Here is a 71,260-nt window from a genome sequence, read left to right as displayed (position 1 = left end):
AAAGGTGACTTGTTGCGACCCTGACGGGGGAAGCAGGGTTTGTGTTTAGGAATACCCCTCCAGCTGGATAGGAATCGATTCGAATCGCCGTCTCTCCCGGATAGTGAGAACTTAACTGAGCAGCGGCAACGTAGATTCAATTAACTTAACAATATGGTTAAATGGATGATGATAAGGTTGCCATAATGAATACCTGATATGGTTATTAATGTTTGCACCCTAATAAAATGGTTGCTTAGTACAGGTGCTAATATAGATGATAGGTTAATGGCTAAAAAGTTACTGCTAGTTCAGGTTAAGAGTTGATCATTATTACTTATGCTTTTCTACAAAAAGAAAGTGTCAGCCAGCTCCACTACATTAAGCTATGCATAATCCTTGGTGTCATTTGTTTGGTTTTCGACAGGTAAGTCTAGCTGAGTACATTCCCGTACTCAGGGTTTATTCCCTCTTGTTGCATATGACCTCCTATATCAGGGATTCTGCAAGTATTGTCTCCACCCGGCGGGTGATGAGGACTAGATCATGGGCATGATCTCCTTTCTCTTATCTGAATGCTTTTGCGGTCCGTGATCAGCAAACCAGTATGTGTATTTGAACTCGGTGTGTGAGTTAAACTATTTGCTTCCGCATGTTTACAAGACTTGTTTTGTAATAACAATGACTCTGTGATGATGTAACCTATTTGCGAACGTATGCGAAATGTTGTAACGTATGATATGTTATGTTGAATTACTGTGATCTTGGTTGCATGCAAGTTGGTTTGAAATCCTTCGAGATTTCGGTTGACTACCGGGTTTATATGGGCTCAAGTTCAAGAATTTGATCGTTTCGGCGATTGTTTTTGTACTTGTGCTCTTATAAATTGGTCGGTTCCGCGACAGAATCTTTGACCTTGATACCAATTGGTGGGACACCTCCCCCTAAGTCATTGCATGGGTCATCCATTTGATAAACTTGAGCTCTTGTAGTGAGGGATGCATTCTTCATTTGATGATCACTTAAAGTTGAGGTTCACTTATGGAACCACCTTATTGTATGGTTGATACCATGTGTCGAGATGTGATACCACATATATGATTGATTTGGCAATAAAAACTATTTCTTGAACATTTGCTATTATCATGAGTACCACTTGTAGGATATCACTTGTAAGTTGATCTAGACACCACTTGTGAATTCTTGATGAATACTTGAGTCTAGATGCCACTTGAAACAACCAAACTAGATATCCATTTGCATTGTTATCTTGTGCTTGTACTCTTGTTACTTATCATGAGCTTCAAAGTTGATTTGAACTAAATTGATTTGCCTAAGCTTCCAAGTCTAGTTTGAACCAATGACAAGTCCCTACACTTGGGAGAAGTGATCTCTCTCCAAAGAACCATTCTTGATACTCACTTGAAATAACTTGATTGATTGATCCAAGTGACAGACTTAATTTGATGAGTAACCTTGAATCCTTCTTTAAGTCCTTTTCTTTCTACTTGTTTAAGTCCTTTTCTTTTTACCAAATGATTTCTAATTGTTACTAGAACTTAAACTTCATCTTGATCTTGAGCTTGGTTTTGATCTTCATTTGAGTGCCAAATATGTGCCAAGTACACTCCATAATTAAATGGACTTGTACTCTTTAAGTCTCATGCTTCTAGCTCATCTTAAAACCAAACTTAGGTACCTCAAATACTTATAAACATGTTTTTAACTTGAGGACCTTTCAATCAAAGTGACTCTTGATCAATCCAATAATTGTCACTTTTCTGACAGATTTTGTACCCTTCAAAGAAAAATGCATATCTCCCAATGTATAGACTCAAATACCACGAAATTTGATGGATATGTGCTTAACTAAGTCATCTATCAGCTGTAAAAATTTAAGCTTCATTTGATCTCATATTAACTGCCAAGAATCTAATTTTCTACCACTGCTATATGCTGAAAACTGCTGCACTATAGCTGACAAGATCTACTCCAAAACCAAAGCATCTCTTATCCAATTCTTATAAAAAATCTACAGCATCTCATACCATAAGTATAGAGTATATAAACCAATTTTCATGCCAATATAATAAGTTTTGATCACTCAAACAGGGCTAAGATCACAGCTCACTTCAGGTTTTGCAATTTAGGGTAGATTTCAATCACCTGAGCTATACTTCATCAAATGTGAATCAAACTTGAGACTAACTTGTTTGAATACTTTCATAAGATATATATCCATTTAATCCACTTACTAAAGGTCATCATATGAATTTATCCAACTTAAATCAATCCAAATTTGATTACTAGTCAATTAATCTATTCAATCATCTCAAAGCAAGCAACATATGCATATATATCCAATTCAATCAACTCATATGCATCCAAATAAAATGATCAACAAGAGTTATACCTTGGTGAGATCATGATTATCCAATTAGCAAGCTTTAACTCATATCTTTGCAAGCCATCAAATATATCAATGAATCATCCACAACTTGAATATGACACTTGTATGTTGTAGCACATTTGGACTTCACTATCATATCATGGCATTGGGATAGAATTGCATTAAGCTTCAATACTTGACTCAACATATGATCAACACAATGAATATCATTTGAACCAAGCCTCCAATGCTAATGGTACCTATAAACAATTATCCACTTTTTGATGGTACCCAAACTAGTTTGGGTTCTCTCAAGTTAGAAGCAGCATACTTAGGCATAGCCTTAGTATGAGTAGCGGAATGTTTTACAATTGCAACCAATGAGGTACCATTGCCATCCTTTCTAAGCATATTATTATCAATAATTGAAATAGGCTTAGAAATGTTACCTAGAGGACATGAATTAGCCATGTGTCCCCTTTCCCGGCATGAGTAGCAAACTCTCTTTGATTGAGCCTTTTCTTCCTTGCTCATATGTTGTTTCTCATTGCCTTGCTTCTCATTGTTTGCTTGAGCCTTCTTCTCAAGCTTGTTTGGGCAACCCAAAGCTAGGTGGTCCAATTCATCACAACTATGGCACTTGATGTGAGCAACTTCCTTCATCTTCACTTCTTTGTTCTTGCTCACTTTTTTGTGTCTTGATTCATCCTTGGACGCATTACTCTTTCTCTTGTTTTCCACCCCTTCTAGTTTTCTTCTTCTTCACCATCAAGTCACCACCATCTTCATGGTTGATTTTGATTTTCTCTTGAGGTGTTTCTTGCTCAACTTGTGGCTTAGATTGAGGCTCCACTTGTTGCTTCACTAATTGCTTAGTTGGGCACATAGAGGTAAGATGACCCCATGTGTGGCATTTGAAACACTTGATATGCTTTAGCCTCTCTTCTTCTTTCTTCAACTTGAGCTCCTCGTGGTTGGGGCAACCCTTTTCAAGATGTCCCATTTCATGGCATTTATAGCACATGGAATGAGAGAACTTATTTTGTAGTAGCTTCTTCATCGTTCTCTCTCTTTTTCTCTCCCCCTTGGTCTTGCTCTTGTTGAACCCAATGCCACTCATATCACCATAGCTTCTTTTGTTTCTCAACATGTGCTCAAAGGTGATTTTGGTGTTGTAGCACCTCTATAACTTGTTGCTCAATTTCTTCACTTCTCTCTTGAGCTCATTGTTCTCCTTTAAAAGTTTAGTCTCACAAGATATAGAAGTAGAACAAGCATCTATGTGTGAAGAGCATGGCATTTCTAATAAATCATCACAAGAGGTGTGTAGCATCTCTGGTTAGCCTAGAGGGGGTGAATAAGCCTGTTAAAACAAACACTCAAACTTTCATCAAATTCAACCTGCTATGCTGTCGCTCTATGCCCATGGCACTGCGAGCCAGAACAGTGGCACTGCCGCACCTACAGACAACTTTGTGGCACAATTCAAAAACTATGAATGAAAACTTGAATCGGATAAATTACTAAGCTTCCTGCAGGTATATGTAACATAAATCAACAGCTAGAAGTGATAGGAATACCACACACAAGTAGATCAGCCACAAACCCTAGAAATCACCTCAACAACAATATGAAATGCAAATGATATAAATCAAGCACAAGGTGACACAATGATTTATCCCGTGGTTTAGCTCACCACAAAGGCTTGCCTAAGTCCATATTGTTGAGGTTAGCCACTAAGGCTTAGGGATTTGCAACCCTTCCCTGTTCTCAAGTCAAGAGACTCAACTCTTAAGATGAGGGGTGAGTTTACTAGCTTCAAGAGATAGCTACAAATCTCTTAGGGCTGCCACACAAGTTGGCAAGCTCCACGGGCGACACTCTAGCTGGCTAGGAGCAAAGCTCCAAGAGTAATAAGCACAACCGCTGGCCAAAATATAAACCAAGTGCTCTTTTGAGTTGGGGAATCAAAGGATATACTCTCTAATCAAGTTTGGGACCTTTTTCTCTCAAGGATTGATAGGAAAATCAATGGAGAAGCTTGGGAGCTCAAGGTCACCAATGGAGGAGAGAGAGAAGAGCACTCTGTCATGTTCTGGTCAAACTGAATAGTCGGAAGAAGAGAGAGAGATGTTGTGGAGGAATGGAAAAAGTATAAATACTCCTAGCTACCAATTGTCACTTAAGTCGCGGCAGTGCCGCTCTGCGGTAGTGCATCTCTTCATGTGTGGCACTACTGCACCAGGCAAGACAATAAGGGTAAGAGTGAAGTGTTGGCTATCTTGGCTATGAAACTGAGAGTATATGTGTAGGATTGAGCACTTGGTAGCATATGTTGGCTTAAGCATTGTGTCCCCCTTTATAGTACGTCTTTTCTTGTACTCCAATTCAAAATATAAAAGAATTTAAACCTTCTTTGAGTTTAAAGCCTTCAACATTTGTAATTAGGGGCTCCTCTGTTTCGTGTAACATCCTCGAATATAGATTCCCTGCTTGTTATCTCCATAAATCTCATTAGTTCTTTAATTGCGTGGTCATTATCATCAAAACCTATAAATAGGGCTTGATTGCACTTTCAATCTTCCCCTTTTTGGTGATTGATGACAACCCAATTAGAGCTTACAAAAGATAAGAAATAAATACTAAGATTTTTAAGCCATAGGTGTAGAGCCTCCCCCTAAATATGTGAATGGAGAATTTAAATTCTTAAATTGGCATAAGATGCCAAGATTTATATTTTTAGTGAAAGTGATGGGGCTCCCCCTACATCTATGCTCCTATGGGGTGCAGCACACTTGTGTCAAATACATAACCATGATGCAAATGATAGTTCATGCACAGCAAGACAACTGTGATAGCTGGGTGTGGCACTACCGCTCGTTAGCCACAGCAAACTGCAAATAGGTACAAACTAAATAACTCTATATATATAAGATATTAACACATATCTCAGGTGCATTATGATCAGCAATAGGTAAACAATACAAACAATGATCATAATGTACTTGTAGCTTTTGATAAGTCATTTTGAAGCACAATATTTAAACCTTTGTAATTCATTTCTCCTATCCATGCTAGTTCATCAATCAAGGTGTGCTATAGTTCAAACCACATTACGAGAATCAAGTATATTTAGCTCACTAAGCACAAAACCTTGACTCATCGAAAGACTTAGTGAAGATATCGGCTAGTTGCTTTGCAGTGCTCACATGGCAAATTTTGATCTCCTTTGGTTTCGTGGTCACTCAAGAAATGATGTCGGATGTCTATGTGCTTAGTTCTTGAGTGGCTTATAGGATTGTTTGCGAGATTTATAGCACTTTCATTGATACACAAGAGTGGGATTTTGGTGAAGCAACATCCAAAATCTTGAAGGGTTTGTCTCATCCAAAGTAGTTGAGCACAACATGCACTGGCTACAACATACTCGATCTTAGCGGTGGAAAGGGCTCCACAATTTTGCTTCTTAGAACTCAAAGACACTAGGGACCATCTAAGGAATTGATATGTCCCTAAGGTTCATTTTTTATCTGCTTTGCAACCAGTGTAATTGGAATCCGAATACCCAAGTAGATCGAACTTAGAGCCCTTAGGATACCACAAGCCAAAGTTAGGAGTGTGTACTAAATATCTCAAGATTCTCTTAACGGCCACTAAGTGACACTCTTTTGGGTTAGCTTAAAATCTAGCACACATGCGCACACTAAGCATAATATCAGGCCTAGATGCGCACAAATAAAGTAGAGAGCTAATCATGGAGCGATATACCTTAGTATCCATGGCTTTCCCTTCATCATTGAGATCTAGATGTCCATTTGTTGGTATGGGAGTTTTGATAGGCTTGGCATTCATCATGTCAATTTTTTTGAGCATATCATGGGTGTACTTTGTTTGGCTAATAAAAGTTCCTTCCTTCATTTGCTTGATTTGAAATCTAAGGAAGAACTTTAATTCACCTATCACGGACATCTCAAATCTCTTGGTCATGATCTAACTAAATTCCTAACAGAAAGAATGATTAGTACTACCAAATATTATGTTGAGCTCTTCTTGTATGGCCATCACCCAATCCGGGTCTCCAAGTGCTTGTTCTACCTTAAGAGGTTCCAAAGAGAAAACAAACGAGTAATATTGACAAAAGTTTGCTAAATGTGAATGAGTTGTTACCCCCTTTCAAAGGCTCCCAAGGATGTTGTCAACAGGATGATTCCGTTATATTGTTTAGCTTAGCCTTGGATGCTCAATGGCCTCTTGTTCATCTTCTGGACCTTCATTATCTTCTTGCTCAAATATGGGTTGTAGGTCTTGTCCACAAGCTAGAGTCGAATCAGTTGCTACTGACTATGTAGGTGTGGCACTACCGCTCTCAGGTGCGGCACTACCGTGTGCAGGTGTTGCAATAGGGGTCTGCTGCTATTTAGTATCAGGTATGACAGCAGAAATGGGTGCAGCAGTAACTTGCGGAACCTCCACTTTAGTGACTCTTGTGGTCTAATATCATCAATAGCCAATTGCTTGATTGCTTCACAAGGTAAATCCTCCTTTCCTACAACACTTGAATCAACTTGCTCCACTTGAGAGCCATTAGATTCATCAAATGTTATATCTACCGCAATCTCAACTCTCTCAAAGGTTTTGTTGAAGACACGGTGGGCATGCTCATTTGATCCATAACCAAGAAGAAAACCTTCATCAACTTTAGGTGCAAACTTAGAGTTTTGGGTTTCTTGTTAAGTATGAAATATTTACACCCAAACACTCTAAAGTAAGACACCTTAGGCTTGTTACCAGTTAGAAGCTCATATGAAGTTTTCTTCAACTTCTTGTGTAGGTAGAGGCGGTTGATGTTATGGCAAGCGGTGTTGACAGCATCGTACCAAAAGAGGTTTGGCATCTTGTACTCATCTAGCATGGCCCTTACCATGTCAATGAGTGTATGATTCTTTCTCTCTACTATACTATTTTGTTGAGGGGTGTGTGGAGTTGAAAACTCATTCTTGATGCCCTCTTCATTAAGAACTTCCTCAACTAGAGTATTCTTGAATTCGGTCCCATTGTCGTTTCTTATTTTATTGATGGGAAGACCAAACTCCTTTTGAGCTCTTCTAACAAATATCTTCACCTTCTCTTGAACTTGGCACTTGTCATACAAAAAAATACCCAAGTGAAATGAAAATAGTCATCAACAATAACAAGACCATATTTGTTACCCTTGAAACTTAGGTAGGTGACTGGTCCAAAGAGATCCATATGTATTAGCTCCAATGGTTGCTTGGTGGTCATGATGCTCTTCGATGGGTGAGGTATGCCAACTTGTTTTCTAGCTTGACAAGCGCTACAAATCCTATCTTTCTCAAAGTGAACATTTATTAGTCCAAGGATGTGTTCATCTTTTAGAAGTTTGGCCAAGTTCCTCATCCCAACATAGGCTAGTCGGCGATGCCAAAGCCAACCCTTGTTCTTTAATCGACCCGTAGAGACAATAGAGGAATCCTCCCTTCTAAAGACTTCCACACCCTTATCCGTAAAGAGATAATTATAGCCCACCTTGCACATTGAGAAACGGACTACAAATTGTAACTTAATGAATCAACATGTAATACATTTGTGATTGAATGCTCAAGGGTTATAGAACCTGTACTGAGACCAATCACATACCCCTTTGAATTGTCTCCAAATACAATATTTTCATTTGAGTGCATCATTGGGGAATATGATGAGAACATACTCCTTTCTCCGGCCATATGATTTGTACATCCACTATCAAGCACCCAACTTGATCCACCGGAGGAGTACGCCTACAAAACAAGTTTAGTTGCTAGATTTAGGTCCCCAACTTGACTTGGGGCCTTGCATGTTAGTCACAAGAAACTTAGGAACCCAAATAGAAGTATTCCTATATATGTTGGTTTCCTTTCCAATATATTTAGCAACCACTTTTCCATTGTTGTTGTTCTTCAAAACAAAGCATGATGTCAAGCTTTATCAAGGTGCATGGGTCTTTGGTTGATAGGCATACTTGTTCTTGATGCCCCACATTGATTTCTTAGGCTTCTGGAAAACCTGTTTCTACTGAAACACCTTCTTCTTGGGCTTAGTTTGATCAGGAACATAATTGGTAGCCTTCCAATTTTTGTGGGGCGCGGCACTACCGCTCAGGGACACTGCACTACCGTGGGCTATGTAGGCTGATCTATACCAATTCTGCCATTCCTCTCAAACTGCACACACTCATAGCCATTCACTATCCTTCTTCCATTTGTTTTGTCTCCTTTTGTGTGTCCAAGCCCATGCTTGATTGAGGGATGCCTTCCTTGCTTGTATTGTGGCCCCTTTTGTTCCTCCTTTTTGCCATTGATTTAAGTCTTGTCAATCATGCACCCTTTACCAATGATCTCATTGAGCCTTGCAATCTCCTTTCTTATAACCTCCATATTGGTAAGGTTAGTGGAATAGGCATTCAAATCAAGATTATGACATTTTCCACAACCTTGACAAGTGGAGGGAGTAGAGGTTTCCTTTGCCTTAGGGGGATATGAGTTGCTATCCCAAAGAATGTCATATTGTAGCTCAAGTTCTTTGCGCTTTTTATCCAAGTCACAATACTTTTTCTTAAGAGCTTTATTTACTTTCTTTGTAATAGCATGGTCCTCTTGCTCTTTGGTCAAAGCCTTGCGCAAGGATTCCACCTCACTTCTTTCTAATGCAAGAGCTTCTTTGCTAGCAATATAGAGATCTTCTTGTTAGATAAGAGTCTCTTCTTTAGATTCTAGCTCAGCTTGGACACTCCCTAAATCCTCCATTAGCTTAGTGATGAATAATTTGGTCTTTCATCCAAATTTTTAGTTATTTGATCAATTTCTTCATCACTAGATTCATCATCACTAGAGCTATCACTAATATCACTACTAGAGATATCACTAGGAGGTGGAGGAGATTTGGCCTTCGATTTGGATTTTACCTTCTCACCCTTTGCCATGAGACAAATGTGAGGGGAGTAGTAGTCATCGTCGAACATGTTGTTGAAGAGCCTTGGTGTAGGGGATGACTTGTGAATGGCAATGATTGCAACCATCTCATTCTCTTCACTTATGCTCTCTTTAGTTGAGTCCCATTCATGCCTAATGTGAGCCTCTCCCAAGTACTTCTTGCTCTTTCTATGGTCAGCCTTGTCCTCTTTCTTGTTCTTCTTGTATTTGTTGTCCTTAATCTCATATGGACATTTGGCAATGAAGTGATTGGTGCTACCACAATTGTAGCATGTCCTCTTTTTCTTGTTTGGAAACTTTCTCTTCACTACCTTGTAGCCTTACTTATTTAGCCCCTTGTGAAACCTCTTCATAAAGAGAGCAACATCAGCAACCTTCTCATATTGATCATCATTATTTTCACTTTCACTTGAGGATGATGTGGTTTCTACTCTTTCTTGGACTTACTTGATTGCTTTGGGCTTGCTAGTTGAAGCTTGTTTGTTGATCATGGACTTGCTTGTAGTTGAAGCTTGCTTGTTTTTTGATCTTGGACTTTCACTTAACCCGGTTGGACCACTTGTCGCCCTTTGTGTCTCGTTCTACTAGAGTTGCTCTTTATGGCTCCCACAGGGTGAGCACAATACCCCTCACAATCTCTTCTTCGTAGCAACACACAGGCTTCTTGCGTGCTTCGACGGAGACCACCACCAAGTCATCTAGGAGGTGGCAACCTCCAAGAGTAACAAGCACCACCGGCTTGCAAGACGACCACCGAGTGCCACATGATGCAACCTCATGATGCAATTGCACTAGAATCGCTCACTCACTCAATCAGATGAACTCTATCAAGCAAGAGTGAGTTAGAGGGCTCTCAAGCACCACCACACAAGCCACTAAGGCTCTAGTGTGCTCAGCACCCGTCCAAAGGCCAACCAAGGGGCTATTTATAAGCCCCCATATGAAAAGAGCTGTTGTACCCCTTTACTAGGCACAACTCTGGGTGATCGGATGCGCCGGTCAAGATGACCGGATGCACCCGGCTAGTGTCCAGTCGTTGCGATCACACCACGTGGCCTCCACGTTCAACCTTGGTCATGCAATCTCAATGGTCACTGACACCACCTCAATGGTCAAGTGACAACTGAACTCACAAGAGCATGACAGGACGTAGTCGCGCCGCGTTAGGTCCTCGCAAGCTCGCTCACACCAAGAAATCGATCGGACACGCCAATCCCTCCTTCTAACGCTGTGCCACGCAGAGTCTGGTCAACTCCAAAGAGGGTCCAGAGAGGCAAAACCGCAACCTGACGCGTTTGGTCCAACGTGACCTGACGCGATCAGTGTCCGGTCCTCTCTAGTCAGCCCACCAACACCACGTAACCATATGTCACCACTAATCGGACGCAGGCCCTGCGCGTCTGATCACTTTTACTGTACAGTGTCCGATCAACTCAACCATTCTGCCCGCCACCGAATTTAGCCAGCAGATAGTCCGCCACCCAGGCACGGATAGTCCACCATTCACTTGTCATACCATGAATAGTGCGAGCATCGCATCCAATCCTTCCCAAATGTCAGCGTCCGAGGACCGTGGACAGTCTGCCACCAAAGGACAGACAGTCTGCCAATGTCCAAAAAGCAACCCAAGCTCTCTACGACCTCCTCCTCACTTCCAACTTCTTCTCCTTTGCAAATATGCTAACACCACCAAGAGATACACCACCTTGTGCACGTGTGTTAGCTTTTCACAAACATTTTTCGACAGGATAAGCACTCTTTTCACCATGCCACTCGATTCTAGAAATGATGCGAAGTTAGATCACTCGAGTGACACTAAATGACTGATATGCAAATAAGTTTACCTCTCTTGATAGTATAACCATCTATCCTAGACTCGGTCATCAACTTCTCTACACACCTATGACCGGTGAAATGAAATGCCCTAGGTTATACCTTTGCCTTGCACATTCCATTCCATCTCCTCCAATGTCGATGCAACACATGCACCAACATGATCAACAATGATATGATCCACTCTATATCATCATATGACCATATTGGTTCATCAATCTTGACTTTACTTGCTCTTCACCGTTGCTTTGGTCCATCAGCGCCAAGTCATCACTCAACTTGACCTTCACACTTGAAACTGGTTCGTCGAGCCAAGTCATGTCTTCATCTTCTCCACCTTGATCACATCACTCAATGCCATGTCTCATGTGCAATGAGCTCCTTCATCATCACATGTACGAGCTTTGCAACATCTCCAAGCCATCTTCACCGTCATGGCATATGTTGCTCACACACATGTACTTGTGGACTAATCACCTGTGTATCTCACATTAAACACAATTAGTCCACCTAGGTTGTCACTCAATTACCAAAACCAAACAATGACCTTTTACAGTGGCGGCACTGTAGGCACGGTGGTGGTTCGCCAGCCTTTCTGTGCAACGTGGTCTCCATCGTGGTCCTTGTCGTTGTCTCCTGGTTTCCCAGGGCACGGACAAGAGTTGGTAGCCGCCCTTAGGTCGTCGGTTGCTTGGTTGCCGCTAAGGAGCTCAGGGCCACGAGCCCGATCATCGGGGTCATGGCTCTCGTCGGTCCGGGTGGCCTTTAAGTCAAGGCCCCCGTCGTGGATCCCATCCCGTAGTGGGTGAGATCGTACATGCGTCTTGTCAGGCCGTGTTTGGACGGTGGTCATCGTGCCTGTCGTTACCACCTCAGGATGGTGTTGTCTTATCTGATCTTTGTGGCGCGAGGCTGGCATCTAGCCAGACCGAGGTGACTTTGTGGGGTTAGTGAGGCGTGCCTGCCCTTGCTACAGTAGGTGTACTTGGCGGGGCTTGACGGGGGTGAGGTGTAACACCCTCGGTGTTACACTATAAATCTTTTGCTAAAACACTGCATGGGCATCATGTTTATGTGATAGTGTATGAATTATAGTGTGTAAATCAATTTCTGAGACTCGAAACGTTCATCGAAAATGCGAAACGAATATTATATTTCATGTCGCGTTATATCACTTAGGGTTCTAAACGAATTTTTATTGAAAGAAAATGCTATAGAACGCATATACGAAACTTTATGTTATATTGATGCTGATGACCTTTATGTGGAGTTGATTTAATGCACTGGCGTTAATAACACTTGAGAGTGGCATGCTGCAGAAGATTGATTATGAATATATCATTGAAGATTTCATTAAAAAAATGCTAAAATAATATTGTATTTCATGTGATGGTTACACAACATGTATAATTCTGGGTCTATGCTGCTATACTTTGTAATATAAGTAATATATATTGATATTTGCCATTATTTTTTTTTTTTGTTTTGACACTAGATATTAGGCCTTCACTTATTGTTTGGAACTGGGTATCATATTTTTTCGGGACGCGCCTGTCCTCTTCATCATTTTTAAAGCTTTCCTAACCAAGCCTAAGTTGTTAATAGTGATGTCTCCTGTTTAAGTTTCTCTCTTTCTCTCAACCATGTCCTTGGCCAAGTCAAGTTGTCCCTTGTGAATACTGGCTTTGTGAGTTCTCATCTCTCGATCACCTATCATCAAGACCAACTTTACCCTGCAGTCAATCCTCATTCCAGGCTTATCTCGTCGAGTTGCCCACTCTGGCCATGTCGGTCTGATTGGCACTCCTCATCTTTATATCTTTTCTTGGGATAACATTCCTCTTGAGGCCAAGCCTTGGCAAGTTGGCATCCAGCCCTTTGTGTTTCCGATCTCCACAATGCAGAATCCCTAACTTGCATACAAGCCCCTCTGTAGGGCAATATTGCGTGACTCATCATCAGGGTTTTTAATTTTGGTATTGCAAAATTTTCGTCTACCACTGAAATTACCGAATTTCGCAAAATTCAGCCAAAATTTCGCCGATTTTTTTTTTTTGCAGACCAACACATGAAGTATTATTTTTCTTAAAAAATAGATCTAAACAAATATTAGTATGATTTATGACTACACATCTATTGAATAGAAGAATATGCAATATAAACAATAGAAAATAGGAGTCTAGAGTTATATAACACATGTAAGTGTATTACGAATTTTCGGATTTTTTTTTCCTTTCGGCCACCTCCGAAATTACTGAAATTCACGAAATTTTGGCGAAATTTTAAACCCTGCTCATCACTTAGTAACTGAAACAGATGAGCAGGTTAAATTAAGAGAACCAAAAGAGAACAATAGAGGGACTACTTTTATGGCTAGTAACATTTTACAATTAACTCATTAGGGCATATTTTCCTCCTTGTCATCTAAGCACAATGAAGTCAAATGTTTTATTCATTTTGTCTTCTGCCATTTGAAATGCTCTTGAGTTATGGTGGCCATATCTGTATTTACTGCAACGTAGATCCTACATTTTGTGATAGTGGAGTATAAGTGGTGCGTACCTAGGGATTACCAGTTTGATTAGCTTAAACTGAGTTGGTTAAGTGGCTAACACTCAGTTTAGCTTATTTAACTTGAGCAGGTCCAAACAGTTGCTCAAGATTACATCACTTCGTCTGAGTAATTAATAGAGCTCTCATTTTCTAAAAAAAAGATAATAAAGTACTCCCTTCAATCATCAAGAAAACAATACGGTTAAAACATGCTAACATTTTTTTTTATGTAGCAATTTTTTTTGTTTGAACACCTTACTCAATTTTTTTTTGACCGAGGTACTGCCTCCATTTATGAAGAAGTACAAAGTCAAAAACTTTCTATATCATAAATTTCTAAGAATTCCTATAGTTTAGCATCATAAGTTTTGTTATGGTTTTAGAGTCACCATGAGAAATACTCTCACATATAATATATAATTCACATGTTATTAAATTATTCAAATTTATAAAAATTAATGGTCAGAATAAAGATGTCTTATAACCCTTGTGAAACGGAGGCAATAGTTGATAAAATATGCCTTAGAAAAGAACAAAAGTATCATCTTGTCTAGGCCTTTGAGGCGGCAAAAAGTGAAAACATATACAGAGCTAAAACCGATAAGTTTTAAAATTATGAGTGCATCTTCTAGCTTCAGAAGGACGATTGTGCGGTCCGAATCTTCCAGCTCGTAGCTGGGCCCTTGGGCCAGTACTGGAACCGGAAGAACAAAGCCGGGCTTCTGCCCCCCGGCCCCCGGTCCACTCCACCACCTTTTCCTTCACCTTTTGATCGACGCAGACCCCACCGGAGAACCAAGATACACAGTCACACAGCACGTTAGCGTTAAAGACGTGACAATCCTAGAATTGCACATATGCTTTTCTGCCACAGTGCCTCACTGCCTCTCCCAGCCGCCGCCGGCCACGGTGCAAAAGCCGTTGTCCGACCCCGCGCACACTCTCGTGCTCCCCGGCCGCCCGATCCCAGCGTCACGGGAAGCTGCGCGGCCTGGCAAGTGGCAAGGCCGCGACGATTTCGCGGACCACATCGCATGACGAATTGACGATGCTAGATGCCATCCATCGCCCTTGAATCTCACAGATCGACCAACAGTGGAGTGGAGTGGCCGGCCGCGCTAATACTAATACTGACAAATCCCAAAGATTCGGTTCCCAAACCGCGGCCGGTGCTGCTCGCCAAACAGCCACCAGAACCTCACCTAAAGCGCTCGTTTTATTCTAACAACAAAGCGTCATCCCCAGCTCTTACTCTTTTCTTACCCGTAAACCAAACTCGTTTCATTTGGTCAAACAAAGCAAGGAAGCCACACACCGGGCACCACCGCCCGGGTCGTCTCCACTCTCCATCCTCCGCCTCCGGCCCCGGCATCTCGCCATGTGCGGTGGGTGCCGCCGCCGCCAACGCGGCCCCGACGGGACGCCAGTCGTCGGCGGCCGGCGCCGGGGCTGCGGGACCGTGCTCACCGTGCTGGCCCTGGCGGTGTCCGCGGCGGTCGCTTTCCTGGAGAGCACGGCCGGCGGGGTCTCCTACGCGGGGGACGGGTGGCTGCACGAGTGCGCCAAGTGGGACGCCGAGGGCGGCCGGTTCCTGGCGTCCACCTTCTTCGGCGGCGGCGTGGCGGAGGTGCGCGCCGGCGAGGCCGAGGAGCGGGTGGTCGTGGCGGACCCCGACGCGGCCGGCCGCGTCTCGCTGGGGCTCGCGATCGACGCGCCCAGGCGGCGCCTGCTCCTCGTCTACGCCCACCGACCGCCGCGCTTCGGCTACGCCGCGCTGGGCGCCTACGACCTCGGATCGTGGCGCCGCCTCTTCCTCACACGCCTCGACGTGCCAGGTGGGTCTCTCGGCCGCACGATTTCCCTCCCTGTTTGCTGATTACTGTAGGATCGCGTGCCCTGTTTGTTTGGCTAGAGGGAGCAGCCACCACCCACTGACGGGTGGGCCTCCGATCACAGATTTTATCCGGAATGTTTCATGGAAGGGATTAAATTTTGTCTAGACTTCCATGAATGTCACTTGTTCAATGCTGGACAGGACGTAAAAGAGAAAAACAAACAGCAACAGTAGAAATTCCGAGTGAAGTGAAACTCACGTATCGGTATAAATTTGGAAAGTTTTAAGAAATCATGTTAAAATTTTCGCAGAATGAGCGTTATTGTTCAGGACACTTGAATTTTGTTTTTCAGTCGTTTTCACGTACAGAAATGCTATGCCAACACACGTGTTTTAGGGAAAAAAACACATGAATTTTTTTCTCTTTGCTTTGGCTGTATGTCTGATGCTTTGGCTGGCTGCGCGTGCGTGGAAACAGTCCCTGTGGGCTGACGCCTGACGCAGAAAAAAATATAAGACCCTCTGACGGAGCCAGGAGCTTTCACAAGACAGCACCAGCAGGGTATCTTATTTGTGATTTATCTTTTCATAGAAAAAAAATTATTTCTTATGATCTGTGATCTTGTGATTTGTGATTGTCTGGTGGTAGAAGAAGACCGGATGTAGAAGGAGGATAGAGGCTGTTGGATCTTAATTCTATGGTGCAAAAATTTATGTGTTGAAACTACATAAAACATATGATTGTTGGGTAGATAGACTCTTTCACGTATCAGTGTACTGATATTCTAGATTTTCTTCGGTGGACAAAAAGTCCAGGCACCCATTCTAGATTTTCTTCGGTGGACAAAAAGTCCAAGCACCCATTCAGAAAGTTATACCGCTCGAACGTCTCTCGTTTCCTGTAGATAAATCGTTTCGATTCCTCTGATATTTCGACAACGGACAACCTATCTTGTCATTTTGGTACTACTAGAGTGAAATTCGTAATTCCAAACGTGCAGACTAATTTGGTACTTTTTACGCATCGACTTCATCGAATTCCCTAGCATGTTCCTAGACTTCATGATAAGCGTATATAGTGCTAGTTTAAACCGTGCAGAAATGGTGTGATTACGCCATCATTCATCGAGGGAACGGACATCATCGTTTATGTGGTTGTCACAACGCTGCATATGCCTGCATGCTTTCTGTTCCCCTTTTCCTCCTGATCTTACACTCCCCTAATGAAAATTTGGTGGTTTCAGCCAGCACAGACTTAAATTTTGTCCATAACTTGCGTACCTTCATGACCGATCCTGTTTGATTTGCAGGTGAATCTACATTCCCCGACGATGTCGCCGTCGACGATGACGGCAACGCCTACGTGACCGACGCCAAGGGAAGCAAGATCTGGAAGGTCAGTCCGGACGGCGTGCTGCTCGGCGTCATCAAGAACGCCACGTTCGTGCAGCGACCGGGGCTGCGGCACAACTTGGTCGGCCTCAACGGCATCATACACCACCCTAACGGCTACCTTCTCGTCGTCCACACCTCCGGCGGCGACCTCTTCAAGGTCGACCCGAAGACAGAGACCGTGCGCGTCGTCAAGGTGCGGGGGTCGCTGAGGCAAGGGGACGGGCTTGAGCTGCTCTCCCCGACGAGGCTGGTTGTCGCCGGCATGCCGAATCGGCTGGTGGAGAGCTCCGACGACTGGGAGACCGCGAGCGTCAGCGGGCAGTACGTCGGGCCGATCCACCGGGTCGGGTCGTCGGCGACGGTAAAGGACGGTGACGTGTACATCAACCACATTTTCGGGTTCGGGCTCGGCAAGAAGAAGACGCACGTCCTTGCGAGGGCGGTGTTCTCGCCGTTGGCCGCAGCGAGTTGACGGCCGGCGCCTCCGCGCGCGCTCCGTCGTGGGATAAGCAGTCGCTTTTTGCTTAAGCGGCAGTTCATAGTTCCATACAGTTGCAGACTATACGTACTTCAGTGTGATATAGAGATGCTCATACTTTTGTTTTGACACGTTGCTCGAAGCTGCACGATTGTTCTGTTTGATGCATGCAAAACATGTACATGAATCCTTTCTTGGGTCAATTCAATTCTGAATTAGCTGCCGTGATATGTAATCGACGTCTTGGGTCAACCTTGAAGATTGTTCAGCCCGCCGGACACACAAAAGGGTGAATTGGGATGTGTAACTTGGGTCAGTGGCAACTGGTAAACATCCGCTGCAGGCATGCAGCAGTTCGAGTCAGTTCCCGAATTGCTTTATTTAGGTCATGTTTAAATCCCTCCGATTTTTAAAATTTTGGTTTTTTAAAACTGGGTGGGATCCAAATCAGCTAATTTTTGTCTAGTTTCTTGGGTCAGTTTTTGACAGATTCTTAAAAACCAAGAAGCTACTGATACCCAACTTTTATTAGTTTCTTGTGGCTGTGTGAGCAATAAATGAAGTCGGATTCTTACAAACTTGAGGATCCAAACACTCCCACCAATTTTTGCCCAAAATCTAGATTTTAGAAACCAGAGAAAAAAAAACTAGTTTTTAAGAATCTAAAACTCATCCAAACAGGCCCTTATGCTCAGTGTGCAAAATAGTAGCTACGGCGTTCGGCTGGTCAGGTTTTTGTTGGTTTCGGATGATTTTGGATGGTTGAATAGTATTATATGAGAGAATAAGCTGAAATAAGCTGAAATAAGCGGAAATAAACCGAGACCCTACCAGCCGAACGCAGCCTAAAGCGGAACTATATAACATGTAGTAAAATTTCGTATTCCACAACCGCCGTTTTATCCACTACATCAACCACGGCAGCTTTTGCAGCTAAACAAAGTATCAGGGCGAATGAACTAAGCTTCACGGCAACTCATGCTACGGTGTTTGGGAGGAGGTGAAGAGCTTCGCAAATCGCAACTGTTGTGGCTGCAGCCTTAAGTGCAGCGTTAAATTGCATTCTTACTGTTGTGAATTGCGACTAGCTGCTGGGGAAAATATTGCTCAATTATTTAACGAACACAGAGGCCATGTTCGCTTCTCTTGTAAATCGTACTTTTCAGCTTATTTTTTTAGCCGGAACAATGTTTTCTCTCACAACAAATTAGCTGGAACAATATTTCGGTTTGTTTTTTTTTCAGCAAAAAAAATGGGGCCAGAATCGGCGAGTTAGGCTTTGTTTAGTTCCTCCTAAAAATTTACACCCTATCCCATCAAGTATTTGAACACATGTATAGATTATTAAATATAGACTAAAAAATAACTAATTACACAGATTTTAACTACTTTGTGAGATAATTTTTTAAACATAATTAGTTCATGATTTAACAATAAAGTGTTACAGTAACACATATGCTAATAATAAATTAATTAGGCTTACTAAATCCGTCTCGTAGTTTACCGACGGATTCTGTAATACGACATCTCACGTGACACCACATGACACCTCAAAACTTTTGATCCTGAAATCCTTCCTGTCTTATGAACTGATCATGCTAACTCGCCAGTCGCCAGCGCAACACCACGAGTCCACAAGCTCCCGTTCATCTGCCGTCACCGCAAGATCCACAGGCTCACGGCTCACTTCGGTCCCTCGCCAAGGCCCAAGAGTCGCCATTGCCGTGCAAGTGCAAGCAACTGCTTCCCCGTCCTACTGTCCCCCAACCTTCCCAGCCGCCCGCAGTCCCGACCAATGGAGAGGCAGAGGAGCCCCTCCACCTGCTCCAGGTCGTACCACTGCCACCACCTGCTGAGCCCAAAGAGGCTCCTCCTCGTCTCCTTGGCCTCCTTATCCCTCCTCTTCTCCTTTCTCTCGGCCTTCCACCACGGCCGCCCGCTCCACCTTCCCAACGCGTTCGCCACAGCCCCAGCGTCGGTTCTCGTTGGTGGTGGGGGTTACTGGGGCAACCCAGCGGCGGTGGAGGTTGAAGAAGCGGTTCTCGGGCTCGGGAGAGAGGATTCGGTCGCGGGGGGAGCCCGCCCTGCTGTTCCCGGAGACTTGTCGGTGCAGGAAGCTGTTACTCCAAGACCAAGAGGGAATGGCACAGCACCCTCGAACAGTGAGGTTTTCAAATGGAAAAAGATCGTGGATGCTGGAAACCACTCTTTGGGTTTTGGAGGCTTGGATTCGGCTGTGGAGGTGAAAGAAGCTGCTCCTGAAGGTGGTGGTGGCGAGAGGATGCCAAAAGATTCGATTTCAGAGGGACCAATCTTAGCAGAAGGCAAGAATCTTAGCAAAGAAACTCTTGGTTTGGCAACTGCATCAGTAGAGAAATTGGAGGGAACGGGGTCTGCGGGAGCTGTCAATTTCTCCATACAAGCTTCAGTTCCCGCAAAGGGGCCGAGAGACGAATTATTGCAGGATGGACATGTTGACGGTAGTCCTAATTCCTCTGTGCATGGAGCTTATGCTTCTGAACAAGGGGAACGATGGGAAAACTCAGATCATTCAACAGTGAGGTACAAAGCAGCTCCAGCTCCAGTCAATCCAACTAAACAAGACCCTAATTTGAATCCAGAAATGCCCGCGAGCAAAATTGATTTTGGGCAAAGCAATGCTCCATTTGAAGTGTTCTACCTATCTCATGATCACTTGATAAACTAGGTTAGCACTTAGAGTTTCATCAATTCATCAAAACCAAACTAGAGCTTTCACATAGCGCACTCCTAGGATGGACGGTGGCTAGGCACCATGTCCCCGATGCTGGAGCCATCACTCTCAACATCGTCATCCATGAGGTCGAGGAAACAGGTGAGAGCATAGCTCGCCATCCCCACGAATTCAGACATGAGAGGGGGAGACGCTGGCATCCTTCGGAGCCCCCGGGCGTACGCGTCTACAGGAGACGCGAGGCCATAGGAGAACCGGTCGTATGGCAGTCACGGCGGGGACAACGGGGTCCCTCCGGGTAATCAGCGGAAGATAGAGACTAGTAAGTAAATAACAACATGTACATTACTCACAGCGGGGTTTGAGAAGAGAGTTTGCTCGAAATGAAGCGCGGATGCCGCATCGTCGAAGTCATGCGTCCCGGAGTCGATGGAGGGCGCCCCTCCGATGGGTGCCAGAACGAGTGCCTCCTTGCGGAGGTGTAGTACGCCTAGTCGGTCAGTGACGAAGTCTAGACTTCTAAGGAGGAAGGCCTAGGATGGCTCCAAGATGGGTGGAACCCACATCTCAATAGGTGGAAGCACAGGAAACTCTAGTGAGCCGAAGCGAATCATATCGCCAGAGCCCACCATGGCGAAGGTGGTGGAAAAGTGGGCCATCTGATGACCAAAAAGTGTTGAACATACAACGTTTTCCCCACGGACGGCGCCAACTGTCGGTGCAGAAAGTGATCAACAAGTAAATATTTATAGTTTTGTCGTACGTTGTGATCGGAGGTGGCCTAGCACTCAATGACACAGGGTTTATACTGGTTCAGGCAACATGCCCTACGTCCAGTTTGAGTCAGTCGGTGACTTTATTCCTAAGCCCAAGTGCTCAAAGTTTGTAGTGGGGTTACAAACAAGAATGAGAAAGATGGGGGTACAAGAGGTCCGGTCGGACTCCGGTCAGAAGGGCTAAGAGCGACAGGAGCTCCGCTATGAGCTAAGTGTTCAAGCGTGTGCTTGAGGTCCAAACCTGACGGTTCTGTAGTTGTGAGCTAGTGAACTTGGTTGATCTAACGAATCTAGATTCACCTAAATGTTGGAAGAGAGCACATCCCCTTTTATAGATGAAGGGGGTGGCCTTACAAGTGAGAGGGAGAGAATATATATGCTTCTAAGTCTTGTTGCCTACGCCAGCGGGTATAGGATGATGGTAGGTGCCCACAACACTATTGGATATCGATTGCATGTGGGAGGTTCTGTCATTTTGTTCAGGTATGGCAGATGTCGGCGCTCACAACACTGTCGATGCCCAGAGGCATGTGGGAGAGCCTTACCGTATAGGAGTTTAATGGCGCTTACAATACTGTAGAGAAAATGTTGGCGCCTACAACACCGTGTGTCAGGGAGGTTGTAGAATACTGTTTCTGCAGGCGTACAGGGTACGGTCCTGATATCATGGTTTGACTTGTGCGCCCTATAACACCCTGGTGTTACGAGCTCATTTAGCACCGCGATTTTGGCCTAACTCAAATTTTTGAAATGAGTTTCTCAGAATTTTTAATCTAAACGTACTTGAGGCGATAAGCGAATCATGTGTGACTTAGTTTCATGGATGAAATAAACTCTCAAGTTAATTTACGTAGTGCATAGAAATATTTTAGGAGTGACCGATAATGATTCTAGCAAGTAAATGGTGAAACACACGCACGCCATGCTACGTACTGCGCTGGCCACGTTTTGCATTGCTCCGTCCGTCGTCTTGCGGCTGCTGCGATTAACGTGTTGTCCGCCGTACAAAAGCGCAGTGGCTCACGTGAAGTTTTCAGTGCGTGCATGCAGCGCTTACCACTCATTAGGCTTAGCTGTATGGACATCCAACCTTTAGCTACTGCAATGCCCAGTCTCTGTCCAGGCACATGATCGAGTCGAACCACGTTATGAGGCTGGTGGTGAACCGCACGGCTCCTCACGCTTGCCTTGTACTGTCTCTATCCACTCTAGTCCTTCTAGTCATGGTCGCAAGTGCTGTTGCCCCTTGCCTCTGCTGTCTCCATGGCCGGCGAGCAAAGCTCCAACCCACGAATTCCCACGTCTCTGCCTCGGCCTATCTTGCTTGTCCCTATCCTCTTGGTGTGCTCTCTACTCTCTGCTATGTGCCATGGCTAACGAGCAAAACTTCAAGTCTCGATGCGCCAAGGCAAGCCAAGTCGAGTCACCTCTGTGTTGACAGCGTTGCTTCCCTTTCTCTCTCTCCCTTTTGTTTTCTATAGCTGAGAGGAGGTGTCTCTGCTCTAGTCCTGCCTCTCCATCCCTCTCTTTTTCCTCTAACCGCTAAGGTTGACGCTGCTGCTCAAGCATCCTGCAGCTTCCTCAGTGCTGCCCACCTCTTCCTCTTCATGAGTACGCACGAAGCTCCTTGGTCCTATGCTAGAAGTAGCAATCCCAGTTCCTGCTCGTCCTCCCCGCTGACCTGTCGCCTTCCCCCCTTTTTTCACCACGTGTGTGCGCGTGCCCTTGGCTCCATGTGGGCCTATGGCTCCTCAGTGCGCCTAGGCCACAGCGCTCCTCCATCGTCTGCGCCCAACTCCCCTTGCTGCCACTACTGTTATTCCATGCTGCCACGCACACCCTGCACTCCGACGTGGCCGCACCCTCATTGCCTCTGCGCGCGTAGCACGCCCGAGCACACCATGGCTCCTCTTGTTCCCCACGCGCCGTCGCCCCTCCTCTGGCCTATGCCATCCTCCCATGCCACGGCCAGGCCGGGTCCCTTTGTGGCCCGTGCGTCCCCACGGCCACTCTGGACAACTGTCATTGCCCTGCAGCACCGCCTAGGGCCGAGACCACCGTCTGCCGCCGGTCCATCATGGGCACGCATGTGGACTCCCTTGGTCTCACGCTGGAGTCACCGCACTCCGCAACGTCCGCCTGGTGCCGGCCCTCCCTCGTGCTAGCGCACGAGTGCTGCCCCTCTGGTAGCACCCATCGTTCCCATCACCATGGCCATCGTCGGGCCATGGAAGCCACCGTTGCTGTGCCTCTCGCCACCGTCGTGTGCGTGCACAAGCGCGCACGTGCCCACGGCCACGTCGAACCTCCGACTCCACGGCGTTGCCCTTCCATGCACCACCTCCATCGTCCATGGCCATGCTACCCCGTGACAGCACCGCAGCCGGCGAGCCCTCCTGTGGCAGGTGGATTTCTGCCCTGGTCGTACTCTGCTTCTGAGAAAGGTGAGAGGGGTGAGAATCCAAGAAGAAATGTTATACGGGGTTCGTCTTATAAAATATGAGACTTACGTAAATAGTATGTCTGTACCATTCGTTAATTTGAGGAAAGTACAGGGGCTGTTTCGCTAATATGCTACGCCACATGCCCGCTTGGGCCACCGGCCTTGCCCCCGCTTGGGCCGGTCTAGTGCCACCCACGCCTGGGTTGTTCGTGCTGCGGTGGGCCGCATCCGTTACCGTGCCACGTTTGGGCCACATCGTGCGCGCCGGTAGGCCGCCTACCTGGCTGGCTGTGCCGTGTGTGCCTGGGCCTCTTGGCCGCCCACGTGGGTCGCACTGGCCAAAGCCGGGCCAGGTGCCCCTTTTCTTTTTCTAGTTTTGTTTAAAATGACTGCAACTTGTGAAAGTAATATAAATCTGTGTAGTTGTCCAAAAATTATGAAACTAATTTTGTTAGTCTCTAAAAATCATGATCTACCTAGTAGTGTATTTTGTTCGCATAGACTCGGTATGTTTTTAGGGTTGCTCTAATTATTTTAAAATGCTTAGTATTGTTAAAAGGGGAACTTGTAGGAATTTCTGTGGTAAATTGGTAATAATGTTGGATCTAAAATTTGTACAGTAGGCTCCTAACAATATTAGGTACTCACTATAATTTTTGTAGCTCTAGAATAATTGGTTTGCTAGATAGATAATGATGTCCTATTTCGAATAATAATTAAATGGATAAAATGGAATAAAGAAAACACCTTGGGTTTTGTATAACTAAAACATTAGTTGGGAAGTAACGCCTTATTTGACAACATGGATACGTAGACCAACATAGAGCTATCTCTTAGCTTATGAGGCGTGATCGGATTTCTAAGCGTTCGGCTGTCATTGGTTATTTGCATCTATGCATTTGCATCAATGCATATCATATAGGTACGATGACGGAGCAACGGATCAATTGAAGGATGATTGGGAATTCGAAGATAGTGTAATGGTATTCTCTCTAGGAGATGATGCAATAGGCTTTCCATTTAGTTGATGGTGGATGATCTGAAGATGCAAAAACTAACTTTTGGTTATATTTTACCCAAGCAAGCCTCGGTGCATAACCCCTACTTTTTTGTAGTTTAAATTATATTTGTGCATTAAGTTTTAAGGAGTTGAATGAAACCCACTTGTATATATATCTTTATCCTATGAGTCTTACTAGTATGATAGGATCATGTAGATTGCTATGCTACAGGATTCTGGTTGAAGTCGAGTGATTGTCTGTTACTCGCGAGAGATAGGAAATATATTATGGAATTATTATCACTTAGAAAAATATAAATGGTGGAAAGGAAAATTGTGACCAGGCAGGGATATGGTTGGGTATTAGTCGTTGTAAGAGGTTGTGTCACCGTGGACGCGGGGCATGGCCTGGTTACACTGTTTTTCCTGTCTGTATCGGTTAAGGACCGGTCGTTGCATAAGCCATCAAGGCAAGTCACAGATCTATTGTCCCGAGCACATACTTGGGTATGGGCGCTTGGAAGACTTGTTGCTCTCTTGTCGTGGGTTCTAGCTCTTTCCGGACTGACTGACAGGGTTATTTTTTGGTGGAGAAGGTCCTTGCACCGCACTAAGTTCGGGACTCAGGGGCGGGGGCTTGGAGTCCTAATTTGGATGGGGACCTAGGACCTTAGGATAGGAGGATGATGGGTTGGTCCTGCTTGTGCCTTGGGTAAAAGTGGGGCGTGTGTTTTCGGGGCACCCAGCTGGGCACATTGGTTCGCGAATCACCGCCGAGTTGGTACGGCTTGTCTTATGCCTATCACCGTAGTAAGAACTGAAAGATGAAAGATGGAAAAAGGAAATCTGATTGCTTACCACCTGCTTGAAAGTAGCACAGGTGCTTACATAGAATGGTTAGTTAATGAACCAATACGTCTATTAATAAAAATCGAATATAAGGACGCACGCTTAGTAATGCTTCCTACAAATGCAGTAAACCCACAAGCCAGATAGCCTTGCATATCCTTAGAGTCTTTTCTTTCCTCATATCGGGTAAGTCTTGCTGAGTATAATTGAGTACTAAGGGTTTTATTCCCCCCTGTTGCAGGTGACAGGTGGATGCTAGAGCTGACCCTTATGTGTGGATACCTCCTGGTGGGCTCAGCGAGGATTTCCTTACACTGCGATCATAGTTTTTATTTATAACTCTCACCAACTATTTTATAAAACAGAAGTTCTATAATCTGTTGTCACAGTTTATTTACCAATGCTTCATCATGCCATGAATAGCTATTTATTTTCTGCTATAATTCTAGTCACTTGTTTATATTCCATTGTTCAATTAAATTATTCATAACTCTGATAATATAATTTCATTCCGCTGTTATAACAATAAATGTTATACTCTGATGTACATGTAAAGTGATGTAAGAAATGGTTAATAATGATGTAAGATTTATTCTCTCATTTGTGATCCTGATGGCAAAAATATGGATTTTTTGGTTCTCCCCTGGGGTGTGCCCGACGGAACCGAGTAATTTAGTGTTCTTCCCTGAGTGCTAGTGTCTAATGGAAGATGAGCACTCCTGGGAGGCATTAGGTTAGGTGGTTCTGCCACACGCCCTGCCTTGCTTTCTCCGTTCGTTCCCTAGTCCTTTCCAAGCGGGCGTCCCCGGTCGGTTGGTCCTAGTCGGCTCTGATTGCACCAGTCGAAGAAGAACAGTGAGCGGGGTTTTTGCGTACCCCGGTCGGAGACATGGGGTCAGAGTCAGAAGTCATGCTTTGGCCAGGCCTTTCGGTCGGAGAGGTTGTCCGGAGGTGGCTAGAGACCGAAGTGAGTGCTCCGGTCGGAGAGGTGGGCCGGAGTCGGAAAACAGGCGCTGCTCCTCCTCGGCCAGACCTTCCGGTCGGTGATTGGATCGTCTTTCTGGACTGCTATTTAGATACTTGGGCCAGCCCATGAGTTGCGCGCTGTATATTTGGACCTAGCCTTTGCGGGGAAGTCGGTCCGTGAGGGACCTCGGGTTTATGAACCCAACAAATGGTGTTCGGTTTTTCACTGGGCATTGCACACTTAGTTGTTCTGGCTACGTATGCAGCACTTTGTATGATCAAAATCAAATGATGTACACTACTACTGGAAACTATGAGTTTCCCTATGGTTTTTGTTGTTCCCTAAGGTTTTCTATCAGTCCTAGGAAATTATCTATCTCCCTAGGGGTCCTTTTCAAAACCGTAGGGAATCTAGGAAATGGTATTTCCCTAGGAACATGATTTCATCGAGAGCAGGAAGAGCAGTGGTCCTTCAGCAAGCCACATCATTGCCAGTGTGGAACCTTTCCCTTGTAGGTGGATAGAAAATCCTAGAGAATCAAATCAGAACCCTAATAATGTCTAGGGCGCCACTTTCTCCTGACGTGGCCCAATGTTTAGGGTGCCATTTCTCCTACGTCAATTTCTCCCTGCCTCCATCTACTCGCCTGAACGCTCGTCTTCTCTTCTCCCATTGAAGCACGGAAGCCGCCCAGCCACCCCAGTGCCCAGCCGGCCAGCCGCCACCCGCGGATGCATGGAAGCCGCCACCCTTCCTTCCCCAAGCCATCGCCGCCCTTCCTACCCAACCTCACCCCTACTCAGCACCCAAGCCGCCCCCCTCACATCTCCACCTTAGGCCCTCCCCATCCCAAGCCTCCATTCTAATAACCTATTCTCGATCTGTTGCCTCCTATTCCCTCCCTCTATGTCCTGTTCTTTAGATCTAGGGAAGCAAAGGATGGATTGACAAAGGAGGTAAGGTATATTCTTGAGATTTCTAGTACATTCTTGTGTGGATAGCAGTAAGAAGATTGACAAACAATTGATAGGGATGTATTATTTTTAGGTCCTCCCATTCCATAGTTGAGGCACCCTTCTACTGCTTGGTCACCTATAGCCAAGGAGGAGCCAAGGAGGAGGGGCGGCGTTGCCCGGAGCTCTGCTGTGAAGAAGGAGGCACCACATGTTCACATCTGCATAGGAGGGCAAGGGAGCCTAACTTTTAGTTGTGCACAAAAAGAGGGCAAGGGAGCACCACATCTGTAGAAAGAAGGCTTCACGGTTTGCTTGTCACTCCTGAACAAAGGATTTTAGGTGAGAAGGAAATTTCCCTTTTCTTGGTCTTTTTGTATTGTTAATTAAGTCAATCAGAATTGACATGTCTAAATTAATTTATACGCTCTGTTCATTTCTGAAAATTAGAAATTAAGAAGCTTAGCACTATGATAATTTTGGTGCTGCAACCTATTAGGTGAATATTCTTTTTTAAGTGACTTGGCTACTGGGTTTAGAGAATAGTGTAGCTCATCTGATGCAGTCTAGAAATTTGCTGAGTGTTTCCTGCAGTTTAGCATCTCCCTAATTTTGTTACTAGTAATCAGTATATGTTCTATATAAACTCGTTTGCCTATTAGTCTTAGAAGACATGCACTAAATCATGTGAACAATTACTTGCAAATTTTCCGTTTCAGTTCATTGTCACAACAATAGCCATGTCAATAGAAGACCTAGTTGGATGTATGAAGGCTGGAATGACAATGGTTGTCATTCCTTGGATTGGGTGCGAAATACAAATGCTTTCCTAGACCAGACTTTCAGTTATGTTTCTAATTCTGAAAAACTTGGAGTAGTTTGTCCGTGTTCAGATTGTCGCAATAGAGTTAGATGGAGAAGAGACGTCATGAGCATGCATTTGTGTAAAAGAGGATTTATGCGTGGCTATACTATATGGACTGAACATGGTCAGCAACCTATTAGTCAGCCTACAATGGAGTATGTGTACAATATTGCCGATGGTTTAGATCAAATGTTAGCTGATTTGGAAGGATGCCTTGTTGAGGAGATCACTCACTTAACATCATTATACTTACCTGATCTCATATCTAGCTCCCAAAATTGGCCACAACGTCATGCTCATAATGTTGATCCATCTGATTCTACCCTTAGTTTGTTCCAAAGTGCGTGGATGGAAGAGTGGTAGAGGAACAACAAGGTTTCTAACTATTGAAGAGTACAAGGCAGCAATGATTTATATCTTCACAAACTTGACTAAAATGGATGAATATGTCCAGCGAGTACACCAATTTAATAAACCTACTAATAACATTTATCATTACAATAATTCATGCTTTTGTGTCCCATAGAAAATTTGAACGAGAACAATGGAAGCGTGCAAGACCACCAAGCCAGAGACAATTAGACAATTTAAGGATTAATGGGGCTAGCCATGGCAAACCAAATTTGCTTGAATGATTTAGAAACATGGTACTTGCTAATTGACCAATTTCTGTGTAGTTTTATACAGTCATGTAAAATCTAGATGCACTTTAATTTTTAATTGTAACATTGTAGTGTGACATGGATGCAAGCATACCTAGTGAATTGCGTCGTTTATCACGTGGATGTGGCCTCAAAGTGAAGTCGTATGATATTATGAAGTTAATGGGTACAGATTTAGATTTGAAAAGTATGAAAAATCTAGAGGGAACCTAACTACCACCAACACCAGGGTGCTTGCTGTTGGTGCTGATGATGGAAGCAATAATGAGCTTGAGTATTATGGTACATTATTGAGTTAAAGTTTGACGCTGGTAGTGATTTCAGCCTTGTTTTATTTGAGTGTCATTGGTTCCACCCAACTAATGGAGTGAGGCACTTGGATAGACTTGGACTAGTAGAAGTTTCCCATGAATCATGTAATCCAGCAAATGAACCTTTTGTTCTTGCTAGCCAAGTAAAGCAGGTTTATTATCTTCCATATCTATGTAAATCTGATCTGAACCTCAATGGGTGGTGGGTTGCATACAAGGTCAGCCCGGTTGTGAACTTGTCCATTCCTTCAATGGATGAGTACAATGATGAAGACCCACCATGTATAGATACCTTCTAGGAAGATGGTCTAGAGGGAGAATTTGTCATAGACATTGGAATAGGTTTAGATAATATCATAATAAGTGATGGCTTTGATGAGATTAATGATCCAAATGAAATTTCTATGCTGGTCAAACAACGAAATGGTGTGACTGGAGAGAATGAACCTCCAATTGTGAGGCTATGCAGATCTTCCCCCAACCATCCCCAATGAGCAAGATCACCCATTGATTGAGCCACAAGGAAAATCGTGAGTTTCTCAAATTTACACTATGACTTTCATGCAAATGTGCACTCAAACGACGTGTTAATTGAATTATTGGTTAATATATAAAGGCCCTGGACTGGAGGGGAGGGAAGGACTCTGGCAAGTGTGTTGATATGTCTACTAAAGACCTATCATCCTGGTTTGGTTGAGTATAGAGGCAAGACTGTGGTTGCATCAACATGGAAGCATTATGAAGCATCAAAAGACTCATCTGGAAAATCTGTTGTTGATTCTGTTTGTGAAGGTTTTTGGGTAAATTATGCAACTTAACTCTAGTTCTGTACAAATATCATTGTTGTTCCTTACTAATAGTATGTACATTTTGTGCTTATAATTACTAATTTTGTAGCAAAGATTTAGATTCAATCCAGCCAAAGAAGTAGAATCAAGAGAACATGTTGGACCTTGTTGCTCAGTCCTCCTAGGGAGCATCATATTATTATGCAAGAATCACTACAATATTGGAACATTTTCATGAAGTGGAGAGAAGAACTATTTATGACAAGATTGCTGGACATTTCTATTTGACGCGGGAGGAGTATGTTGCACGATGCCCAACTTGGTGTAAACAAGTTTGTTGGGATGTTCTGGCCGCAGAGCGGAGCAGTTTAGAATTCAAGCAAAGATCAGAGACAAATCGTGCAAATCGCTACCGCCATAAGTTTAAACCGCACAAAGGAGGGTCCAACTCTATTACAACAATAAGGGAGAAATTGGTTAGTGTCCAATTACTAAAATTCTGCCGTGTACTTTTTTTTGCAATAACACAATTAAATTCAAATTCTTGTTATTATTATAGTCAAAGAAATTAGGAAGACAGGTATGCGAGATAGAGGCATGGGTCCATACTCATAGAGGTTCAAATTATGAAGATATTACTTCGCTCAACACAGAAGAGGCAACTGCATGCTTGGTAAGTAGGATATGAATGTCTAAAGTGCCAACTACTTAATCTGTACATGACCTGAAATTAAAGTACAGAGTTGATGAATGGTTTCTGTACAGCTATACATATTACTTTGAATGCACGTTTTTGATACATGGTTTCTGTACAGCAAGAAATTTTAAATAATTTTAGCTAGATTTTAACAGTATGTTTTTAGTACATATGAATTGCTGAATGTTGTAAATTGTAAACTTGTTATATGTTTTGGTACATGGCTTCTGTACAGCAAGAAATTTTAAACAATTTTAGCTGGATTTTAACAGTATGTTTTCAGTATATATGAATTGTTGAATGCTGTAAATTGTAAACTTCTTATATGCTTTGAACAAAAACAGGATTATCTTTGTTAGAAAAAAGTCAAAGAATTCAACTCTTTTGCTGATCTTTGTTTCTCTGTCAAATTCACACATTATTTTATTTATCTAGCAGGAGAAATACAAAGCTAAGGCCCTTGAATTAAATGGACCAGATTTTGATTGGTTACACTCTCCGGTTGATGCTAGAGCTCTTTATGAATGCTCTTGTGGCCGCCCATATGGAAAATGGGCTACATTTAATGGGATGGTCAATGACAAAGAAGTCCTCCCTGACTTAAGGAGAAGCCGTGAATCTACAATGGCTGCTAGACGCCAACGCCAAGAGGAAGATGAGCAATTAAGGAGGGAAGCTCATGATTGTCGTTTGGCCAAGGAATATGCCCAAAATATGACAGAGTGGAGTAGAATGGTGCATGCTTACACTGAGAACATGCAAAAGTTTATGGAGGTGATGTCTGACATGCATCCTCCTCTATTCATCTTATTGCCACTTGAGTTCCTTTTTAATCAGTATACATATACATTTGATTATTGAACCGTAGAGAGTTGCTGAGATAAATGGTATGCCTACCACATCTGTTTCTGCTCCCATGCCTCCACCACCTGTGCCTCCTGTGTACGCCGATGTACCTTCTTTAAATCCATCTCCTGGTAATGTAAGTTTAATTATTACTATTTTATTTTTGTTGTCTTTGTATGATTGTTGTTCATACCATGTTGAAAAATAGATATTGCTCTACATCTTTCTCTGCCATAGCATCTATATCTCCTGGACACATGAATGCATCCTGATTTTCATTTCCATTACATGGTCTGTTGTACACATCTCAGCTAGTACACATCATAGTGTTGTCTCTGGTTAATGTTAATTGTTGTACACATCTCAGCTAGTGTAGTGAAACCTATTTTCAAATGCTATGTCCATGAACCTATTTTTTGGCATAGCATTTCCTGTGAAATTTCCACTTATTTAATTGAAATTCCATTTGTTCAATTGAATAGGCTTGTACTGGTGGCTCTTTTGTTGGAATGGAAACTCCTGATGAAACATTGAGTAGGATTGCTCATGGAAGATTCCATGGCCACGAAAATGCAGCAACTACAAGTGGTGGTGGCAACTACTCTCCTCCGATGAATGACTTTCTATTTTTCTAACATGTTATGTTGCCAAAACAAACATTGATTGGACAACTCATTTTGAGTTAGTGTTTAACTTAGCTGGACTTCGCAGTTATTATTAGTGAACACCCTAATTGTAATGTGATAATGCACTCTATCACCTTGTTCGTTTGATCGTATCAGTCATGATACAGTGTTTTTCTCTCACAATAAAACAGCATCAGCCGACTTATAAGCCACAGAAACGATCAAGCGAACATGGTGTATGAGTTTGAATGCACTAAATTATTGTTGATGGTATGGTGTCAACATGTTTGGATTTAAAATTTGTATTTGAATTCATTTACAATTATTTGACGTCAAATCTGATGTAATGCCAAAAAAAATTCCCTAGAGATCAATTTCCTAGGGAATGGAACTTTCCATGTAGGATTAGTTTCCTAGGAATCTCAAAGTTATAGGGAAAATAACTTTACACGCTGGATTGGCTGCAGCATGATCAGCAGGTTCCCTAGGGATCCGTTTTCCTAAAAAATTAGAATCCCCTACGGTTTCTAAGGAAAACCATAGGGCACTCTTCTATTTCCCGTCAAACTGTCCCCTAGGAATTGTTCCCTACGAAATACCCTGGGGGCTCAGGTTCCCTACGGTTTTCAGACTTTTCCCTAGGATTTCCAACTCTAGGGAAACTCGCAGTTTCAAGTAGTGGTAAGACTCTGTAAACATTTTGCGGGCCACTTAAGGCCCAAATATAGTACAGGTGGGGAACACCCCCCCCCGGTGACATTCAAAAAGAAAGATATACTGTAGTGTATATTCAGAGATATATTGTGCAGTCTTGCTGGGGCTGGTCTCTTTGTAGTTTGTACTCACCTTCAAATTCTCTTGAGGGTCCAATAACAACCTCTGTACTGTTGCTCGTAGCGTACCAAAGGAAATGACCAAAAAGCATGATTTAGAAAACAATCTTGACACAGTGTATGGAGTCATCTTACATGTTTTCACTTCTCTAGAACTATGAATGATACACAGGGGATTAAAAAAATCAAATTGACAGGTATGATCTTTCGATAGGTGATTTAACAGAATCAGTAGCTAGACGACCAAGCGAAACAGATCATCATCACACAAGCAAGAACATCTTACCATGATAGGGATGCCTTTATCAATTAAACATTTGAGAATGACAGTATACGTGACAACAAGAACATATTTCTAGCAACAGGTCCATTAATATCATCTAGAACAACCAATCCAAATCCTTAACCAGGCTAAATTGACAAGATTTCAACTCAATTTTTTTTTGACAAAATTCCATCCTGGAACCTACACCTGGTGGCACAATTTCAACATCCAAAGAGAACCAAATCAGATTAGAGACCCCTCCTCCTTTTTAGAAAAGGGAATATATTAATATCCTAGCTTTTGCATCGACCAATGCATATGGTTGTTCCTTATTACAAACAAGAGTAAAACGGTTCAGGAAATCTCAAAAACAAAGTTTTGAGCCATAGTGACCCCTCCTCCTTACCTTGCGGTCGATGAACTTAGGCCTAATTTGTGGCACAACTTCAACACTCCCTGAAGCCTTGCTCAAACCGAGCTAGTTTTTTTTTTATGATAATAAACCGAGCTAGATTTTGATATAGCACATAATCAGACTCACTGCTATTCCCAGCCATCTCCAGCAACCTAAATCACTTGCCGCATATTCCATGGCAAATTGAGAGGATTATGACGAGGATAAGCGCGACGACGATGCCGACGATGAGCTTCATCTTCATGTCCTGGTACCACATCTTGCGCCGCACCTGCACGCCGAGCCGCCTGAAATCAGCAGCCTGAAACAAACAGAGGAGCCAATGTTCTGTTTCAGTTCTTCTCTTCTGTCTGACACCGGCAAGTTACTGAAGAGATACATGTATATGACGATATAAACAGAAACTTGCAACAACCACAGACATCATCGTGGAGCTGCTCTGTCCTTGTGACAAGCCCATCGATCTATTGTCCGCAATCAAAGGCCTAAAATATTTCCATCAAATTAATTCCTCATTCAGAAGTAGTATTTCAAAGTAAGCTAGTCAAGTCCAAAGATAACTCAAGAATGTAAGCGGAATTATTGAAGGTTTCGGTCAAGGTAAGCAGATGCAGGAATCCATCATCAGGTCATGCATATGCCTGGGAAAGCATATACTGATATACATTGGTTATTACCTTGTCAATGATGCTTTTCACTTGATCGACCTGAGCCTTCACTTTGGACAGCTTACTCACCTCCTCTGGGTGATCCGTACAGTACTGCATCTGGTCTCTAAGCCTCAGCCTATATTGCCAGTCACCAAGCATGCCCACAGTGAGGAATAAAAAAAAGGTAGTGTACAGTATTGGAAAATACGCCTAGAAGTCTGAAAAAAAAAATCTTGTTCTTGCAGACAAAGAAAGAGAATTGTTACCCGAAATCTCGGGTGAGACTGTTGGCTGTAGTTGTTGCTGCTTTGCCCCCCTGCATATGCCTTGTTGAAGTCCTCCTTGATCATCTCCAGGAAGACCATAGGAATCTGTCGCCTAGCTGACTCGGTTGCGACGATGCAGTATGCTGCAATTTGATTTCAGTTATTAACTCAGGTGGAGTTGAGCAAACATAAATAATGTTTCTGTGCATCTTATATTATCACAAAAGAGACATTCCAGTTTCCTGTGCTTTAAATGGTGGTAAGCAATTTTGCACTGAAAATTTGCAGTCATACAACTCTGCCTTGTTTCAGGTTTCGACGAAATATAGTTCTTTTCTGTTATATATGTTCAGTTTCAGTTCCAGTTCCAGTCATACAAGCACAAGCAGTGATTTATGATGTTGGTTATAAGGATATCCTGTACCTATGTTCTAAAGATGTAAGGGATGTTTTCCTTTACCTAATTGAAAAGGGGTATCCCATTTGCTCTCATTTAAGAATTTTGTATCTCAAACTATAATATTATTAAAAAAAACACTCTACTTGCCCTCATTTGCATTTTCTATTGCCTGTAATATCTTGTTTATTCCTAACGTGGCTAACAAAAAAATGTGAGAAGCGATGCCAACTGCCTCTCTTGAATGTCCAAGAAAGGTGGGGGGCAGACCGCAGACGGACAGTTACGCTTACTCCACCACACCCGAAGCTCCCGTTCCGTTTCCGTTACACTGACCATCCTCCGGTCCTCGACCCTCTCCCTCAGTTTCCGTCTTCTCGTTTCTTTTTCGAGGCTTTTATATGTATCCCATTAAACAAATTTATAATTACACACAAGTTATTAAAAAAATTGATCGCACACAGATGCCACTGCTCTAAACTTCTTTGTCTTACAAGCCATTCCGTCCATGTTCTGTTTGTTTTTCGCCGTTTGGTGTGGGACCGGCCAGTGAAATTGTCCATATTACCCTTGGCGGTCCCACACCAAACAGCGAAGAACCCTGGGGGAGAGAGAGCGCGAGTACGGCTCCGGCTCACGGCGACAGCGGCGCGCAGCGGACTAGGAGTGCCGGTGTCGGATCTGGCAGCGAGGCCGCCGGGGCACCTCCTTGCTCTCCACGGGCGCGCGGCCTCCTCCCTCCCGGCGGCGCACACGGCGGCCCTTGGAGGCGACGTGGATGGCCTCCTGGAGCCACCCGCCGGCCTCGCGCGCGCGCCCTGGATCGCGGCCCCCCGTCACTGGAGCGTCGAGGCCACCCTCCTAGAGCACGCGCCGTCGGATCTGCCGACGAGGAACGGCGGCGCCCCGGCTCCCCTCTCCACGGCGACGAGCAGCGAGGCCACCAGGGCACCTCCTTGCTCTTCCCCGACGGCGTCCACTTCCCGTTCCTATCCCCACCGGTGGTGCATCCAGCATCTTGGGCGCCGCGCACCTGTAGCGAGTGCGCGACGAGGCTGGGGGACTGAGACGGCGACGGCGCCCTGGAGCTAGCGGTCGCGCGCGGGTATGGCTACGGCGGACGGCAACGGCAACGCACGACTGACGAGTAGCGCAGCGGCAGATCTGGTGAAGGAGACGGAGACGGCGACGGCGGGCGTGCGGTGGGGCAGCTACGAGCTCGGCCGCGTTGACGGTGACGGGGCGCAACAAGGACGACTAGGAGCTTGGCCGCGCGAACAGTGACGGGATCCAGGCGGGTGAGGAGTAGCCGGGCACCGCCGGATCTGGCGACGTGGCGCGGCGGCGCCCCGGCTCCCCTCTCCACACAACGACCAGCAAGGTCACCGGGTCCGCCACGACGGACAACGGCGTCATGACCGCCTGGGAGGTCGTCGGGCCAAGTCGCGGTCGGGTTGCCGGGGAGCAGGCGCTGGCGTGCGGCTGGGCGTGGGGCCTGGAGCGTGTGTCGTCGTCGGGGGCGCGGGGCCGGGCCGCCGCCGCCGAGGATGCAGGGCGGTGCTGGGGCCAGGAGCGTGGGGCTAGGCCGTCGGGGTCGCAAGGCGGGGCTGGTGCTGGGAGGCGCCGGGGGCGAAGGGCGGGCCGAGGCCTGGAGGTGCCGGGGGCGCAGGGCCAGGCTACCGGGCACGGTGCTGACGATGCGCAAGGGGAAGAAGACAAGGAGGAACACAGAGAGAAAGAAAACTGAGGTGGTGAATCGTAGTCGGTTTCCACCGCCAAGGGTAATATAGACAATTTCACTAGCCGGTCCCACACTAAACAGTGAAAAATAAACAAAACACAGACGGAATGACTTATAAGACAAAGAAGTTTAGAGCAGTGGCACCTATGTACGGTCAATTTTTTTAATAACTTATATGTAATTACAAACTTTTTTAATGGCATACGTGTAAAAGTCACTTTTTTTTTTCTCTCCAGCCCCGTGCTTGAGGCTCCCTCTCCCTCCGGAAGCCGCACGGCTAGCCATTGCCGTACCATCCGCCCTTGTTTCCTCCCCGCAGCACGGAGCAATGGAGAGGCAGAGGAGCTCCTCCTCCTCCTCCTCTTCCTCGTACCGGCTCTTAAGTCCCAAGTGCCTCCTCCTCCTGTCCTTCGGCTCCTCCGCCCTCCTATTCTCCTTCCTCTTCGCGCTCTTCGTCGTCCGCCACGGCCGCCCCCTCCACCTCCCATTCGCCATGCCCAACGCCTCCACCGCGGCCCTTGCACGGTCACCGCCTCTTGGGAGCGGTGGGGGTTCCATGGGCGGCGCGGTGGCGCTCGCGCCGGAGGCCGGTTATGCGGTCCGTGGGCGCGGGAGTGGAGAATCAGTGGCGGATGGAGCCCGCCGCGCGGTTGCCGGAGGCCTGTCGGCTCGGGGCGTGGGCTCGCCAATGGGGGTGGAAGAAGCGGTTGCCGGAGGAGGAAATGGTGGAGCACCCGCGAATGGTAAGGTTTTGGTGGTGCAAGAGATTGAAGAAGCTGGGAAGAACTCTATTGGAGCCTCGGATTTGGCTACGGATGCTAAAGAAGTAACCGGTGTGGGAGGAGATTACGAGAAGTTGGGGAAATTTTCCGTTCGGAAGGAAAACTTGCCTGACGGCAAGGATCTTAGCAGACAACACGTTGGTTCGGAAACAAAGGCGCAGTTAAATGCTGGCACTGGCAATGCTTCTGCTTCACAGGAAGTAGCTGCAATGGTGAAATCGGAGGGAGCAGAGTCTCTGAGAACTGTCAATTTGTCCGTGGAAGCTTCAGGTGCTGCAATGGAGGTGAGAGGTGAATCCTTGCAAGACGATCTTGTGGTTTTGGGGGATAAGCACAACTCCTCAGTACAAGCAACTTATGCTTCTCAACAAGGGGAGCAACTGAAAAGCTCAGATCATTCAGCAGGGAATAATAATTCCGGGGCAGCTCCAGTCAATCAAAATAAGCAAGATCCTAATCTGATTGAGGAAGCGGTCAGGAGCAAAATGGATTCTACAGGAAGCAATACCATACATTGTGATGTTTATGATGGGAGTTGGGTGTTCGATGAGACCTATCCACTCTACACGTCGTGCCCTTTTATAGATGAAGGATTCAGCTGTGGAGCAAATGGTAGAATGGATCAAAGACACATGAAGTGGAGGTGGCAGCCTAAGCATTGCAATATACCAAGGTATTTGTTGCGCTCCTGCAATTCCTTAGTTCTTTGGTTGCTTAGTAGTTTTGCAATTTGCTAACTTCTTGAAATAAAACTTAGGTTTAATGCTAGGAAAATGCTTGAGATGCTGCGAGGAAAGCGACTAGTGTTTATTGGGGACTCCATTAACAGAAACCAGTGGGAATCCATGATGTGCTTGCTGAGAACGGCTGTCTCAGATCCTGGACGGATTCATGAATCCCATGGCCGCAGGATTACTAAAGAGAATGGTGATTACAACTTCAAGTTCTTGGTTAGTATTTCCTGTATCTGACTAGAGTAGTCCATTCATCAATGTCTAGGCTTGTAGATGGTAATCATCTTGGTATGGTTGTTGCAGGACTACAACTGTAGTGTGGAATATCATGTGACACATTTCTTGGTGCATGAAAGCAAGGCGAGAATTGGCCAGAAGCGCATGAAGACACTACGGATCGATACCATTCATCGAAGCTCATCAAGATGGAAAGGTGCTGATGTGCTTGTGTTCAACACTGCCCATTGGTGGTCGCATCACAAAACACAATCTGGGTGAGTATTGACTACTGTGAATGACAATCACATCAGATGAACAGAATTTTTATTTGGAATCAACTGTCAAACAACTCCAACCATTGACACTATTTTTTCTTCTTTAAAAAAACCTAGAGCTTATAGAATAAAATAACCAAATCATGTTATTAAAAATCTGATTATCACATATACTTTGCAGAGTGAACTATTATCAGGAGGGAGATCATGTTCATCCCCATCTCAATGTCTCTACCGCTTTCCAAAGAGCACTAACCACCTGGGCATCCTGGGTGGACAGGTACATCAATCCACAGCTAACTCAAGTGTTCTTCCGAAGCTCATCCCCGTCGCATTTCAGGTTTGATCTTTGACTAGTCAATCTAACATGAGTGTCATAAGAGCTGCTGTTGTCTCCTCTGTGCAAGCAGGTCGATGTAACTAGTTGTCAATTTCAGCGGTGGGGAGTGGAATTCAGGGGGACACTGCAGAGAGAGCATGCTGCCTCTTAATGACACCCATGCTAGGCCGGTACCTGAGAGAAACGTGATCTTGGAACAAATCACGAAGCAAATGAAGACTCCTGTGACAATTCTGAACATCACCAATCTATCTGGGATCAGGATAGATGGTCACCCATCTGTATATGGCCGGAAGACGATAGATTTAACCGCATCGAGCGTACAGGATTGCAGCCACTGGTGCCTTCCTGGAGTCCCAGATACATGGAATGAACTGTTATTCTACCATCTACTGTCGCCACAAGAAAAAGATGTAACAAGTTAGTGGCTGAATTATTTGCCCGCTCATTTTTTTTATGGCGCAGCCTCTGTAAATGTTAATTTGATTTGAAAAGAGGGCGCAAGTGCAAAATCAGTCAATCATGCTTGTCTCTGCAGTCTGCACCCTCTCTGCAACCAATAATGTGACATGCAAATAGCCTACTATCAGGTTCTAGAAACACTCCTAATGAATCATCAAATACTTTCAGGAATAAAGTGTACACTAGAAAAGATGGGCACGGCGTTGCCGCGCCAGCTTGGATTAGCCCACGGCCCATCTATGAGTAGTTATTGGCAGTATTGGTGTATGTTCTTTGTACTCCATGATGGTAATTCAATGGTATTTCGTCTGTAAAAGATCAAAAAACATGTCTGCAAAAAGATTGACCTGTGGACAGCAGTCTGCAAATAGTGAGGTTCCACAGTTGCTACTAGCAACGAGCTTAAAGATAACATAAGCTGAAATAACGAGGTTCTAACATCCTTAATCAAGATAACATGGTCTGTTTTTTACATGGAGCTACTCCTATATATAAGGCATGTAATGACATCAAATACAAATATTGAAACTATTAAAAACAGCAATGCAGTATTAAGCAGGTGGAAGTAGCAAGGATTTGATTTGATGGTACCATCCACTGATTTGTACTAAACTGTGGGCATGGATCGTTGTTAAAATAACCAAGTTAATATGGGGTAAGAAAATATCCTTTCAGGTCCAGATATTGTACGCTTCACAGTATGGAAAAATGAGACCTTGTCCTTGGTACCTTGAGGAAATCCTGTTCAAAACAAGCATATAAAGAGTGGCATGCCTTACATTATGTCTAAAAATGCAAATAAAGATTGAAATAAGAATTTTCTACACTAAAATGATGAAAGCAATGAATGTGGCAGTAAAGGCATTCCATTCATTGTTACTAAGATCACATCACATATAATGGAGTAGCTGTTGGAAGTATGGCCCCATGTTGTTTGTGTTCAACATAGTATGCTTCTGTTAAAGATAAGAACGGTTTGCTGAGGTTGCCAACATAGCCATAGCTTTGATTTAGTTGAGTTAAGAATCTTTTTTGCTGCTGTTGTTCTTGGTGGCTCCATTCAGAAGCAGAAAAATGATTGATACTAATGATCCTTTTATTAGATTTTTATCTTGCCATCTGTAACTTAGCTCTACGAGACACTCTAAAAATAAATACACAAAGCAAGGATATTCCAATGATGCATGTGTTTGTTACTGCAGTCTTTCTTCAACTATCTCTGAAATGAGACCTGTCGAAAATAAGACTGTTACTCATCTGAGGAATAGTTCATATATTTCCTTATGGATGATATCTTGGTAAAGAACTGAAGATTTTCCAGAGATGTGTTCAGACATCAAACCTTGAAGTTCGTTAAAGAGCTTTCCAAGGGTATGGTGTTGTTACTGTTGCTACTCATTAGGATTCAGTAGCTTTATAAACAAAGGTATATTTGCCAGGTTCAGAAAATATTGGTAAACTGAGAACTGAGCTCTAAACATTTACACTACGTAGTTCTAATATTTCTCTAAATGTTCAAGTTAAAAAATCATGCATAGATACTAGTGATGCAAGCAGTTGTCTAGCGAAGCACATTATATGAGCACAAAAGAACATTTAATTACCAAGGTAAGTGAGATAACTTTTTTCCCGTTCTGTCTAATGTTGATCATCTGGTGTTCCGGCATTGCAACAAGCTCATGCTCCTCAAACATAGAAGGCAAAGGGAAGGTCGGGAAGGGGTCAGGTACCTTGCTGCCACCGACGCTGCCAGTGCATCAAGGCAATCTTCTTTGTATCCTTGCTTTGGTTGAGAGCTTGAGAAGATGCTTCTGTGTTGATGCCGGCTGCGACACCAGCGTTCAAATAATATTGGAAAAAATCCAATAGAAGATTCCGAATTGAGGATGCGAGCAAGACATGGCCAAGGATAAAGTTGCCACCTTGTTCTAGGCCTGTATGATCGAGGACAGCCTTGGAGGCATTTCATCAAACAGTTGCAGGGCGTCGTCCATGTCGGCGGCTGCTCCGTCTACTGGAGCGCTGGCCCGTGCTGCTCCACCTGCTGTTATCGTGCGTCTTGCTTTTTGCAGCTGGAGCTCACGACGGCGGTGTCGAACATGCGGTTCCTCGGGACGCATGAAAGGTCCTTACGTGGTTTTGGTAATTGAGTGACAATTCTAGGTGTATTTATGTGAGATACACAGGTGATTAGTCCACAAGCGTGGGGGATATAACATTGGAGGGGGCTGGGATGGATGACGACCCTGACCTTGACCCGCTCCCTCCCGAACACCAGAACCTTGCCTCCCCCATCCGCGAAATCCCCAGATCCGCTACATCCTCGCCCAAATCGCCCAAGCCAAGATCGCATCCGTCATTCTCTGCGCCGGATCTACCTGCTGGTGGTTCGCTTGCTGCCTCCAGTGCAGCGGTTGTTGAGATCCAGCTCCCTGCGGAGCTATGCTCGGATGGCCGATGCAGCGCTGCCGCTTCGACGGTTGTGGAGGCGACGACCTGCATGGTGGCTGAGCCTGTCGCTGCGCTCGATGCTGCTCTGCCTTCACCCACCTGCATGTCCGACGGCTGCGGCGGCGCGGGCTCCGACATGACGGTGTCTGAAGAGGCGGACCACGGGGCTGTCATGGAACCTTGGGGTGGCGCATCCTCTCCGGCGTGTAGCTGGTGGCCGCCCCTGGCCGAGCCGCCGTCGCCGGGTGCGGGCGGTGCCGCGGCTGCCGAAGCTGCGGGTGGCAACGCTGGCACGTCCGCCCAGTCGCCCGGGATGGTGGAGCTCGGATCCCGTACGGGTGGGCCCAGCGACGGCGGATCCGCGGCAACCACCGACGCTGTGTTCGTCCCCGAGCTGGCGTCGCCTGCTTGCTCGAAGGGTCGCTCCAACTGCCGACGGCGCTCGATGGGTTGCTCCACTCTCTCCCCCGACGCCGCCTCGTTCTTCCTCGGCCACCTCTCCGCCGGTAGGTCCAAACGCTTGCGTTGGGAGGATGGCTCTCTCTCCGGCGACTCCGACCTCGAGCGCTCTCCTTCCCCGTCGTTGAAGGCCGCGAGTTTTACTCGCTCGGGCGCTGCTCCCTCCTTGGCGAGCCACCCACCGATGGCGGCTACGGCTGCCACCCCGGTGCCGCGACGCCGCAGGCGGCGTCGACGCCGTCAACGACGCAGCGGGCGGAGGGCTGCCACGGCCCCGACGGGTGACTGCGACCCACCACGCTGGGGCGGTGCGGCCACGCCCTCCGTGGCTCCGCGGATCCTAGTTCAACTGCGGCTCGGCCCGCGGAGCAGGGTATCTGCCCTTGATGCAGATGGGTGGTGGTGCATCCTACCTCGTTCTCCAATTCTTCCCGTGGCCAACCAGCGGCTGCGTCGGGGAGGCGGTGAGGCCAGGCTTCAGCTGGGCGTCCCACCGGGGGTCAGACCCCGGATCTTCCCCTGTCGATTTTCGGGGTAGGTGCTTCAACTGCCTATCCCGGACTCACCGGGTGGCCACCTGCCGGCTCCCCCGCCGCTGCCTGCATTGCCGCGGGTTTGGGCACAGGGCGCGTGACTGCAAGCGGCCGAGGTCCAATGATGTCGCCACCGCCTCCACTTGCCATTCCTCGCCATTGTTGGGTGTATGTGCGCTGGGTGGCAGGGCATGGGCGTGGACTGGCTCGCTTTGCTTCGGCAGCGTTACCGTCAAGGCCACCTCTGGGTTGCCTGCTGATTCGTCGACGCCCCACGCCCCATCCGTGATTCCTGCTGCGGGTGAGGTTGCTGTGGACTCCTCCCTACCTCGGGTTTCCTTCGACGACTTCTTCGACCCCATCGCTTCCGAGATGCAGTCCGTGCCGGCCAATGAGCGATGGGATCCCATGCGCTCCGAGGGGTTGGTCGTCATGGGGAAGCCTTCGGGTGTGGGGGTCCTGGCAGGAAGGTCGCCCCTTCCGGCACAGCTTTGTGGATCGCCTGACTTGGCCGCGCCTTCACATCTGGAGGATGCTCCCTCCGGGTGGGGGGCCGACTGCGTCAATGTGGAGATCGCTGGCCCATCTTGCTGGGCCCCTTCTTCGGACGAGGAGCACTCGGGCCATGCGGGGTCGCCGTCTAGAGTTCCTTCCCAGCCTGTGGCCTTGTCGCCCGTGGGCGCGGCGGCGGCTGTGGCGCCTGCTCCGGTGTCACCAAGTGCACTCTCGCAGTATCTGCAGTCGCAGCTTTGCTCTGCCATCACGGAGCCGATCTTGGTCGAACCTCCACGTCTCCGTGTTCCTAGGAGGAGTCGTGCGGTTGAAAGCACATCCTCACAGCCACGTCGTAGCGGGAGGCTAGCGGCCAAGAGTAGATGCAGAGCCTTCAATCCGATCGTGCAAGCCCAGAACGTGTTGATGGCAAAATTGGGAGTCCACCAGCAGGATCAGGCGTCGCAGGCCGATGCGGAGGGCGATTTCGATGAGTACATGGCCCTATTCGACGGGCCTCTCTTGGAGTCCAAGCGTGAGGCAATCAGGATGCTCTTCCCGATCGGCTCCGTGATTGAGGGCATCCAGCTGGTGGAGGGGGTGGAACTTGAGGTTTAGCCTACCTCTGGTTGCCCGCACTAGGTCGTTCGATCGTTGCCCATGGCTTAGTTTACTAGCTCGCTGTCGCTCAGCCCGTTGTTGCTTTTAGTCCTCTCGTGGTAGTAGCCGGGCTTCGTCATAGTCTTCTTTAGTTTTTTTCGCTTGTGTCTTCTCCTCGCCTAGGAAACCTTTGGTTACCTAGTGTTGAGCCGTTTGTTATTTGGTTTGGTGTTGTCTACTTCCTCTTAATGAAATACGTGCTACACGGCATGTTTGAGAAAAAAATAGTCCACAAGTACATGTGTGTGAGCAACATATGCCATGAAGGTGAAAATGGTTTGGAGATGTTGCAAAGCTCACACATGTGATGATGAAAGAGTTCATTGCACATGAGACATGACATTGAGTCATGTGATCAAGGTGAAGAAGATCAAGACAAAACTTGGCTTGATGGACCGGCTGCAAGCGTGAAGGGCAAGTCGGAGGCTTTGGAGCGATGGACCGCGTGGCAGTGAAGCTTGAGCAAAACTTGGCGCCGATGGACGAAGGTAACGGTGAAAAGCAAGTGAAGTCAAGATTGATGAACCAATATGATCACGTGATGATATGAAGTGGATCATATCATTGTTGATCATGTTGGTGCATGTTTTGCATCGATATTGGAGGAGATGGAATGGAATGTGCAAGACAAAGGTATAACCTAGAGCATTTCATTTCACCGGTCATAGGTGTGTAGAGAAGTTGATGACCGGGTTTAGGATAGATGGCCGTACTATCAAGGAAGGGCAAACTTGTTTGCATATCGGTCATCTAAGTGCCACTCGAGTGATCTAACTTTGCATCGTTGCTAGGATTGAGTGGTGTGGCAAGTTGAGTGGCTAATCCTTTAGAAAATGTTTGTGAAAATGCTAACACACATACACATGGTGGTGTACACTTGGTGGTGTTGGCACATTTACAAAGAAGATGAAGTTGGAGTTGATGTGGATCAACTCGGCCAAGGAACGGAGGCCAGGGTTCGAACTCCACTAGCGGAGTGTCCGCCCGTAGAGTGCGGACAGTCCGACGGTGCCACCGGCGCCCTATACAGAAAAGACAGGGTCTCACAGAGTGGACCAGACGCTGGGGTCCTACGTCCGGTCAGTGATGGCAGAGAGCATGCAGGCGTCGGTCTTCGACCGGACGCTGGCACTGGAAGTGACCGGACATTGACAGGGTGCGTCCGGTCATGCTTACGTACGGTGACGTAGGTAACATAGAAAAGTTGGAGAAGGACCGGACGCTGACGCTGCGTCCGATCGTGACCGACCGGACGCGTCCGGTCGCGTCTGGTACCTTATTGGAAACGATCGGACGCTGGGGTTGCTGCATCCGGTTAGTTTGAGCAGCTGCGTCCGATCATCACTTGACCGTTGAGATCAAGCGACTAAGGTTGAACGGAGAAGACATGTGGCGAGCATCCATTGACCGGACGCTGAGGTCCAGCGTCCGGTCGATATGACCGGCGCGTCCGGTCAACCCGAAAAACGCCCAGTGAAGGGGTAATGGCTAGTTTAGCTTGTGGGGCTATAAATAGAAGGGGGTCTCAGCCATGGATGGTGCTGAGCACCTCGGGAGACTTTGTGTCCATGCTTGAGAGTGCTTGGGAGCCCTCCATCTCACATATGCTTGATAGTGATCATCCGATTGTGTGTGAGAACGATTCTAGTGCAATTGCATTGTGAGGTTGTATCGAGTGGCACTAGGTGACTGAGTTGCAAGCCGGTGGTACTTGTTACTCTGGGAGGTTGCCACCTCCTAGATGGCTTGGTGGTGGTCTCTGTCGAAACCCGCAAGAAGCTTGTGCAGTGCTCCGGAGAAGAGCTTTGTGAGGGGCATTGTGCTCGTCCCGCGGGAGCCACAAAGAACAGCTCTAGTAAAGTGTGTCATTGAGCTACCATCACTTTTGGGGTAGGTTCTTGCGGTGCCCGACGTGCGGGCTTAGCGGGTGATGCCAATTAGCCGCCGCACCACCAAGTGAGCAGTCGACACAACAGGGACTAGCGTGTTGGCAAGCACGTGAACCTCGGGAGAAAAATCACCGTGTCAACCTTGTTCTCCCCGTTGGTTTGCAATCCCCTTTCACAAGCTTGTATTTATATTTCATATAACATTGTACTTGTGTAGTTGCTCTTGTAATTAGTTAGCTTGTGTAAGCTTACTAGTTACCTTCTTGCTTGTGTAGCATAGAAGTAGCTTCCTTGCGTGGCTAATTTGGTTTGTGTAACCTTGTTAGTCACATTACTTAGTTTGTGTAGCTAAGTAATTGCGCTCTCTAATTTGGCATTGGTTGCCTTGTTATTAAGCATCGCTAGTGAGCTTAGGTGGCTTTGTGCTTTTGCTTACTAGCTTGTGTAGGAGCTACCTTGTTGCTTGAAGTATTAGTGGCATAGGTTTGTGTGACCTTGCTTGTAAAATTGGTTATGTGAGCTCTAGCTAGCCCGGCACCTTTGTTGCTTAATTAGTATCTTTGGAATATGCTAGAGAACATAAATAGAGGGGTGTAGTCTTGGCTAGACCGATAGTTTTAATTCCGCACTTGTTTCGGTTAGCCGACACAATTAATTTTAGAAAGGACTATTCACCCCCTCTAGTCCGCCATCTCGACCCTACACCGCAGTCGTAGCTAGGTAAAAGGCACTGACAGGCAGGACTGGCGGGCGAGGTCGTCGTGTTCGGCGCCGCTCTTTCGCCGGCGCCGCTGCCCCACGCCCGAAACAGCGCTGGTGATCCACCCCACCCCGCGCCCCACTCGATTCGCCGACGATGAGCGGGTGAATTGCAGTAGCAACACCAACACGTCCCCCCGCACGTTTGTTCTAAGGGACCAGGATCTCTCCTGAAGGATTCGGGTCGGGTGGATGAGGTCGGCGAGCGGTGCGGTAGGCGAAGGAAGGCGCGGACGGCTTGGTAAGGAGGCTGGCGTCCCGAGGGGAGGAAGGAGGAGTGGTGTCGGCCGAGGGCGCAGCAAGGGAAGGGTGGAGGCGACGACGAGTCGGAGACCGGCGCCGTCTGGATGCTCGCGACTCGCGCGGCGGAGATAGGTCGTAGCTCGACTGCTCCGGGTTCGCGAATCATCACGAGCGCCCGATTTTTCTCCTTAATGGGCAACAGACCCACTATGCACTGTTCGCCTAAACGGTCGTTTAGCTCGATTACACACCGTATAAACGCTACATAGTGGTACACCATTCCGTTTAATTAGACATTTAGCCCGTTTAATCGTCCGTTTTGCCCGTTTAATTGGCCGTTTAGAATAAATAATGGCTAAACGGTGAATGACCGACTATTTACCGTTTAGCGTTTAGGATAACATTGCCGCTATGATCCGCATCGGACGGTTCACGTCGCGAGCTAGCTCGATCCGACGGCTAACAGGTTAGCAGGCGACGTGCGGGTGCCCACGCTTGGCTGAGGATTCAAAAGGAAGAGATTTGGCAAGTAAATTTCATCTTACCAAAAAAAAAATATACAAACAAGCCTATTGTTGTAGCCATCTCAGCTATTTGATACTCTAGCAATAGCCACTCCAGTTTGAAAACCTGTTAGCACTCTTATCTTTTCTCAACCTAACAAGGTTGTCACCTTCCGACCTAAGGTCCACAAATGTTTATATGCATTTATTCTCCAACTTGATGTCTGAGTTTATTTACTAATATATATATACAGCCTGTTCGCTTGTTGGTTTCAGTCAGGGCTTATCAGCCAGTCAACAGTGATTTCCTCTTACGACAAACCAGCACCAGCCAGCCCAGAAACCAACCAGCGAACAGGCCGATTGTATGTTTATCAACTAACAAAGTCCTCGTATAATGACTAGGACTAAATCATGTATTAAATATATAATCTACTGCATATTTGTATCATCCGGAGCGACTCTGCGCTATCGAGCAACTTTGTGTGCTCTATGGTGAGAGACGGATGCTTCGTCCTTCTTTGATCCCTTGGGTCTCCTAGCCCAAGCTGGAGCCTGGTCAGGCCCATAACGATAATCATAAAAGAGTTCCTCGCTAGCCTCAATATGCTCCTTCGCATAGATACCAACCCGATGGTCGCCAGCCACCAACATGACCTGGAAAGTAGAATGAGCAACATAATAAAGAACTAAATGCTATTCAGTAATTGCAATTCTTACCTTTGCATAGCAGTTGGGGTTAGATGAGTGATTTGCGAACTTCAATTTGTCCCCCTTGCGATAAGCATCCAATACATACTGTGTAAAAGTATTGAATTCAGCTTACTGCTTTGAATTAAACAAATATTCCAATCCAATAAAGAAAGAGAGGAGGGACAAGAAGCACCTGGTCATTTAAATCAAACAGAAATGATGAGTTTGCCCGGTCATAAATTTTGCCGCGTTTGTCTGCTTCCTTGTGAGAGATCAATTCACCAGTATATTCTCCAAGATAATCATTTTTATGTACAGGATTCTACATATTGCAAGGAAAGTAAAAAGGAAATTAGCCAGAACAAGAAAGAAAGTATCACACTCAGGTTTTTGTTCGGTTATCTGACCTTAATGAATGCACCCCAACCTGCAACATCAGATCTTCCTAACAAAATCTGGTCCATGGTAAACAATTAATGCAGTTAGCATTAGTAGAGTGTAGTGATACAAAGGGACAAATAGCACCACGAATATACTCAGTCTCACCCTTTGCTGTTGTTTCAAAAGGAGCTTCATATTTCCACACTGATAGCCATCACCTCTCGCAGGTGGCTCACCTAGTGAACCATCTCCACAGCTGAAGACAATATACATCATGTTATGAGTGATAAACTATAATAGTACAAATCAGAAATATGAATATGACAATAGAACAAGAAAGGCAGTTAACAAAAATTACAGTTTCTTGAGTCTTGACCCTGTTGTATGATTATTTTAACTAGTTCATGAATGCATAAAGGTCAATTGTTAATTAGACCAGTGCTGATTACCTCACCCAGCAATTCCTACAAACATCTGGATCACATTCACGATTGGCTGCAAAACAGGGGCACTGTCTGCTTCTGCATTGACTTTTTGCACAATGACAGCCTCTAAACTTGTTTTTGCAGCTCTTCGAACACCTATATTGATTAATCATGACACATGAGTATTCAGAAATGAAATCAGTATAATTTTTTTACTCTGCATTTTCATTAGTAAAAATATACGAAATAATTGTCAGTTCATACTTAATCACTAGGAGAACGGGGGTAAAGGAACAACAGAAATCTATCTGCTCAATAAAAAGGGAAAGTTAGCATCACTTGGGACGCACCCACAGTACTTTTCGCAGCAAGTTCCATTTTCCACACAGGGGCAATCTTTACCACACATTTGCTGGCACACACATGGGTTATATTGTGTGTACCATTGCTTCCCATCACCAATTCTTTTTCTAACAGTTGGATGCCCTGCAGACTTCCAAGTATATTTCAGCTTTCGATTGCGGCCCCTCCGACAATAGATTCTTGTTCTGGAAACCATGTCTTGCTCCTAGAAGACAAGGACAAATAATCATATTATTACTAGCATAACAATGCCAACAGAAAAACAAAGGTTTTTTTGAGCTGTAATAATAGTAGGCGAAAGAAATATATTGAAATACAAAAAGGACTGTACAGATGCTTATGAAAACAACAAAAGAAAAGGAAACCATATGAAACAGAGAGGAAAAATTAACAAGCGTGGCAAGCCAATCTAAGAAAAGACTCCTAGCTGGTTATCTATTTATTTTTGACTTGTCAGTTTGACTGTGGAGTGGTAGTGAGGCCATATATTAGTCACTTCATTTGTTGAGCCAGGGTCTTAAAAGCTGACCTCTGGCATGGTCGTACCCATAGTCATGAGCCCAGACAACCAGGTGGTTTAATCAGGGGAAAAGAAAGTGGATAAGTAACTTCATCCAACAGCTGCTGGAGAAAACTGGATTTGGGTTCTGAGAAGAATGATCCAGCCCAAGCAGATGGTGCTGATTATTGCTTCACAAAAGCATCCGGAGATGGGGTTCAAAACAAGCACATCCACAGTTGATGAAACCAGCCAACTAAGCACGTGAGCTTATGCTGTTATGTGTTCACTACAGAAGAGCAGCCAAGGCCTTAGAACCTGCATGCATCGCTATCGCAACCTCGTTTTTTTTCTCTTCTATTTATTTATTATATATAAAACAAAACTCACATTCCAACCATTCATCTAATGACCCCAGTTTGGATCTGGTAACATGGGTGGCAACAGGTCTGATCCCAAAAGGAAAGCTGTTTTACATACCCCCGTAGTAGCATATTTTACCTGTTTTCTGGCACTGTGTAAACTAGCAATTCCTTGATTTTTCTCCTGTTGCCTCAACAATATTACAAATGTTATTCCAAAAGGATAAAAAAAATTATCCTCGTAAAAAACCCTAATCTGTAACCCTCATAAAATACCGTGCAATGAATAAAAGTCATTGTATGTGATGCCTTGTCCCCTACTCTGCGGCCAATCATAACAAACAATATTCACAACAGCATAGTAATAGGCTGAATTCAGACCAACGTGGCTACCAACAGTTTACATACTTCTAACCTTTATGATCTGAGTGAATACCAATGAGGTAAAGCACACAAGCTAACAGGACAAGAAAGTGCATACCATGTAGTCTTGTTCAGTTTCTGCAAAGTCGCCTGAGATGGATTTATTCAAGAGAGGTCTCTTCGCCATCGCTGCACCATTGTTATACATGTAGTTGGCCACTTCCATGCAGGTCTTCAGACCAGATAGTAAGTTTCTGGCAATGAGACAGCTGTGACCGATGCACACAAAGGTCATACAACTAGGGAATCAAATTATCAAATTAAACTAATAATGGAACTCCTTTTTCAGCAAGCCTAGGTAAACTAAAAAATATAAAGGGCGTACCCAGTGCAGAGAGCTCCCACTCTGTGCGGGGTCTGGGGAAGGGTGTTAATGGCAAGCCTTACCCTCGCCTGTGCAATGCGAGGAGACCACGACTCGAACCCGGGACCTTCCGGTCACAGGCGGTAAGACTCTACCGCTTGCACCAGGCCGTAAACTAAAAAATATAATAAAATAAAATGTTTCATTACATACAACCTATAATTACCTGTTCTTTCCAAATATCTCTATGCCCTTTAAGTATAGATCTCGCTCTAAGGCACTCCAACAAGAAAGAGTGTGCTCCAATAAATTCTTTGTTGAAGATACTTTATTACTCTCTCTTCCCACATTATCAGTAGTAGTAGTTGGGCTTTCTCCATAGATATCTTTGCTTGAAGTCTTCTTAGTGGACTCGTCAACAATTCGTAGTTTATCACCCCCAGATTCTCTAGACTCTTGTCTTGTGTCACGAATCTCCGGGATGGAAAGTTTATTCAGTATATTGCTTGCAAAAGAAATGTCAGAAGTGAAAACCTTCTGCCTTTTGCCAGGAGAACGCTCCCTGTACCTAGGTCCATGTTTTGAAATCTTGTGTTTCCTTAAACTACTGGGAGGCAAATCAGAGGATACATTCTCTGTTTCAGAGGTATCTGCTGAAGGCGGAGTAGTGCTTTCTTCAGCACTAACAGAAGAAATTATTTTTGATCCACTGGTTCCAACTAGTGTCATGGATCTAATGTTGCCTTTCTCTCGGTTTGAATCTTCTGATTCAGACATAATATTAACATCAACTTTGTGTGAGGCAGTTCCTGATTCCATAGTATATGTTGCACAGCCACCAAGACCATCATCATGCATCTCTTGAAATCCTTCTCTCCACTGGGGAAACTAAAATTTAAGTTAGCCCTGGCACACAATAAAGTAATTGCCACGAATCTTTATGGAAATATACAAGCTCAATGGGATAAATGCACCAAATAGTTGAGAATGTATTAGGAACTTGGGCCGATTTAAAGCATTTCTATTCCTTAGGAAAAAAAAAACATATAGGTGGAGCTGTGTGCCTGCCTTCTGGCTACATCAACCATGGGTTCTGGGTCCAATTGTCCTGGTAAACCATGTGCCATGAGAGTAGCATTATGCCATAATAAGTTTTAATTATATACTCGCAATACCACTAACGGACACCACACCCCGTTCACTCGCTCCCCAACTTGTGGCGCTCTGCTTGCCTCTGTGAAACCCTAGGCGGCCACTGCACCTGCCCGCTCACCACCACCACTTCTTGGCACATAGCGGGCATCTATGCTGCATTCAACAGCATAGCTGCTCCGTCCAATATGCCACCCACCCCTCCATTCCAATGGCCCTCGATTTCACATGTACTGTCACTCGTCGTTGTCGTCATCCACTCCATAAAGTAGGATAGTAGAGCAGAGCTCATCACTTGCAGTAATGAAATACTAGATCACTAATCTCATTTCCTAATTCCAAACCCCAAATCCCCAATAAAATTGCTTCTCCCTCTCAATCCCGCTCCATCGCTTCATCTCTTGACATCTCGTTGTGATGTCCAATTATTCCAGTCCACTGGTTGGGGAAGGCGGTTGCAGCCAATCACGTGTGCAGCAGTAGGAGCAAGCTGCACAGTGCAACCATGAAAGAAGGGCCAAGGCGCAGGGGATAGTACAGGCAGGGCAGGCCTACTATGGAGGATGGAGCAGGAAAGATTTTTACGAAGGTCTACTATGGAGTCATCTGTGTATTCGATTCGGGAAGCTCAGATAAATCAAAATGGGTTTCTCTTTTTTTCATGGCAGTCTGGTATGGTGTCTGCTCCACAACAACAAAAATGGGTTTATACCTCTCTGAGTTATTCCAGTCTAGAATTTTAATATTTATCAATGGATATGCTTCAGAGTTCTAATGGAATTATTTTCATGCTCCCGGCCTAGCACATAACATAGAGTTCATGATGTTTAACTAAGCTGATGCACGTATATTATTATTTGTTAGGGAAATCCTTCTGTTACTTTGATGTGTCTGCCTTTTCAGGGAGAAATAAGGCAGCCAAGTATTTGTGCTTTGACAGAATTTGTCTTTTTAGTGCCAGCTACATGAATATCACAGTCAGTCACTAGCACCAGAATTAGGAGGCAATCAATTGGGAAGGGAAATTCTACTCGGCTGAATCAGCATTGGAGTTAAGTTGTGAGTCCCAGCAACATCATTGCTATCTAACCATGATCAACGTGTTCTCATTTATTTGGTAATTATATCTATGCTGACACAGGTAATGATGTTTTTATTCGAATATTATTTTTCTATCTCCAATCACGGGCAGTGCTGGAGCTGACGCAGCGTTCCACGTAGGATGAGGGGTGAAGTTGAGCTGAAAAGAAAAGTATGAGGTGACTGAAACACACTTTGATAGTTCATGGATGATTTTTTTTTTTGGAACCAGGAAAACAGCAAGGGAAGCCCCCCACTGTTAGCTTTTATTAAAACAAAAAAAAACACTGTACAAAACAGAAGGAAACACTCCAGCTAAGCCTGAGCGTGGCAAGAACAAGAAGAAAAATTAAGAAACACTATACATAGGAATCAACCCAGGAGAGAAAAACAGATCGCTTGTTTCCAGAAATGCAAAGTTTTAGGACTGAAATGGTCACTTTGATAGTTTTCGGATGAAACTGAGCCCAAAAGAAAACTGGGGATTAACAGTCATTTTGAAAGTTTGGGAGGAGATAGTTGAGGGACTAAAATGACTATTCCACCTTTTGATTCTGTGAGAAACTTTGGGGCAGAGGAAGTTACAGAGCAAGACTTATTGATGGAAAAAAATACAGGAAGTTGTAATGAACGGCGAGGAAGAATAAAGTCTTATGGAAGATGGAGAAATCTGGGATTTACTCTACAAAATCCATGTATAGGTGGAAGACCTTCTGAGGCGGTTCTATGCAAAAGAAGGAAGAAATTGTGGAGGAATAGGATGCCCCTAAAGCTGACAGTTCTGGAACAATGAAAATGGAAAGGGGGATGCTAATTGCACCATCTGTAATTGCCCAGAAATTGCAGATCATGTTTTCCTTTTGTGTTTTAGCTAAATTATGTTGGGCGGTCATCAAAGACGCACTACGATAGGATAGGACACCTACAAATATGCAATATTTCCTAGATGAATGGTTAATGCTAGGGGGAAAACATTATAACCTGAAGCTGTTCTCTTTTCGGTGGTTACTTGAGCATTGTGGACAACTCGAAAAATATAATGATGATTGAGAAAATTTTCCCAAAATCGCCAACTGAAGTGTTATTCAAAATGTCCAACTACTTGCAGAGATGGAAGATTCTACTGAGGCTGGCGGAGAAATCAAAGGTGGAACAGATGGGCAGTGACAGAGTACTTCCTGAAGAACAAAAAGCCTCGAGATATGGAGGAGCTGCTGTACGGGTTGCGTGAGAGGGGACAGCGCCTTTTCTTTTCCAATCTTGTCCGGTGGCCTGTGTGTCGCGTTTGCTTTTGGGAGTCTAGAATCTTTCTTAGCAGTTTGCTGCTGTTAGTGGTTTTCTCCTGCTTCTCCCCAGCAAGTTGCAGACATTGTAAACACATTTGCTTTCTTATAAGCACGGTTATACTTTGTCAAAAAAAAAAAAAAAGTGCCAGTGAAAAAATAGGTCGAAATCATCTAGAAGTTGTAGAAAAGAGGTATTTTAAGGATTGTGAAAGAGGCTAAAAACAACAAGTACTTAGAACTGGAGGAGCAGCCAATATGGTAGTAAATTTCATTCATGAGGAGACATACTCGAAGGTAGCACTGATGACCACATGGCTTCTTGTTTTCATCAGGCTCAAGGCTGTAGGGTTGCTTCTCACACTGACAAACAAAATAATTTCATTTACTTAGCAGGGAAAAAAAATAGAAATTTCAAATGCAAATGATCTGTTTACTTACTGGGAATACCAAATTCTGTGAGCAACCATGGAGGCGGCAATCAAAAACCTGAGTGAACAAATGTCCCAGGTAAATCTCAGCCTTGAAAGTTTAGTTGAACCAATCGGCAAAACACAGCCTTGAAAACAGGAAATAAAAGCAACAGAATGCCAGAAGTGGAATTATACCAAGCATCTGCGGCAGAAGAGATTATCAAAAGAATCCAGAACGGCATCCATAGTTTTGTCCAGAGAAAGTTGGCTCTCTATCTTATCTGAAGATGCAGAGTGCTTCTCATTTTTCTCAAATAGAACTTCAGATCTTTCCTGTCATTTTAAGGAAAAAGCAGAGTCGCTATCAAATTTTGGGCATCTTATAAGTTGAACAAATGTAGGGACAGTTAATATTTATGGTATACAAGTCACTTCACTAACTTAAAAATATTATTAAAAAGGTAGACAACCTCAATTTCTGATGGGGTTGCATCAATAAACTGGCAGAGGACATTAACAACCTCTCGGTTTAACCCATGCTCTTGAGTAGCTCTCCTGTAGAAGTTGCATAAAATCAGATAAACATGAATTCATATAGAAAAATAAAGGTCAATTTCTTATTCCAGTGTGCAAAATTAGCTAAATTCCATGTTAGACACCATGGGAACTGTACAGTAAAGCTTGTGTTGGAACCGCTTCAGTAGACTATGCTGCATAGGGCATAACCCTATAGGGTATGTATAATGCTCAAGGCAACAAGCAGGTGGAAATTTGGCATATCAAGTAGGCCTTGCAACTAACTTTGCAACCAATTTCCTCAGACACCGTACATCTGGTTTCTTTCAGTGAATGTAGTGGCCTGGTTCTGATACATGGATCTTACCTTAATATTACAACTTTTTTTTTTTTTGGGGGGGGGGGGGGGGGGGGGGGGGGGGGGGGGGCTTAGAACCTGTTTAAATTTTGAAATATTTTGTAATTTAGTTTACCATATCTTTTTTAATGAGGATATTACCATATCAATTGATCTTCTCCCTCTGTGAAAAAGTGTTTCTCTTCCTCTGGTTCTGGGATTTCTTCATCACTGTCACTGCAGATCAGAGCCTCGTTTCCGACTGGATCATAATAAATTCTTCTCCTACCAACAACTGACTGATCGTCGGCCATTCTTTGGTTTCTGCGCTGTGTTATTTAGAAGATAGTAAAATATCAAAAAGAAAAAGGACGCAATACTTATTCTAAATCGTTATATCTACAAGCTTGCATGCACATAACTACAGTCCAATCTCCTTAGAGTGACCATCAATATCACAAAATAGTGCTCTTGGTCATCCCATTTGGAAAACATATGAACACAAGAATACCAATATCTAAAGTGTCGGATGTGTGATGGTAATAAACATATAAAATGAATATCACAGATGCTGATAGAGTTCCCACAGCTAAAGGGTATGGAAATTTGCTGTTTTTTTTTTTCAAAAGTTTTATATTTTATTATCATATGACTAAAGTACTCCTACATTGGTTTGGAGCATCGTATAAGCACATGCATTATCGATTATCCAGTCCATAATCTCACTCTAAGATCAATTTGGCACATGAGGTCATGAGCTCCAAGAAAAATTGTGAAGCAGCATAATAAGACGTAATCAGAGGGGGGAGGGGTGTAGGCAACAGCACCATACTTGTCCAGGAAGATCCAAGTGGTGTACGGAGGGATCCGCTCAACCAACGGCAGCTTCACGAACCGCACGACTGTCCGCTGCGCGGCAGCGCCCGAGCTGGAGAGCACGAGCGTCCCGTCAGCCAGGTTCTCCTCCTGCATGTACACCACGTCCCTCTCCTCTATCCCGTTTGCCAGGTCTGACCCAGCGAGCCTGGACTGTCCCTCCGCCGCGCGCTGCGACAGCGCGTTGCCGCCATCGGTGCCCCTCGACGCCACCTCCGCCGCCGCTGCCACGTCGAACAGCGCGCAGGAGTGCCTCTGCAGCGTCTTCCTGTTCGCCTCCAATTTCTCCTGCAAAGAGAGCCAAACACCCAATTCACCGCCACATCCGATTGAGAAAACTAAACCCGACGCTCCTCCCCCGAAATTTCAGTGACATGATGATCGGGCCGGGCGCGGTCGCTCACCTTGATGTACGCGAGGCGCCCCGATTTGATTTGGCGTATCAGCTGCGTCAGGTTCCCGTGGATCGGGACAGCAGAGGCGGCAGCGGCGTCCCTGCCCATCATCCCCTGATCCGACCGCTGCAGGGCACAGAAAACAGGGAGAGAATCGAAACCAATCAGATTGGGGAGAGCGGGCCGGTGAACCCGAGGCACATGGAATCGAGAGGCCGCGCGCACCTTGGATCGTTGGGAGGAGGAGTCGGAGGCCTTCGGCAACGAGGCCATGGCGGACGGTGGCGCGAGTTCTGCGACGGCCCCCTTGGCCTCCGTCTCCACTCCTTTCGAGACCCCTCTGTTCTGTTCCGCTCTGTCGCAGTAATGGTAGGGCCGACGATGGCTCTGCGTACGTGTCGGTGACAAGTAGGGAGGATCCGAAGGACGGGCCTAGCTGTCAGAAACAGAAGGTGGCCTTCGGACGCGTGCGGCCGTTTCTAGCGCGGGGCGTTTCGGTTCGCTCACGTGGCTCCGCGGTGAACCACCGTTACCCAAGATACAGTAGTCAAGCAAAGCAAAGAGTACCATTAAAAGATTCAAAGTTTAGAAATTCCTGTTAAAACTGAGAATAACAAGTGAAAAAACTGAATTGACCGGTGTCTGCGTGTGCGTGAGTTGGCTGTGTGCACTTCAGCCGCCGTGCTAAACTGCTAACACCTGCCTCTTCATCCATCGATGTTGAATTGTTGATCTTTTCTTGCTCGATCCCACTTCCCGGCTCCGATCTGTCTCTGGCAATCCGGCCTCACACTCAGTACGAGCAGTTCACGACTCGATCAGGCCACTGGACGATTTTTCGGCGCCGCCGTTGCGCAGCATGTATAACGCGATTTCGTGCCCGTGCTCTACTTCAACCAGTCGGGGCCGCTCATGCCCGTGCTCTGCAACCCGTTCAACCCGGACATGAGCCCCCCACCGGTGCGCACCTGGCGAGGTCGACTTCGGCAGCGCGGCGCGGGAGTGGAAGCGCTTTGAGTACCAGACCACGGGGCCACCGGGGGTCGGAAGGGGTGCGGCGTACGGCCAGTCGGCCATGACGGCGGCGACGAGCGTCAGCAAGAGGCTGTACGAGTTCAGCCCGTTCATGGTGCAGCTGCAGGACTGCTCCTTCGTGCGGGAGACATCCACGTCAATCAGCACCAACAACTGCCCTAGGCTCCAGCAATACAGCCGGGACGTCTACGTCGGCCTCGTCGTCATCTGTGCCGGCGGCATGCTGTCCGTCGTCGCATCAGCAGGGGATGATGGCAGTGGACGTGGAAGTCACACGCACCTCTGACCTCTCCCAGAGGAACGCCATGGAGAGGATAACGGGAACTTAACAGACATGGTAGGATTCTATAACAGAGTGATCTTTCCATGCTATATTTTTAAAACAAAATCTTTCAATGCTATTTTTCTAAACTTGAGATCTTTTAATGGTATAGATCTAATTTTTCCTATCTTTTTTGAAGATATAAAAGAGAACCCTTTATATAAATAGGTCTTTAGAAGAGAGAATATTTAGATTTGGGTTATACCTCTTCTGACACTTAAAATATGTTTTTCATATAGATACTCTGTTGGAGGCTATAGATATTCTGTTGAAGACCCATTTTAGGTTTGGCTCTCCTGATGCAGACAGCCTAAGCTACTAGTTTCGACGGCGTTCGGCCTTCAGCGCCTCACGCGTGACGTAGGCACGTCTATGATTGCAAATGGGGGAGAGGTCGTTTTTTTCGTTTGGCGATTTTAATAATTAAATACTACCTCCATCCAAAATCCAAAAAGAATCATTTCTAGTTGTGTCCTAAACCAAACTATCTTAAATTGGTAGCTTATATTAAAACACTAATAAGATTAGATTTACCATGAAATATGTCTACATAATCTATCTATTTGTTATCATAAATATTTATACTATTCTCTACAACTTGAATCAAACTTAACTTATGTTGACTTATGATCATGGTTTTTAAGACAAAAACCAAAAATGTACAAAAAAAATAGAACAGACATATTATAATTTACATTAATGAAGATTTTTGTAATATATTTTTCAAGGCAGGACTTAGATATACACGCATCATATACCTAGGAACAACTAATAAATTAAGATTGATTTTACTTTTTACATGCAGTATTAGGTTTATCCTAAGTTAAACATTTTTATGCTTGACCATCAATTAAAAAATATATTGTTTCACAACATGTGAATTATATATTATGAAATTATTTTTTATAGTGAATCTAAATACTATGTTATTAGCTAATATGCAACTTTTTTAAAATTGATGGTCAGAAATAGAAATGTTTGACTTTGTTTGGTTAAACCTAATATGACATAAAAAGAACGGAGAAGTATTTGCCTCGCTATTGTTAGGCACAATATATACATTAAAAATGTTATTATGCGTAAATGTGAACAATTATGTAATTTAGAGACCCCTAGCTCCGTCTGCATCTATTCTTTAGCTTGCAAGTATATGCCAAACTTATCCCAACATCTATCTGTCTATAATAATATATTATATATATATTATTATTAATTAATATTTATTTTAGAGTAAGGCCTCTAAACGTGGTGAAACTCCACTATTCACCTACCGTTTCGTCCTCACAGTTTCCTATTCATCCACAATTTTCTCTTCCTAGCCATCCGATCCTTTTTCGGCCGTTGGATGCCCTCCACGTTGCCCCCACAGTTGCAGGCCCTCCAACGCACCCGTCGGTGCAAAAAATGACCAACACGTAAATATTTATAGTTTTGTCGTACGTTATGATCAGATGTGGCCTAGCACTAAATGATACAGGGTTTATACTGGTTCAGGCAACGTGTCCTACGTCCAGTTTGAGTCGGTCGATGACTTTATTCCTGAGCTCAGGTGCTCAAAGTTTGCTGTGGGGTTACAAACGAGAGGGAGAAAGATAGGGGTGCAAGAGGTCCGGTCGGACTCCAGACCGAAGGGCCGAGAGTGATAGGACCTCCTACGTACGTTAAGTATTCGAGCGTGCGCTCTGTGTAGCTTTAGAGTGTCTAAAGCTAGCAGAGGGTGAATCGATCGTTGGTTGTTCGAATTGTTCGAGAGTCCTTGGAGTTCTATGTGTTTGTGAGATTGATCGTCCTTATTGGGAGAGAGCGCATCCCCTTTTATAGATGAAGGGGACGACCTTTATAAGTGAGAGAGAGAGTACGTACGCTACGAAGTCTTGTTGTCTACGTCGTCGGGTACAAGATGATTATAGGCGCCCATAACACTGTTTGTGCCAGACGCATGTCGGAGGTTTTACCGCATTCTTCATGTATGGCAAATGACGGCGCCCATAACACTGTCGATGCCCAGAGGCATGTGGAGGGTTTTACCATGTTCGCCTGGTATGGGAATTGATGGCGTCCACAATACTGTAGGGCAAACATCGGTGCCCACAACATTGCTTGGGTTCTGGCATGCCTGGAAGGTTACAGGGCACCCTTCTGACATATCCTGTCGGTACTGTCCTGCAGGTGTACAAGGTACGGTCCTTGGTTTTACGGTTGACTTGAGCGTCCTACCTTACTTGCTCCGTCCGTTTTCTAGGTCCTCACCGAGGGGGCGTCCTAGGTCGGTTGGTCCCAGTCGGCTCCAACAACGCCAATCGGAGAAGAGCTATAAGCAAAGGTTCAGTGCATCCCCGGTATAAGAAGCGGGTCGAAGTCAGAACCGAGCGACGTTCCTCCTTGCCAGGCCTTTCGGTCGGAGAGGTAGGCCGGAGTCAGAAACGAGTGCTATTCCTCCTCGGCCAAGCCTTCCAATCGAAGAGGCGGGCTGGAGTCGGAAGCGAGGCCTTCCAGTCGGAGAGGCGAGCCAGAGTCGAAAGGGAGCGTTGTTTCTCCTTAGCCAGGCCTTCCGATCAAAGAGACAGGCCAGAGTCGGAAGCGAGACCTTCCGATCGAAGAGGCATGCCAAAGTCAAAAGCGGGCATCGTTCTTCCTTGGCCAGGCCTTCTGGTCAGAGATTGAATCGCCCTTCTAGCCTGTCGTTAGATATTTGGGCCAGCCCAGGATTTGCGCGTCATTCGCAACATCGTCTGCTGGGGCGAGCTTTTGCTGGGAACCAGGTCCATGAGGGACCCCGGGTTTATAAATCCAACAGGAGCCCTAAGCCCCCGGACGATTCAGGTAGAATCATCTGGGGGGGTTTGTCATGATAGTGGGTGCGTGCGAGCCCACCCGTGGGTGTAGCCCTGAGCCCCCGAGCGATTCGGTAGAATCGTTTGGGGGGGTTTTCGTGTTGCCAACGGGAGAATTTTTTGTTTCGACAGCGGGTGCGCGCGAGCGCACCCACGGGTGTAGCCCTCGAGCCCTCAGGTGATTCAAGGGTGCACCTTGGTGGGCGTAGCCTCCTCTTTCTAGTTTCTGACCCATCATTTTTCAAGAGCGTGGTCCCAGGCATTTGGTCACGACCGAGGGATAGGGCGAGATGGAGTCGTGGACCTAGGCATTGGGCGCAGCCGAGGGATCAGGCGAGATGGACTCGTGGACCCAGGCATTGGGTGTAGCCGAGGGATAGCCAAGGGATCAGGCGAGATGGACTCACAGACCCAGGCATCGAGCATAGCCGAGGGACAACCAAGGGATAGGGCAAGATGGACTCATAGACCTAGGCGTTGGGCGCAGCCGAGGGACAGCCAAGGGATCAGGTGAGATAGACTCACGAACCCAGGCATCGGGCGCAGCCGAGGGATCGAGCGAGACTGAGTTGCGAACCTAGGCGTCGAGCGCAGCCACAGGACAACCAAGGGATTGGGCGAGACGGACTCGCAGACCCAGGAGTCGGACGTAGTCGAGGGATAGTTGAGGGATCGGGCGAGATGGACTCATGGACCTAGGCATCGGGCGTAGCTGAGGGACAACCGAGGGATCGGGCGAGATGGACTCATGGACCTAGGCATCAGGCGCAGCCGAGGGATAGCCGAGGGATCGAGTAAGATTGACTCATGGACCCAGGCATCGAGCGCAGCCAAGGGATAGCCAATGGATCGGGTGAGTCAGAGTCACATCGGAGTTGTGGATCTAGGCGTCGAGTGTGCCGAGGGATCGAGCGAGTCAGAGTCACAGATCCAGGCGTTGGGCGTGCCGAGAGATCGAGCGAGTCGGAGTCACGGATCCAGATGTCGGGCATGCCGAGGGATTAGGCAAGTTAGAGTCGTGGATCTAGGCACTGGGCACGCCGAGGGATCGAGCAAGTTGGAGTCATGGATCTAGGCGTAGCCGAGGTCATGTCGAGGTGTTGGGCATCCCAAGCCCCTAATCCCTGTTGGGCTCAAAAGGGGTTGGTTGAGTTTCATGTATTACCCTGTCCGTGGTTTCTACAACTAGAGGGCTGATCTAACATCACTTGCTTCGATGGCTCAAGTGACATGCTCAGTGAGCTCGCTAATGGGCACGTTCGAGTGAAATCTGGGTTCGTCGTTCGTGATGGGGTCAGCATAGCCTTCATGTGGCATTCCACTGCTCCTTAACCCATGTCCCAGCAGATGCCTAGGTCATTCTAGAGACTAACCCAGGTGGCCCACTAGCCTCCCCTCGATGGAGATTCTATGGGCATGGGTCGAGGTTAGGATCGAACGAGAAGGTTGAGATGACCTTGTCTGCTTTGGAGCAGACTGGGCGAGGGCCACTAGGGCTCATCTATGTTTTCTCCCCTGGCTCTGTTTGACACGAGGTAGCCTTGAGCCCTTCATGGACCAGCCTTCAAACCCTGGTCGGTCGTTACTCATGTTGAATGAGGCAACCGCCGCTTTGTGACGCAACACGGAGCGTTGTGATGCATTTAACTGCATCTGCGATGCTTCAGATGTATGGAATAAATGAATGACATGTATGAATGAATGTGTGAATGCGTGTATGAATGTATGAATGACAGTAGATGGATGAATGATTATATAAAGAAATAATGGGGGTTGGTAATGTTACCTTGATGACTCGAGTGATAGGGTTTGAGGAGCTCCTATCGGATATGTCTGACCGAGATCCACGCTCATCGTTCGTGATGGAGTCAGCATGGCCCACATGGGGTGTCCCTCTTATGGTAGAACCACCTAATCTAATACCTCCTAGGAGTACTTGTCTTCTATTAGACACTAAGTATTCAAGGGAGAATATCAAAATACGCAGTTCCGTCGGGCACACCCTGAGGGAGAACCCAAAAATAAACATTTTTCCATCAGGATCATAAATGAGAGGATAAAGCTTACATCATTCTTAATTGTTTCTTACATCACTTTTAATACAACATCAGAGTATAATATTTATTATTATAAACAACGAAATGTAATCATATTATCAGAGTTATGAATAATTTAATTGAACAACGGAATATAAACATGTGAATAGAGTTACAGCGGAATTAAATATTTATTTATGACATGATGAAATATTAGTATATAAGCTATGACAACATATTATAGAACTTTCATTTATAAAAACATTTGATGAGAGTTATAAATAAAAACTATGATCGCAGCGTAAAGGAATCCTCTCTGAGCCCACCAGGAGAAATCCACACACAAGGGTCAGCTCTAGCATCCACCTGTCACCTGCAACAGGGGAAATAAAACCCTAAGCACTCAATTGTACTCAGCAAGACTTACCCGATGGGAGGAAAGAAAAAGACTCCAAGGATACGTAAGGCTATATGGCTTGTGGGTTTACTGCATCTACATGAAGCATTACTAAGCATGCGTCCTTATATTCGATTTTTATTAGCAGTCGCATTAGTTCATTAACTAACCTATGCTACTTTTAAACAGGTGGTAAGCAATCAGATTTCCTTTTATCATCTTTCATCTTCCTATTCTTACTACGATGCTAGAGTTTAGACAAGTCGTACCAACACGTCGGCAATTCATGAATTAATGTTCCCAGCTGGCTACCCCAAAACACACGCCCCACTTATACCCTAGGCACAAGTAGGATGAACCCACTACCCTCCTATCACGGGGTCTAGGTCTCTGTCCAAACTAGGACTCCAAGCCCTCACCCCTGAGTCCCGGACTCAATGCGGTGCAAGGACCTCCACCTAAAAACCACCCTGACAATCGGTCCAGAAAGAGCTGGAACCCATGATAAGAGAGTAATAAGTCTTCCCTGCGCCCATTCCTAAGTATGTGCTTGGGATAATAAGTCTGTGACTTACCTATCGTCCAAGGCAACGGTTGGTCCTTAACCGACACAGACAGGGAAAGCAGTGTAACCAAGCCATGCCCCATTGGCCGTAGGACACAACCTCTTACACCCACCAATACCCAAACCATATCTCTGCCCAATCACCATTTTTCCTTTCTACCATTTATATTTTCCAAGTGATAATAATACAGTAATATATTTCCTATCTCTCGCGAGTGACAGGCAATCACTCGACTTCTACCAGAATCCTGTAGCATAGCATTCTACACGATCCTATCATACTAGTAAGACTCATAGGATAAATATATATATATATATATATATATATATGCAAGTGGGTTTCATTCAACTCCTTAAAACTTAATGCACAAATATAATTTAAAGTGTAGAAAAGTATGGGTTATGTACCGGGACTTGCCTAGGTAAGATTTAATCAGAAGTTAGCTTTCCATCATGATGGAACGGCCATCGAGACACCATCATTTCCGATACTCTAGATGACTCTATGATCCATCGATGTCCCTATTATGATATGCAATGCGATGCAATGCAAAGACGTAATTAATCAACTGCAACCATGACTTGTAAAATACGATTTACGCCTCTCAAGTTAACGAGCTAGTGCTAACGACCGTACTTAGGCTACATATCCATATTGTCGAATAAGACGTTGTTTCCCAACAAATGTTTTAGTTATACAATTTCAAGGTGTTTCTTTATTCCATTCTATCGTTTTAACCTTTATTCGAAATAGTGCATCATTATCTATCTAGCAAACTAATTATTCAGGAACTACAAAAATTATAGCGAGCATCTAATAATATTAGGAATCTGCCATAAAATTTTTAGAGTCAACACTATCACCATTTCTCCACAAAAATTCCTACGAACTTAGGTCTTATTAAAACTAAGCAATTTAAATTAATTATGGCAACCCTAAAATATACCGAACTTATGCGAACAAAATTCTCTATTAGATAGATCATAATTTTAGAAACTTAACAAACTTGGTTTCATAATTTTTGGATAACTACATAAATTTATATTGATTTTACAAGTTTATTTCTGCAACTAAATTAACAATTGCTTAGAAAACTCAAAGGGCCAGTGGCCACCAAATCGGCCCACGCAGACGGACGTGCGCGCGGCCTGTTGGCCAGGCACAGCCCAGGCGCAGACGAACGGCAGTAACTGGCACGGTCGGCCCAGGTGCGTAGGCCATGGCCCAGCAAACCGGCAACAGTCGGCCCACACGGGCGAGCCTAGCGAAGACGGCACCATTTTGTGAATAGACCCCTGCACTTATACTTAATCCACCCTCCGGACATCAACACTGTTCATTTAAGTCATGTATTTCATAACTAGGCCCCCAGAAAGGCTTCTATTAACACATCCTCACCTTCTCTCCTTCCTCAAAATAGAGCACATAGAGAGGAGGCGTCACCGGTGGCCGATTTGGCACGGGAACAGCATGGCGGTGGCAGAGAATCAGCCACGGGGGCATGTGGGACCGGCCCGCATCTAAGGGCGCCAACAACACTAGACGTGGTGGCCCACAGCAGTAGGGCGACGTGCAGTGGTGGTGCGGCATGGTGACCGGATGGCTCTACGGTGGGGGGCGCACCGACGGTGAGGTGCTGGTGCAGGGGTGGCCCAAGGCCCACACAGACCCAAAGGAGCGCATAGACATGCCGAGGAGGACCCGCCAAGGTCTGGCCATGGGCGGCCGTGGTTGCTGTTATGGTGGGTCGAGGAAGGAGCACGGGAAGGCGGTTGCGCAGCGGCGAAGGAGTGGGGTGGAGTCGTGCGCTCGTGAGAGGGGGGACCGGCGATGGCGCTCCTGGGTGCGGTGGCTATTGCACTGGGAGGGGCAGCGCCGAGGGGTGGTGGTCCAGCGTGGACCGGGGCCAGCACGGTGGTGCAGCAACTAGAGGGGAAAAGCAGAGCGATGGTGCGGGCATGAGGTAGTGGATGGGCAGCGCGCGGCGACGAAACCATACCAACGCGGACAGCGGTGGGGAAGCGGCCATGGCGGGGCACGATGGTGGCACGGGATGGCAGCACTACGGGCTACAGTCCAACGCGGGATGGTGCATGGCCACGACCTGGCACGAGCGCGCGACGTGGAGAGGAAAAAGGAGGAGCACGGGGAGTAGTCCAAGGTGACACGGGCACTGCCACGATAGTACTTGGCTCGACAAAGGCAGTCAAGACAAGCAAGGGTAGACCGCAGAGGAAGGTAAGACAGGCAACAGAGACAAGACAGAGGCATTAATGGTGTTGCAGGGTGATGCAACGAGTTGGACGGTGGCACTTAGCAGGGGCGGCAACAACTAAGGCTTGGCTCTCGCTACAACGGCGTGCTACCGATAGGGTGCTCTCGCTGAGCTCTACTAGTGATGCATGCATATTTGCTACTTGGATGCATATTTGCGCTATGCGTTGGTGGCTTCGGCAGCTTGGGTAAATGGAATGAATGGCCTAGAGCGAGCGAGGTAGCTGAGGTGAGCGGGCGAGATCATTTGCTATAGTTGTCGGTTCTTGAACAAAGCGCCATCGACATGTCCCCAACGCTTTCTATATTATTGTCGCTCTATAAAAGTCACTTTTCAAATTGACTAATATTTATCGACACAAACTGCGAACGGGTTTTCCATTTTCGTTCCTTTTGAAACTAACAAACATCACATCAATAGTTGAAACAAACATACTAACACACTCACGATGTTCTTCTACCCACGTTATATATCATTTTAGCCCTCAAATATTCATTTTCCAAGCTGACTATATATATTTTCAAGCACGGCTAAAGCACTAAAGTTTGTTACTCGATATTTTAAATGCAACCAAAAATCATGCTCTGAATTTTACTTAAGTACTATATGTCAGTCGTATCATATTTTTGTTTATAAAATTCATTTTTCATGCTTAATCAAATAAACAAGCTATTCGCCCTTTTACTTGCTATCAGACATTTTTAAGCACTAGTCCATACATCATACTAACTCATAGAAACAAAACATCTAGAGCTAATTAACCCGTTGTTTAGTATAATTCGTCAAAATTGACACTTTTAAACATAAGTTAACTTTTTAAAATCTGAGAAAATCATTTCGGTAAATCCTCTTAGGTCTAAATCTTGGTGCTAAGCAAGCTCGTAATACCAGGGGTGTTACACCTCTGCTCCTTACCTGTCTCTCGGTATTCGCCTAAGCCATCCGATCCAAGAGGCCCGTTGGTCTCCCCTGGGCGGAGATCCCATTGTTGGGCTGTAAGGAAAATGGACCCTAGGCCCATTTACTTTAGATTTTGGTGTTTGATGACCAACACAACCAAATTGGACTAATAAATTTGCAAGTGATTGTTTTGTAGTTTAATAGGGCGCAAGATATGACTTGGACAAAGGTGACATGATGATCCGTGATTAACACCATAAGCAAGACCCTAGGAGCACAAGAGAAGACCCAAGATATCAAGCAAAGTCTAAGCACGAAGACATGAACCAAGATGTACGTAAGATCATGAAGAAACAAGCTCACAAAGGTGACCAGACGCTGGACCGAACGCTGCCGGAAAGCGACAGATGCTCCGATCAGGAGGCTCGGCAATAGCAGCAGCGACCGGATGCTGGACAGATGCTGGCGGCAAAACAGTCGGACGTAGAACTGCAGCGTCCGATCAAGTATAGAAAGGTTCCAGAGCGGCGAAATTACGACCGAACACGTTCAGTGGCGTGTGACTGGACGCTGGCAGCGTATGATCAGTTGATCGTGGCTCTAACGGTCGGGACAACCAGACGCGTTCGGTTATGACGTGATTAGCATCCGGTCAGTAGCAAAAAAGCAGGATTTCATCCTCAATGGCTACTTTCTCAGTGGGGCTTATAAATAGACCCTCCAATCGGCCATTTGAAGAGAGTGGAGCTAAGAAAACATATCAAGGGTGTTGATACACCATTTTAGTGATCTCCACTTGCATAGTGCTTCGTGATTCATTAGGCGATTAGCGTAGGTGCTTTGCGAAGTGCTTAGATTGATTAGACCACTGTATATGCGCTTGCTCTAGGTTTAGGCCTAGTGTTTAGTGAGGTTTGTATACCTCTCATCACTCGGTGCTTGCGCGCACCATTGTTGTACATCGAAGGGGCTTGTAGTCTTGTGAGATCATGCCAACCGTGGATGTGGTGTGGCCGCCACCGTGTACCAGAGGGAACAAGGCCCACGGCATTTTGCCTAGAAGCTTGATAGTGAAGACGGCGGGGAGCATCAGGGAGAGGTTTGCCAGAAGGCACGTTGGAGACCCACTTGCACGTGGGGAAGGCCCAAGGCTATCCACGGAGTTACCTGACTAGAAGCTTGGCCCTTGCGAGGGATTCCTTGTGAGGGGCTCCAATGAGGACTAGGGGGAAGCTTGCGTGCTTCTTGATACCTCGGTAAAAATACCGTAGTCATCGATGGGAGTTTGCATATCTCTACCTTGCTCTTTAGATTCCACATTTACATTGATTGTATTACTCCTTTTGCGGTAGAGATAGCAACACACTAGCAAAACCACAGTTACATATTTAGATAGTTTATCTATTGTATAGGTTTTGCTAGGGTTAGAAAAAGAGGCCATAGTTTAGAGTTAGAATTTTAAGTTGCCTAATTCACCCCCTTCTTAGGCGTTACGGTCCCCTACAAGTGGTATCAGAGCCGGTTGGCTCAATTTGGATCTTTGGCTTAACCATCGTTGAGCCAACACTATTTAGAGTGGTTGGAATGGATAACTCTAGCCTCCACACTTTGCCAGCACTAACTTCCCCTATTATAAAGCTAGAATGGCTTGCCACTTTGAAGCGGTTGATTTGGGTGTTTGGAGAGTTACTCATGATGGGATGAAACCCATTAAGAATCCTGATAATCCCATGAAGAGTGAAGAAAAGGAAATTCACTTCAATGCTAGAGCTAAGAATTGCTTGTTTGAATCATTTAGTATGGATGTGTTTAACCAAGTGTTCACTTTAAATATGGCACATGAAATTTGGTTAAAACTTCAAGGGCTCTATGATGGCACATCTAATATCCGTGAGCAAAAACATTGTATAGCTAAATAAAATTATGATTCCTTTAAAATAAATAATAATGAGCTTGTTCGTGATATGTATTCTCGTTTGAATCTAATTATCAATGAGCTCCATTCAATAGGATTAACAAAGCTAGATGCTGTGGACATCATGAGGAAGATCATCTCCATGCTACCACAAAAGAAATATGCAAGCATCATCACCATCCTTCACAACATGGAGAACTTGAGCACCATGACCCTAGACATAGTCATTGGCAAGATAGTGGCATTTGAAATGTCACGTAAGATGGGTCAAGATGATGCCTCTTCATCGAGCAAAGGCAAAGATCTTGCATGTAGCGAGAAAAAGAAGATGAAGGGCAAGCAAGTTGAGACAAGCTCAAGCTCAAGCTCCTCAAGTGAAGAAAAAGAAGAAGATGAGGACGATGATGATGATGATGATTCAAGTGAAGATGATCAATCTTCCTTCTCCACCTCTGACCTTGATGAAGAATCAATCAAACTAATCAACACGGTGGAGAAGATAATCCAAAGGCTCAATGTCAAGGGTGTGTCCATCCAAATCCAAGATCTCATTTTCACCAATCAAAGAAATGAGCAAAGAAAGAGAGGATGCTATGGATACGACGAATTGGGACACTTTGTGGAAGTTTATCCAAACAAGCCCACACCCAAGATAAAGAAGAAGGCATGCAAGAACCAAGCCCTCACATCAATAAAGTCATGGGATAATTCTTTAAGTGAAGAATAACACCATCACAAGAGACGAAGGCGCAAGCACTCATCATTAAGCTCTTCTCGTATGTGCCTTATGGCACGAGGTAACGAAAGCTCATCCTCTAGTAAGAGTGATAGTGATGATGAAATGCTTTTTTATGATGAAATTGTGCAACAAAATATTAATTATGCTAAAGTTTGCACTAGTCAACAAAAGAAGCTCAAAAAATTAAAAGAAACGCTAGATAGTTCATAAGAAGCATACAAAACTTTGCTTGAATAATATGAGAACTTTGCTAATCTCAATGTTGAACTATCTACTAAAATTGAGCAACTTGAGGCTAGTGCAACAACAAATGCATGCACAATCAATGATGAGCAACTTGTAAAGAAAAATAAAAAATTAAAAGAAAAGTTAGCTAGCTCACAAGATGCTTATAAAAGTTTGCTTGCTAAAATGGAAACCATGTGCAAATATTGTGTTGTGCTAACAAATAAAGTTGCTAATCTAGAAGCCATCGGTACAACCCCCACCAAGACATCTAAAAAGAAAAGTTTCATCTTTAACATGCCTAAAAAGGATGCCTCTACTTCTTGTAATGATTTATATTTAGACTCATCTTTGTGCAACCAAGTTTGTGTTGAGAAAGTTGTTGTAGATACATGCACACAAGAGGTTGCAAAAGGAGAATGAGCAACTCAAGCAAGAAGTAGCTTGCCTCACCAAGGACTTGACTCAAGTGAAAGGCAAGGCGAAGCAAGCCCAGCTTCATCAAGATAATACCGTTAAGGGAGTGAAGAAGCTTGATGAAGGACAAACCATGGTTTGCTACGTGTGCCACAAGGAAGGTCAAAGTCCTATGAGTGCAAGGTGAAGAATGGGGGAGGAGCAAAGAAGAAAGAGAAGAAGCAAACAAGCAAGCTCTCCAACACCTACATCAATAAGGTGGACAAGAAGGCCTCCACACCATACTTGTTAAAGAAGAAGAAAAATGACAAGGTGGTGGCCATCAAGGTGAACAAGCAAGCCAACAATGGGGTCAAACGCTTTTGGGTGCCAAAAGAAATCATTTCCAACATGAAGAGCACCAAGAAGGTTTGGATCCCGAAAGAGAAGTGAGAAGTTCGATGGACTTCGGGGAATTTGGAGACTTGGCAAAGTATGGATGCATTTCATGGGGTGCATCATGATGGATAAAATCATTCAAATTCCCCTTCCCATGTTAGGTAACTAGATTTAATTTGCTTCTAGTGATACTAGATTTAATTTCCTATAAGTGGCATCTTTAAGCATCTAGTTACTCTTCTTGCCTAGGTTTGCATTTGCATGCTTATATCTTTTGTCATGCATACACTAGGTATATCTTATGGTCGGCTTACTCGGTTTCATTTTTATTCCTTGGAGAAATCCTACATGGTTTAAAATTGTTTAGGAGCACGGCACATAGCTTATCTTTCGATTGTTCATCTA

The 71,260-nt window shown here is 45.4% G+C and overlaps 3 protein-coding genes and 1 pseudogene across 9 annotated transcripts; 2 read left to right on the top strand and 2 right to left on the bottom strand.

Moving 5' to 3' along the window:
* The first annotated feature begins 14,983 nt into the window (after nucleotides 1-14,983).
* LOC136500286 (uncharacterized) lies at nucleotides 14,984-17,639 on the top strand. Its single transcript, XM_066495636.1, has 2 exons — nucleotides 14,984-15,578; nucleotides 16,888-17,639. Exons 1-2 carry the CDS (start codon nucleotides 15,122-15,124, stop codon nucleotides 17,442-17,444), a joined length of 1,014 nt encoding a protein of 337 aa, XP_066351733.1. The 5' UTR covers nucleotides 14,984-15,121; the 3' UTR covers nucleotides 17,445-17,639.
* A 15,977-nt stretch (nucleotides 17,640-33,616) lies between these two features.
* On the bottom strand, nucleotides 33,617-35,273 carry LOC136466508 (vesicle-associated membrane protein 722-like; annotated as a pseudogene).
* A 1,568-nt stretch (nucleotides 35,274-36,841) lies between these two features.
* Nucleotides 36,842-40,075, top strand: LOC136500269 (protein trichome birefringence-like 6). Of its 2 annotated transcripts, none has more exons than XM_066495626.1 (5): nucleotides 36,842-37,968; nucleotides 38,053-38,245; nucleotides 38,333-38,523; nucleotides 38,705-38,863; nucleotides 38,961-40,075. In XM_066495626.1, the coding sequence occupies exons 1-5, from the start codon at nucleotides 36,842-36,844 to the stop codon at nucleotides 39,286-39,288; spliced, it is 1,998 nt and encodes a 665-aa protein (XP_066351723.1). In that variant the 3' UTR covers nucleotides 39,289-40,075. The 2 variants fall into 2 exon arrangements, with proteins under 2 accessions (XP_066351723.1, XP_066351728.1); XM_066495631.1 differs by having other exon boundaries at nucleotides 38,705-38,803; nucleotides 38,934-39,097.
* Nucleotides 40,076-47,493: 7,418 nt separating this feature from the next.
* On the bottom strand, nucleotides 47,494-57,181 carry LOC136546198 (histone-lysine N-methyltransferase EZ3-like). Of its 6 annotated transcripts, none has more exons than XM_066538162.1 (17): nucleotides 57,042-57,181; nucleotides 56,826-56,942; nucleotides 56,378-56,709; nucleotides 55,708-55,869; nucleotides 55,163-55,247; nucleotides 54,888-55,025; nucleotides 54,721-54,768; nucleotides 54,571-54,642; nucleotides 50,991-51,652; nucleotides 50,519-50,669; nucleotides 49,164-49,381; nucleotides 48,838-48,969; nucleotides 48,554-48,644; nucleotides 48,415-48,462; nucleotides 48,201-48,329; nucleotides 48,035-48,112; nucleotides 47,494-47,971 (listed from the first exon to the last, which is right to left on the bottom strand). In XM_066538162.1, the coding sequence occupies exons 1-17, from the start codon at nucleotides 57,087-57,089 to the stop codon at nucleotides 47,783-47,785; spliced, it is 2,700 nt and encodes an 899-aa protein (XP_066394259.1). In that variant the 5' UTR covers nucleotides 57,090-57,181; the 3' UTR covers nucleotides 47,494-47,782. The 6 variants fall into 6 exon arrangements, 5 of the variants coding, with proteins under 5 accessions (XP_066394259.1, XP_066394272.1, XP_066394266.1 ...); XM_066538175.1 differs by having other exon boundaries at nucleotides 47,494-47,926; XM_066538169.1 differs by having other exon boundaries at nucleotides 50,991-51,643.
* Nucleotides 57,182-71,260: the final 14,079 nt, after the last annotated feature.

This window comes from Miscanthus floridulus, chromosome 1 (assembly GCF_019320115.1).
Source record: "Miscanthus floridulus cultivar M001 chromosome 1, ASM1932011v1, whole genome shotgun sequence".
Taxonomy (NCBI): domain Eukaryota; kingdom Viridiplantae; phylum Streptophyta; class Magnoliopsida; order Poales; family Poaceae; genus Miscanthus; species Miscanthus floridulus.
The sequence above is the reverse complement of the archived record's forward strand: the minus strand, read 5'-3'. Positions and strand labels throughout refer to the sequence as shown.

Coding starts and splice junctions, on each gene's coding strand:
- LOC136500286 (XM_066495636.1), top strand. CDS start 15,122: ATGTGCGGTGGGTGCCGCCGCCGCCAACGCGGCCCCGACGGGACGCCA. Junction 15,579..16,887: donor CACACGCCTCGACGTGCCAG/GTGGGTCTCTCG, acceptor TTTGATTTGCAG/GTGAATCTACATTCCCCGAC.
- LOC136546198 (XM_066538162.1), bottom strand. CDS start 57,089: ATGGCCTCGTTGCCGAAGGCCTCCGACTCCTCCTCCCAACGATCCAAG. Junction 55,870..56,377: donor ACTTGGATCTTCCTGGACAA/GTATGGTGCTGT, acceptor AACACAGCGCAG/AAACCAAAGAATGGCCGACG. Junction 54,643..54,720: donor CACAGAATTTGGTATTCCCA/GTAAGTAAACAG, acceptor TTTGTTTGTCAG/TGTGAGAAGCAACCCTACAG.
- LOC136500269 (XM_066495626.1), top strand. CDS start 36,842: ATGGAGAGGCAGAGGAGCTCCTCCTCCTCCTCCTCTTCCTCGTACCGG. Junction 37,969..38,052: donor AAGCATTGCAATATACCAAG/GTATTTGTTGCG, acceptor AATAAAACTTAG/GTTTAATGCTAGGAAAATGC. Junction 38,864..38,960: donor TCATCCCCGTCGCATTTCAG/GTTTGATCTTTG, acceptor TGTCAATTTCAG/CGGTGGGGAGTGGAATTCAG.